General features: G+C 38.0%; 2 protein-coding genes across 2 annotated transcripts; one reads left to right on the top strand and one right to left on the bottom strand.

The window, feature by feature from the left end:
• Positions 1 to 19,622: 19,622 nt before the first annotated feature.
• LOC140245402 (uncharacterized) lies at positions 19,623 to 29,228 on the top strand. The gene is made up of 4 exons (XM_072324978.1): positions 19,623 to 20,360; positions 24,029 to 24,538; positions 27,185 to 27,730; positions 28,685 to 29,228. Exons 1-4 carry the CDS (start codon positions 19,949 to 19,951, stop codon positions 28,744 to 28,746), a joined length of 1,530 nt encoding a protein of 509 aa, XP_072181079.1. The 5' UTR covers positions 19,623 to 19,948; the 3' UTR covers positions 28,747 to 29,228.
• Positions 29,229 to 34,349: 5,121 nt separating this feature from the next.
• LOC140245170 (uncharacterized) lies at positions 34,350 to 67,807 on the bottom strand. The gene is made up of 29 exons (XM_072324768.1): positions 67,630 to 67,807; positions 64,872 to 65,138; positions 63,889 to 64,047; positions 62,955 to 63,242; positions 61,042 to 61,203; positions 59,879 to 60,002; positions 57,587 to 57,744; positions 56,669 to 56,857; positions 56,176 to 56,348; positions 55,015 to 55,117; positions 54,392 to 54,553; positions 53,632 to 53,916; positions 51,982 to 52,185; positions 48,254 to 48,421; positions 47,783 to 47,940; positions 46,839 to 46,992; positions 45,559 to 45,867; positions 44,970 to 45,137; positions 44,178 to 44,495; positions 43,569 to 43,679; positions 42,927 to 43,100; positions 42,282 to 42,596; positions 41,491 to 41,661; positions 38,380 to 38,664; positions 37,776 to 37,982; positions 37,304 to 37,412; positions 36,365 to 36,516; positions 35,809 to 35,940; positions 34,350 to 35,101 (listed from the first exon to the last, which is right to left on the bottom strand). The coding sequence occupies exons 1-29, from the start codon at positions 67,805 to 67,807 to the stop codon at positions 34,782 to 34,784; spliced, it is 5,703 nt and encodes a 1,900-aa protein (XP_072180869.1). The 3' UTR covers positions 34,350 to 34,781.
• Positions 67,808 to 68,769: the final 962 nt, after the last annotated feature.

Raw genomic sequence — 68,769 nt, 5'->3', positions numbered from 1 at the left:
TTACATATAAAGTATCAAACTAATGTGATGTCTTTCCATTATTTCTCTGTAAATTTACAGCATTTGAGGTCATGAGGTCAAAGATCAAAAGGTCAAGTAAAAATGTTAACATTTCACTTTTTTCTCCATATCTTGGAAATGGTTCAAGGTATCTTTATGGGACATAGTATATATGCATGTACTGACTGGCAGTGATTATCTAGGGAATTTTGGGTTCATGGGGTCAAAGGTCAGGGGTTAAAGGTCAAGGGCAACACTTCAGAATTTTACTATTTCCCTCATATTTATGCACTGCCTTGGAGGATTCTTTTTTAACTTAGTGTTTGCATGTATAACCCAACAAAGATTCTCTGGGAAGGTTTTTTTTTTTTTTTTTTTTTTTTTACCAAAAAGGTCAAAGGTCAAAGAGCAAATGAAAGTGCTGAACTTTACTTCTTCCTCCATATCTCGGAAGTGGCTCAAGTTATCTTAAAACTTAGTAGGCCTACATATTAATGAATGTTCTGCCTGACAGTGATTCTCTTATGAATTTTAGGGTCAAAGGTCAAGGGTCAAAGGCCAGATGAAAATGGTAACAATTTACTATTCAATACAGAAATTGTGCTTTTTCTCCGTACCTTGAAAATTACTCAATGCATAAACTTATGAAAGGGTCAAGGTCAAGTAAAAGTCTTAAAATCTCCCATTCATCCAATTAAAGGGTATGGCTAGTATCTGATCAGTGGGAATCAGTGGGAATGCTGGGGGATGATTGTTCCAACCCTTGTGGGATTCATTTAAGATTGCATTATATATCTATTGATGTGTGAAAATTATTTGGCTCAGAATGGTCTCGTATTCAAGTAATGTGCAGTTCAATGTTTCCAGGTTAGCATGCCTGTACAGTGTCGGGGCGATCGTTAACGACACTGTACAGTCATTTTTCAAAGATTACCTTTTCATTTTGTGCTATATCATTTCTTTGTTTATCATATTATCAATCTGCAAACTCAAAATTTCAATATTTTGGAAATATGAAATGTGATACCAATATATGTACCCATATTCCAAGCAATACATCATAGGTTTCATATATTTCTTTATATTGCAATGAATAGCGCCCCCACATGTTGACCTTGAGAAGTTTCAGCCATAACAAATAGTGAAGGTTGACTTGCTTTTCCTTTGTAGTAAATATGAAAATGATTGATATAGAATAAAAACATATATACTCGGGATAAAGAAATAAAAAGAAAAAAAAACATGATTTTAGCGTATTTTCTATGTATTTCTTTATATTTTGGTAAATAGCGATCCAGTGGATGACCTTGAGAAATGTCAAATGTTGGGTTATGTACAGTATGAATTGCTCTACCCATGTGCCAAATATGACGGTCATACATCATATAATAAAGAAGTTATATAGGGGCACAATGCCCCCCCCCCCCCCCCCCTTGGGCCTGGAAAGGGGTAAAAATAGCTTGGGCTGTATAGGGTTAACCAGTTTACTCATGTCTTGACAGCGTTACGTTTTTCGCGGGTTTACACAAACGTTTCACATTTCTCTGAATCGTGTCTGTGTTACACCCGTTTTTATTGTTTCCATGGGTGAGGGTGTTGAAGGAGCACTCAACCCCTCCAAGACCGTTCGAAACATGTATTGGTCGAAGGCGTGTGTCAGAGCACTGGGTGGTTTCAGTAGTAATTAAACAATTGTCCTTACTCCCTATACAGACTGGTCAACACAAAGTTCGTAATGTCTCTATCCGACCACATCTGACATGTTTTCATATAAAGAAAAAAGAAAAAACATCTGACATGTTTTGAAATTGATTTACGATCCTAATCTGATTGCGTGTCAATACCCATGCAAAATCGTATCTGAAAATTACAATCAAAAATTAAAGTTGATATTTCGAAAACGAGAGTCACCTTTGTAGATGGTGGTGTGTAAGGGGCGTCGATGTTATGTAGCATGATGAGTATGATAATGTTCGCTGGTTGTCAGGATTGTAGGATCAATGCGGGCGAACTGAGTGAGTGAGATGAAAGACTTACAGGGCAATTCCTGACTAGATAAGAAGTTAGGCTTAAAAGAAAGTAGAATAAACAACAGTGACAGTATAATATTAAAATCGGATAAAAATTAGGGAAGTTCTGAAATTATGAAGTTTTGCTAATCATCTCCAAAGAGCTCTTGAACAGTCAAAATGAACATGCAAATTAATTAGTTGATGTAATCGCCTCAATACCAACAATGTAGTTTGTACACAAATTCTTTAAATTTCCAGGTTTTTCTTGTTTGTTTGTTTGTTTGTATGTTCGTATGTTTGTTTGGGTTATTTTTCAGCCAAACGCAATTATGCCCCGTCTTAAATCCTACGATATGGATGACTGGTCACTGTTCTCAAGTTTTACATGATCTGTAGGAAATTGTGAAATGACGTCATCAGCTCACCATCTGCAAATTCACAACAACATATTGTTCGAAAACTGATAAAAATTCGTGAAACCTCACAAGTTCATCATGTTCATCAGTTCATGATTTCCCTAGCTTTTATCCGATTTTGATGAAAATTTTCACAATTGCGCTGAGTATATTTTATGTTTTCTTTTCAGTCTTTTTAATGGTCCGGAATTTCTCATTAAGGCTCAGCATAAAGGCCCAAGAACACGTTATTTGTATTTCTTATTTTTTGTATGCTCGTTTGGAAACTTACGGCAGGAGAGATGGAGTGAAGGGGACGGGGGGGGGGGGGAAGAATTGATTTATGCAGCTCCTACCCCTCCGTTTTGTTTTGTTTTTTGTTTTTTTGTTGTGTTTTTTGTTGTGTTTTTTTTTTTTCAGGATACGATTAGATTACAGGATGCCAAGACAACCAAGTGTATATAATTATGTTTCACACGCGAAAATAATCGGTCATGATGGATTGGAAAAAAAAAAGTACTAAGAGGGATGGCGGGTACATAGGCCCTACGTAATATTGCGAGTGTATTTAAATGAATATTAAATAATGGGAATATACGATCACTGTTCTATTTTTATTATTATTTTTTTTTTGCGAACGGGTGTAGAAGCGATCTACATATAAACGTTTTGCAAAGACCATTTAGTGGCCTTTTCGGGCCTTCTTTCGCCAATGTGTGATTTAATGGGACTGTTTAAAAGAAGGTATTCATGTTCAGCATCCTTCTACGTAAATTAGACCTGAGAGCTAGAGAAAGAGAGTAGAGGCAACTCTTATATTATTGTTTATTTTTTCATGATGTGTGTACCTATTACAAGACGACTAGTAAAATACATCGCATATCAGTTCCCTCAGGAAGGACACATTTTGTCGTTTAAGCATTAAACATGATCATAAATGCCCCATGCAACTGTAAAGGATCTTTCAATCCCTGCCGTATTCGAAACATATTCGTGAAAGAAATGTACTTTCAAGAACCTAAATGCGTCTTCAACGGCAAAGTGTCGTTCAATTAAAGAAAGGAAAAATCTTTAAAAGGCACGTTTAACAGTTTAGCTACAAAAAGATGGCTAAGGTTGGGCTCGGGGCATACAAAATGAGCCTATATATGACATAAACATTTACTGTGCTTCTTCTTTAGGGATTTACCTAGTTTTGTCTTCCAAATAGAACGTGTCCAGTGATAAGCAAAAAAAAAAAAATGATAATTTATGTGAACGTAAATAACTAATTTTAGGGACAAAAAGAAAGGCAAAATCGAATAAATAGACGATGTGTAATTTTATGGATTGTGAGCAAGGGATTGTTTGATATAGAAAACAGGACACCTTTTTTGCTTGCTGAAAATTGGGGATGGACAGCCCCTCCCTCTCTCCCTCTCTCTCTCTCTCCCTCCTTCTCCCTCTCCCCCTCTCCCCCCCCCCCCCCTCTCTCTCTCTCTCTCTCTCTCTCTCTCTCTCTGTAAATCACTTTATATTATCCAAAATGGAATCCTGACCAACCAGCCTTCGCTAACATGACTCGATCCGGCATTATTATTATCTGTGATGAGCATTAGCTCGATGGTAAAGTAACTGCCTGCCAAAAATTGGTCATCAATTTACATAATGGTCGGGAGTTCATAGCGTAGTTCCGGGTACGGTCAATGATGGTGATACCCAGATATACAACCCCTCCTTCACAAGCACTTGATATCCATTCGATCACGCAGCATTGGTATACCTAGTGCCATTTTCGAAGACGGAGAGTAAAGATTTAATTTGATGGCATTTTGGCAAATAACAGAGACTGGGTTATCACCTTTCTTAGTCATCCAATAGTTATCTTTAGATCAATTCAAGTAGGCTTTATTCTACTGTATGGTAATTTTACAAAATTAGAGTTAATCTGATGCGAGAGGGGAAATTTTACATTGTGCGATCAGGAAATCACGAAAGACAATACATATAGGCCTACTCCCGACCACAAAATCGGGGATAGGGAGGACATGGTTGAAAGTAACCTAGGTAGCTTGCGGCAGTTCTATATTCTTTCAAACAAAAGAAAACCGCATAATGGTTTGCTTTCAAAAAGGGAATTTTGCACACCAATACAGAGCCATAAATTTTCTATGCAAAGAGGCAAAAGTTGTTCGGCTACTGCTGAGTTGAAAAGTTTGAAACTAGAAGTTTTGACACTTAAGAAATAAACTTAAATCAAACATGAAAACACTGAAGAGCAGAAATGTCCAGAAACAGCATAAAAGCTGGTTATGTCGGGCGGGACCAAAATAACAATCGGGTTCATTTCATCTCTGTATAGCACCAACATTATACGCTTTGCCATTATGAACTGATAGAGTTATACCAGCTTACGTCAAGGGATACACGGTATATAGATAATGTGCCGTTGTTGTTGTTTTCTTCGAGGAAGAGCAATCGCAAGTTGTTATAATGAACTATCGATCCTTGTTATTGGACCCGAGTGACGTCATTAGGGAATCCCACGCTATAGTCTGCCTTCATTCATGACTGAAATACGTTGACCACAACGAACGTCCGGTTGCCTCGCACCAAGGTCACATTCAACTCCAACACAGTTTTCCAGCGGGCCCTACGCGAGGAAAATAAATGATGGTACAGTATATATATATATCTTTTTTTCTTTTTTAATAGAATGACATTTGGATATATGGGTATGGGTGATTGTATAAAGGGAGGTACGATTAACTAGATATTGAATAGAGTTATGGAGATTGCTGCGGAAAGAAACAAATATTTGAGTAGAATCAGAATATAATGAAGTACAACTCGTAGCATTCTTTTTGTATATTATGGGATTCATAGGGAATATTAAGTTATCCTATACGAGGCAGGGAAACAATTCAGTATTGAAAGCTTTAGTTTATCATTCGCCCTTTGCTGTATGCTCTTTAATGTATAATTTATCATGCAATTGTGGCCTTTCATTATTTTCTTAATCGCTCAAACTGTGTCTTCGCTCAAAATACAAAGGCTTCTAAAACAAAACAACACATGCAGATATATTTCTTTAAAAATTAATTACATCACCATGCAGCATTATGTAATTACATAGACAGTGTAGACGTTGGCAGGTGGAAGACTACAAAACATCGAGAGATGATGTAAAGAGGCCCCGGAGCCTAACTCTTACAACAAGAGCATTTCAGTTCAGTGAGTTAATTGTACAATGGCTTAATTATATGCAACTAGTCCCGTGTCCTGGACTATCTTACAAACTTTGATACAACATCAATATCAAACCGTAACATAATAATGCTATCAAGGACAGGAAGTCCGCCGTCTTGAATTTATGATCGAAATATTTTGAATATGACTACTGAAACATTTTCAGGTTGATCTACCAACTTTTCCGTTCCACGTAGAGCATCTGTTTAATTTCACCTTGGCTTGGATGAGTTGCCTTGGTCTCAATCCTATCACACTTTCAAAAGCCCAATTATTTGTTTCGATTTATTGTTTGTTCACATCACCCAATCGGGCCCATCCCCCGCTCTCACTCCCCACCGTACCAGTATTCACACAATCACATGGTCTTCTCTCTACCCTTTCAACGTACAGGTCATACAATTTTAATTATACTTTTCGTTCGCTCACGACATTCTGGTGACAATTCACTCACACCAACATGTTGTGCTCCAGCGACCTCCCCCTACCCACCCTCTTCCAGTGAAGCGCGAAGACCTAGATTACGTGGCTTTATTCTGTTTTGTTGGACATGAGCCTACAAGTGTACTTCGGAAGATACCACTATACGCCTGTCGCCGAACTAGGAGGTCATAACAAATATGCGGGCTTTTGTGTTCGTAATACGTGGGCCTGTACACAGTAGCGACATGGCATAATACTGTTTCATTACTGGCTTCGCTGTCCTGCTTGCTTACCAAGTAAATATCAGTTTGCAGTAGTCATTGCTTGAGCGACACATGCACGGTGTACTAATTCAATTTCATCGCCCTCTCTCGGACCAGAACTTTGATAACGAGAGGTGAGTTGCATCGTTAAGGTAGTGCAATGTGGTTCATTTGTTACGTTTTATGCTATTGTGCCTATTGTGATACATAATGAGTTCAACTATGGCGTACATTTATGGATAGGGCCGCTGAAAGTTTATTCCACAATGTAAGAAGGAGCACTCGTAGCCAGTGGCCCAGCATACGCCTCGGTGGTTGTGGTATGCCGGAGGCGGACAATGATGGCACGCAGTCAGGCAAAGAGAGTGGGGTACCAGGGGATCAAAGGTGAACAAGGTTTTGATGGGATGTTAAGCGTTGTTGTGACTTTTGAATGTTAAGTGGTTGGGGGAAAAAACATTAGCATTCATCGTTGTCGAGATGTGTTTAAGGGTATCAAGGTGCTCGTGTGCCACGTTTTATTTACATTTTACTCTGCGTGACAATTATATTTACTCTCTTGTGTGCAGAGTTATACTTGTCACGCAGAATGAAAAAAAAAATAGCTACTCATTGTTAAATGCAGCAAGTGATTAAAGCAAGTACATTTCCTTTATAAGGGGTGATGTTTGCCTTCATACGACCGTGTTCAAAGAGTTGAAGAAGTTCATTCTTATACACTCCCCTGTCAGAGATTGTCATTTAATTATAACACCAGTCAGTGTATACGCTCAATTCGCATACGCGGTATTCCATATTTCATTCTGTCGATGCCGCCGGCTTTCTTAATCGGTAATCTGACATGAGTATTCGTCTATCTTCCCTATCTCCTAGTTCAAATATACTTAATTGCGTCCATTACATCATTCTCATTGCTTTCGGCAAGCAACTCCACAGGACTACTGGTACTTTACGTGAAATGGATCCCTCCAGTCCGATTCCAGAGTTTGGCTACCATTCCATGCAAAGATACGATTTGTATGAAGTCGACTTTTGGTATGATGCTTAGCACGGAAGGTTAATTTGGCTCCGTCGGATGTTCGGTGTACACGCCGATTCAATTTCTACTAATTGGTTTTCAGACTGAGAAAGATATTAAATTGATGTATCATGCCAGATAATAATCTGTATTGATTCTGATGTAAAAAAAAAAACACAAAACAAAACAAAACAAAACAAAACAAAAAAACAAAGAACCCGAATTTTGATTATAGAACTGAGAGCACAGATAATGATTGCACGCGTCGGTGCTCGAACGAGTATCAAAATTCCATGCCCAAGCTTCACCAAGTTTCATTGTGAGCATGTGAACCAACAACATGCATGCAGTGATATAAAAATGTCTGTAAATTGCCAACAGATTTGACGAACATGCATGCAGTGATATAAATGTCTGTAAATTACCAACAGATTTGACGAAACAACGAGTGATATAGCAAGTCATGAAAATATATTTATTTGTACATCTATCGTGCCTTCCACAATGATTGACTTATATTTATAAGGTAAAAGGAAGACGCAGTATGAGATGTGCAGCATACGACAAAACAGAACCGAAACAGCTACATCTCATAAATTAGTCGACCTACGATACAAATATACGCATTCATATATCTGTCATATTTTCTCGCTGTTGATAATACCAAACTGAACCTCAGCAGTAACAACGTCATTTAAAGATTGCCAAAAACTTAAAGGGGGAATGATACAGTATTGATGGAGATGAGAATTGGGCTTTTGACTTTTTGCGAGATATCAAGAAAACACTATGATATAGTACAGACCATACCATGTTAAGAGGAATTCAAAGTTTATTTGATGAAAATCGGGTTTGGAATGACTGAAACATCCAAAAACAAAGTAAAACAAAGCGATCGTAACAAAGTCTGGGTCACACGCTTTATTAGAATCGCTCTTTTTTGGATATCTCAGCCATTTCAAAACCAATTTTCATCAAATAAACATTGAATTTCTCATAGAATTACATACTCTTTCATATTTCATAAGAGGTTTCTCATTATCTCACCAAAAAATGTTAGAAACCTGAAATTAGGTCTCAACCAAAACTGTACGATCCTTTTAAAGATTGCCAAAAACTTAAAGATTGCCAAAAACCAAAACAAGTTAAACGTAATTGTGATTTAATTCAAAATAGGAAGTACAAAAATGGTATGTATACGCCGTTAATTTAGACTACTCAGTATTAAAACTGTCATATTTTGGTGCCTTTGTATGTCAGCTTCTTGTTGATGGATTGTGCAAACACATGGGTATTATCACCGTCAAGAAATTTATTGTAATAGTCAGTACAGACTTTCCCTTTCACTGAATATGGCGTTTGTGTCAACTTCCCTATACCTACTAAAACTAACAACACGAAAAACATCGAGACAAAATAAGGTCACACCATAAGGGCGTCTTAACTCACCACTTGTCAGTCTGAACATTAAGGCTTAAGATGCAAGCAAATCACACCATAGTTCATCTTGTAAACTATGTCACGGGAAACCAGGAACAATGAACTAACTGGAATTCATAATTATGGGTGCCTTTGTACAATTCCCCACGCTTGTTATGTAGGCCAAGTAACGTACATACAGTTATATCCCGTAACACAATGTTAACATAGTTGTACAATGTGGATGTATACGTTAATTTGTCAGCATGAAAATCAAGAAAATGACTATAATTTTTCATCACCGTTCTAGGTTTGATCTGGACTGCGGATTATGAACTTGGCAACTGCTTATGTGCAGTATCAGCAGTGCGAAATAAATACGATAAATTCACAGTCTATATAATATACACTGAATTCACAGCGAGGGTGAAACCTAGTAATGATCAATAGGTACGAAAACTATCAAACAAAGTCACAGTCACGAGCAGTGTTTTCATTATTCGTTTTTGTCGCTTTTTCCAGTCACGACAAAACCCTTTCATTTTCACTTTCATGCAGTTACTCAGAACTTTTGAATTTTGATGAATTACTTTCTAAAAGACTTTTGTGTTCATTATTACGTGAGCCTGTGAACAGAAGCGACATAGGAAAATGCCGCTTCGTAGTTGGCTTCCCTGTCCTACTTTCACTGGCAAGAAAATATTTCAGTTTGCAGTCATCATTGCTTGAACGACACAATACGGTGTACTTCTTCCTCTGCTGTTTCTCATTCAGACAAGAGTTTTATCAACGAGAGGTGAGCTGCAGCATTTATACTGTTTTGTAAGTGTGATGTTGTGCTATATTCCTGCTAAGTTTTAACTCTGACGCAGGTACAGATTAAACGCTGCTTCGTTTCTTCCACCTACAACACGTATAGTAGTTTACTTGTAGCCATTGGCACGGCACACGCCTTGGTGATTCGCGGTACGCAGTTTTACCATTCTGTTGTACGCATATCACATGTAGAAATATATCAAGGAAGTACGAGAAGAGAAGCAGAGAAATAATAACTAAAGAAAGAAAGAAAGAGAGAGAGAGAGAGGAGTGATACTTCGAAACCAGTTCCTTTACCATGCCATCAAAGTTTCTCAAGGATCTACTCAAGAGGTTGATGAGCTCCTGCAGAAGACCGGGTAAGCGGGTAGTCGAGATAGTGATATCCCGCTCTTCCACAATCTCATAATTTCAGTGCTTTTGTTGTTGTTATTGTTGATGTGGGGGAGAGTTTGGCATAGAGGTGAAGTAAGCGGCAGTGTCGGGTCACAAAGTGTGTGGAGAATTGCGTAAGACACGCAACAGCTTGATGAAATATTATCAAAGTTTTCTATGAAATTACCATCTATGAAGCGATTTATGATGACAGGGGATACTATGCATCAATGATAGTAGCCACGTATAGGGTCTACATCACGACAGAACTGCCGACAACATGGTATATAAGACTATGCTGTCATACCAGGGAGGTTTTGTCTCACCTCCCTGGCCATACAGGCGTGTACGTGTGTACACAACGTCGCTCTGGAGTCGCCATTCAGCTGATTGTGTGTTTCATGTTTCTGCTTTATATCCCAAAGTATCCGTTTGTCTCGAAGTGAAACTTCCACAACTTCCTATACCCCAGTCTCGGCATATATTCGACCATTATACTCTGACAATGCAATGCGCCTGTTTCGTATTTACTTAACCTTCATTCCGACAAAGACTGTTTTCTATCATACGCAAATTCTATTTGTAGAACTGTTGCTATTTGTCATACTCACTCAAGAATGGCTCGTCGTGAAAAGACATTGCATTGAATAAATCATCTGTCTGTTATTTCAACGATTTGTTCAGGGTTAGCAGTAGGTCAAGCCAGAAAGCAATAGACCGATTTAATAACACTCATCTGTAATCGATGTTTCTTTTGTAATGACGAAGTAACGAGCTATTCAATTAACATATACCTCAGAAACACTTTTCGATACTTGCAATCCAGTTTACATACATTATATGCTGCTACGTCGTGCAAACTTTCAGGTCGTCAAAAAGAACCCTTGTGAGAAAGGCATGCATAAAATTTGAATAAATGTCTGTTATGTATATATCGAAAAACAGTTTATTAATGGCTACTTATCACATTTCGCTTTTAAACGTGAAAACTTTCTTTTGTCACCATATTTGGTGCTGAGCTCAAAATAAACAAAGGGCTGACCATGTATTTTAAACCATGACCATGACCATGACCATGTATGTTTTACCTTAAAATATAGCGGAACTATTTTGCAGGAAAATGAAGTAGCAACAGCATATGCACATGGCCATTATGCAGGCAGCTCTCCGTTTGTTGTCTTCACTCTCTATCATCATGAAGAACATCGTGTTGCTGCATGATATCTTACAGTCCGTAGTCCATTTTCAGGTAGTGTCAATAAACTTGATGAACGAGATATTGAGTCAGGTCTATGGAATGCATGACGAATCCAAAGGAATTTAAATATGACGCAGGATCATCATCGTGCATTGGAGACGAGTGTTACATCCTTTCAAAATGGAAGCCATGACATTGGTTCCACATTTCAAGATTGCGCAAGATGGTTTTTACAATCACAAGCAGCAAGATAGGTTTGAATGTTACTTCTGGTATCTGGCTTCCATGCTCCAATCACCAGTGGCACGTTCTGAACTGATACTGAATTCTATGTCCTCCAGATGGTTAGTTACGATCCTTTACCTCTTATGCAATGAAACATTAAAGCCTGTAATAAATCTATACTGGTAGGCGTTGAATCCTTGCAAACTTATAATTTTCCTCTAGTTCATGGGTTTACTCTCTTTTCGTTTCTTTGATACATATTCTCCATTTTCCACTCACCAAAATCATTTTCCTGATATGCTCATACACCCAATCCACGCTATCCTATTTTCAATAAATGCATGTTTATGTTGTGATCCTTAATTAATGTGTTATATCGATTAGTAACTTCTGGGGGGAAAAAAAGCGTTTTAATGCTACTTTGATGCTATGTTATAACTCTTAGAGGGTCTCTCCTGTAAACTTTTTTTTTTTGCTAGCGCAAAGAAGTACAAAACGCACAATACCCCTTTTTCCTGTATTTTTTAATATATATATGAAGGCTGAAAATTACATTTCTGTTGGTATATAGGCCTAAATATAACTTATGTAATCTGGTTTCGAATGACTGAAAAAAAAAATTGAGCCCTTTTCCATTGAGCCGACTACACTGCAGAGCAAGGCAAGACGAGGACCCATTCTGGGTTCTGCATGTGCATATCGCGAAAACCTACCACAAGAAGGGAGGAGTGCTAGGGTCGGTGTGTATTTTGAGTAGCTTGAAGTCAAGACCGATCTGGACCCTTTAGAAGCAAGGAGTTCCTTGGTATAACAAGGATAGGAATTTCTTCGCCATTTTAGTATTACCATGTCCCAAGGAGATACTGCCTAGTACATGTTTATTGTGGAGCTATTGTAGGTCCTTACAACTCGCTTTGGATGCGTTGTTTTGTGTTGATGTATATTTCAGCCATACGGGGTGGGGGGGGGGGGGCTTCAGTATGCCTTCAAGTCAACGATAGTTGCTGTATGCACTTACATATACCGAAAAAATTGCATAACCTATGGAATCATTGTTTCGTCTTATATTGGACCCCCCCCCCCCCATTATGATCAACATAAGAAAGCTACATAAGTATTTTACAACGGTAAGTCTACAGGCACCCGTCAGTTAAAGACATCACAAAATTTTATTCAGTTTTGCTTTAAAGTGCATGTATTTGATATCTTTAAGCAAGTTAGTTTCTGTATCGTACCCAGCTTCGACGTGGTGACCATCCTCCTTTATCCTACTCAATTACGTCATCATTCCACTATGTCGTCATTGACCATCGATTTGTGTGCCTTGATGCGTGTAGGTGCACTTCACTATACGACAGTTTCCGTGCTGGGGTACGGTATACAATTCCCACATTTTGAATAACAATAGTTGTACTTGTAGGAAAGTTGCTGTATTGCGTAGGGAAAATGGAACAGAAGTCGTAAGGTCGTATGGCTTATACCAATAAATTTATTATGTCATTTTGTTCCGCATGATCTAACGCTAAAATCCATACCTTGAACCTTGAATCCCTTTCTGCAGCTCAGTGGAACTATCCCGGGATGGTAGAAGTGTTGTGCATCAGTGAGAGGTGGCATAGTGAATGTACAATAAAAGTGACCGTACATAGTACAAGTAAAAAAAAAAAAATGCCTCTTTGCTTAAAGCATGTGTGACCCAACAAGAGGCTGCATCACTTGGATGACTGGTTCGAATACCATTTCTGCTCCGTCAGTTTTGTGCAATCATGAACAACACATGACCTGTCATTCATAGTCTTTTTTGCAGTCACTAGAGTAATTCCTAAATGTAACTGTGTTCTGTCGTTCGTCATTTCGAACTAGTATTTTGATATGTCCAGAACTGACAGAAACACGGCGCTTGTATTGAATAAATGAAATATTCCCCAGTGTACTTGACTTTCTTGAATGTGAACACCAAAGTTTTTTTGGGCTTGTTTACTTCGGTAGGTGGAAGGGCCGAGTCCAGATCAGACCACTAAAGTAAAATGCTATTTGAGCGATATCATAGTGATTACTCTTTAGACACCTATATACCGGTACTCATCCACGATAAAGAGCCCACACTGTGCTTCATACTTTGAACGTAGTGATAGTAGTTCAATTCGCTGCTTGACTAATTACGGGATAGTGGCCTCTTGATTGCGCATACGTTGCATGCAGCTTAGTCTTTGCATAAGTAATGAAAAGCCTATAATAAAGGTCTGGTAATTGCCTTCAGAAGAGTACCCACCCCTTGAAACTGTGTGAGCTATGGTCGGGAGCATAGTACAAGACTCGTTGTTAAGAGCGCTAATGCACTGGTCGCGTAAAATCCTTTACAACCAACAGGAGATGAGCATGGTTTTGTTTGGCACAAAACAATGGTCGATACGCTGTTCTTTATCGAACCATAGCTCCATGCATTCTGTACAAACATCAATATTCCACAGACGGATGTTCCTACAAAAAAAAAAAGACGTAGGCTACAGACTGTAGGTGCGATTCCACGACCCATTCTAGATATTCCAAAGTGATGCCGTTGCGAACGCTGTTTTGCCTCCCCCCCCCATGTAGTGTTTATTTGAGGGATTGTTTAAATGTCTTGAGTGTTCGCCTTTACAAAAGCGTTTGCCTTTGATACGATTACTTTTACCTTTAACAAAAGACTGGATATCTTAGATAGTTATGCTCGTATGTTTGGAATATTAGGCTGTTGTTTGTAAACATAGTCACTACCTTAGTCAAAGTTTTGAATCGTGAAAATTTGTTCGATCGTTAAATTTCTTCCCTGTTCTGCGCTGTCAGCATTTTTATATTTTGTATATTCCATTTTAATTTCACTTTACAATCTGATGGCCAAATTCTTTGTTCTTTGACTACGCAGAATCATGTGATTTGAGAAGGCCTTCTCCTTGAAAGAGCACAGAATACCTTTATTATTGCTGGACAGTTCGCTTTGTGAAATATCTAAATCGTCCATTCGGTCTTCATTATTTCATCTGTATATTATGTGGCCATTTACCTCAAACGTGTACTTATACACTGTACATGCTGATAAACACGAGCTCCCTGCCAGTTAGAATTCTCGTAACGTCGTGTAAATACTGTGTTTGCTTATTATGTTCGACAGTTTCGAGTGACGTACATTGTATGTTCATCAACCTTCAGTTTTCTCTGTTAAAGTATAGTCAGGGTGCCTATAAAATGATAAAGAAATAATAGCAATAATCTGTGCTGGATGCGCTGGAAGACATAATCCCTTATGGTCAATAGCACAATCAGGGTATGCAAATGCGTAACAGGGGGAAATGGAAAAACTTGGTGAAAATGCTTTTTTTGCTGCTTGTTATAGCTGAGAATACAAATTTTCATTTTATGTACATAAAGAGTCAACATTTTGAATTAAAGTCTGCATAAATTAGCATTTTAATGAGGGGTGTCAAATTACATTAAAATGACTAATATATCTATTAAAAAATCATTAAAAAACGGAAAAATGCTCTTTTTTCATATGAAAGTGCTTTTATATATTCCTGATAACTACCTCCTTCATTCACCATTAGCACATAATCATTACATATCATAAAGTATGAATTAATGTCATATTTCAAATGATCAAAATGGACGCTCAATTTTGTTGGCATAACTTTGTATTCATATAAAACCACTTTCATATATTTGATAATATTTCATTTTTGTCCAAGAGTTCAGGGATGAAACTTTCAGTCTTTAGATAACAAATAAATGTTGGCCATTTTTACAAAGTTTTACGAAATTAGGGCTGATATGTGGGAAGATATTATATTTTTCATCAAAAATTCATATTCAAAGTTTGACCTTATAGGTACAGTATTCATATATATGCGCATAGTGTTTGGATCCATTCTGACATGTGTAAACATATATGGAGTAATGAATATGAGATTTATCTTGACTTGAGTTGATATCCAAGCCATAACACTCAAATAATGGTATATCAAGCCCAAATAATATGTTTTTGCTTTAATTTGACAAATGAATAAGCGTTGAAATAAAAAACTAAACACTCATCATATGACCTTGATGCAGTAGAAAGTGGGCCCAGATCGGTCTTAATTCTTCCTCAGCAATATATAAATGTGTATTAATATAAGTTCTCATTGCTCAAACTTGCTAAAATTTCACACAATGGACTACAACATATGTACAATTCATGGCTAAAAAAAAACAAGGATATTGAATGAAAGGAACAGATTATTTCATGTTGTCAAATAAGGATGTACCTCACTGTAAATACTAAAAAAAAATGGCTGCACTTATTTTCCTCAGCATTTGAAGATGGCTCAAAACTCAGAACTGGCTGAACTTTTATTGGCAAACAGCACACCTCATTGAGTCTTCTGTATATTCAGAAAAAGCAGAAATATAACTTGTTACTTACTGTATAGCAAGGGTCAAAAGGTCAAAAGGTCATGAAAATTACCCAGCATTACACTCCTACTATGAAAAACCTTCAGACCTCATAGCTTTCTCCAGCAGAAAGGTTCACCTTTTATTCGATACCAAACACATAGGGGTAGTCTTACAATTCATATCTGAAATCTTGATTTTACTGAAGTCGTAAAACAGTTTTTTTTTTTTTATACAGTACATGGGTTTTGGGGGACTTTTTGGTAATTAGTTATCAGTAATTAACAGTAAACGAAATAAAATCATCAATTGGGTCTCCACATGTGATAACTGATGTCTAAACATGCTGCATGTGAATTTTGAAGTCAGTTGGTGTATTCTTTGAGAAGTTACAACACAATTGCACACCCTGATTGTGCTTATCACCATAATTTTCGTTCAGTCTTTACCTGATAACACGTCTTCAGTTGCTTCCATGATAATACAGTTATAATTCGCGAGATATGCCTGGTTGAATCTATGATTTTGGCGAAAAAGGTTGGCGCCGTGATGGTCTTATACCAGCACGTTATTTATAAGAGTTAAGACAGTGATTGTGTTAAGCGCCATGTCATCATTACTGAGTAATGAACCTCCAGACCTTGGCTGCTCGGATTTACGCCAGAATTCGCGGCACACACATGGATTGTGTCGTCCAACCACTGTTGAAATGGGGCAGCGTTCACTACTTGGCTATGTGATGTTTGCATAGGTCAAATCTGGAAAGCATGTGTAACTGTTAATCTATGAGTGCATCAACTTCCAAACGTACTGTGACGCAATGAGTTTTAGGAAAGGTGGTTGAAATACATGCAGTAGTCAGCTACAAATTCGGTATGATGTGCCATATGTAGGTCTAAAATTCTCACAACTTCAAATGTGTGCAAGTTTTTCATTTGGAGATGTGAGTTCAGAAAATGCAAAGTATATATGAAGAGAAACACACCAATGAATAGCGAGTCAGCAATTTAGATGATGTGGGTATTGTCGATAACTTCTGATTGTGTTTTTGCTCATTGTTTTTTGTGAAGTACTTAGTACTTATTTATGTCAATCATTGTCGGAAAACAAGATAATAGTTACTTGTCTGTCTCGTTTGTTCATCGTGCCTCGCATAGGGGCCAATTACTCATCCAAACAGGGAGGTGGAAGTGATCCAAAGGAGCTTGACATAGCGTGGAACTCCATACTTTGCCCATGGAGCTGCAACACATGTGTTGAAGCTCCATGCTATGCCATTACCTGGGTCTTCCTGCTAACGAGGGTATTTCACACCCGCTGCTTGAAAATTTCGATTTATTGGAAGTTTTATTTGTGTTTTTTTTCTAATTAACTGTTCAGAATGATTGTTATTTCACCCACCTGTATACTCAACATAATATTCAATCCTTGGAATCCAGTCTACAAGGCTACATTGCATCCGATTTTGACAAGCCGTTTTTGTAAAATGTCTTTCCTCATATTTGATGTGTGTGTGTGTGTGTGTGTGTGTGTGTGTGTTCGATCATGATACAATAAAACAGTTTGTCACTGGAACTATTGTATGTGGGTAGAGTGAATTCTCCACGCCTTGTGCTTTTCGGCTTGAGTGAAACAGGTCTCTCATGATGAATATTACAATCTCTTGACTTCTTCTAAGGATAAAGGAATATTGACCGCGGATTTCTACGATACAAATGCTATGTCAATGAAACATGTTTAGCGCTTCCAACTTATGTAGTTGTACACCTTATAGAGTTAAATGATGACCAACTTTCCTTTCTGTAGAGACAATGCTCGTAATACGCCCTGATCACAATAAATCTATCAATAGAGATGATTAGCTGTGCAATGCCGAGTAAAGTCCAGTATACTCACGGTACACAGTTCAAATATACTTAATGACATTTACATACATAATAATGCTGTGTGACAACATGCGTTTTCCTCTTGGACATTATTTAAAATGAAGTTGGTAGATGCGTAAATATTTGCATGTAAGTTTAGTGTTGGGTATGACTGTGATTTCGCACACTTATTGTTACACCATTCGGAGAAGGTACACAGATGAAGTATAAGGTCGTAGTTTCAAGAGAAATGCGCTCCGTCTTTCCTATAACGTGAGATATTCAAGTGGGAAGATATACATTTTCTTTGAGGGAGCCGGGACTTTGTTCCCTATTATACTCCACCGTAATGACAGCAACTGAGCTGATTTAATGATTTAGAGAATTACATTTCGAGAATAATTAGCAAGATTATTATCACATGAGTGACAACAGCAGTAGTAGTTAGCTAAAATGAGGTTGATGTTTTCTGAGAATATGAATAAGGAAATTATCCATTGTTGATCAAAATAATGTAGGCCCTATTTCTGTCACAATACGGATTGACCGTCGCCTGTCGCATTTGGTAAAGCTCTGTGCTGCAAGCCCATGTGTATTGCCATTAACGTTGTTCTGTGTGTTTCTATGCGACTTATGACGTCATCCCTTTTGCCGTTGGCACTTGACGGGGACGAACAAATATTCATTTCTTCACTACAGAACTCCAAAGTCACTCCTCTGTGACTTTGGCTAGCTGATGAGCGTCCTTACGTATTCAATTAGCGTGCACTTCTTCTTGCCTCCACCTGCTCTGTGTGATTAGTGCAACTCATGCGAAACACAGGACGAAGCTCACTCAAGTGATTGATAACTTTGTTGTAAACAGGTGCCCAGGTAGTTAAAGGGTAATTATTATTCACCTACACCGAACACATCTCATATTTCCACGTCCACTTTCAATGCACGATGATGCATTATACTAAAACTCACGCAGTCGGATTCTCACAGAAAGTAACAATGTATTTTTGATTTGTTGTAGATTCACTTCATTTTGTGTAAAGTGCTTTGCGTTTTCTGATAATGTGATGACTCCATGCCACTGAGTATTCCTATCGTAAAGTGCCTATGTTACAAGAAAATGAGTTGAAAGTAAGAGACTGCTTCAATTCACTAAATTGATTTTTTTTTTTTTATTTGCAAGGTAATTGTAGACTTGAGTAATTCTTATTCAGAGTTTTAGGTAAACCATTGAGGACTGTAATATCATTTCTTATTGACGAGTTAATGTAACGAAACTCTTAACAGACAAAAGACGTTATTGTTCGCGTAGTATAAACGTGTGATAGCAAAGTCAAAGTGGGGGCACTGCATGGCTTAGTGGGTGAGACCCTAGATCTCTCAAACGGAGGTCCCGAGTTCGAATCTTGCCCAGTGCTTACGCCGTCGGACGCGATGTTTACACCACGATGCTCTCCTCGAACGAGATATTTATACTACACAACTTTTGACTCCAGTGAATAATAAGTGTACATTGCTAGTACATATGATAAAAGCACTTTTTGCCATTCACGTATGAATATCCTTTGAACGTTTGAGTTACAAGGGAAACCACAATGTAAAATAGATCTAAGAATACAGAGGTCTTAACAGTGACTAGAAAACACACACAGGATCAGGTGTAGGCCTATTACTTTTCTGAGGCAAATAGAACCAGTAGAAATAACCTGCATTTTTGTTTACGGCAGAATAATGACCCTGCAGTTATAAACAGAGCTTTACTTCATCATTTCAGCTCTTTATCCGCAAAATGGATGCTGTTGCCCAATACCGAAAGCTACTCAGGATTCAATAACTTATTTGGGTCGTTTAATGAAGGCAAATACTCCGGAGCGCAAAAGAAGTCAACACACTGAATAATCTCTCTTTGTCATTCTATTTCTCTATTTCTGTCACAGATTAGGGAGCGTCAAAGCATACGGACTACCAGGACTGTCAAAGAAATATAATCTCCCAGTCAGGAGACTTTCGATACAAGGGGTGAATTCTCCAAGATTCAAATCTCATCTCAGAATCCAGAAATTTACGTCTGAGGAGTTGAAGCGATTATGAAAAGCTAAAAGCCCCTGCTGTTTGCCGCTCTCTCGGTTTATTAGTGTATGGGTAGAGAAAGGAAGCAGCACATCAATCAGGTCACATTGGAAATGAGCACTGGCTGACCGCAGCTTCTACTACTTCGGACTAGCACTCGACGACCATCGCTGCAGACCCGCATCCGACTCCTCTCAAGTCTATAAGCGTGTAGAATAATCAGACGCCAGCAGTATGGCGTCCCCCAACTCGTCTAATGTTGGCATCGATGGAACGGAGCATTCATCAGTGAGCCAAGAATCCGTCATCCCCGCACAATCACTGAAAGAGATGTCACTCAGTGGATTAAATGGAGACACGTGTCATTCCTCTAAGACGGAGGATTCGCAAACACAACGTTTACCCCCAGACGAAGTTACAGAGGAACCACCCAAAACTCGACTGTCGTGGGGACAGGTAACGGAAATACCAACAGGTGGTACCTCTTCGGAGACAAATTCATGCAAGTATGAACGAAGTGGTCTTCCACTCGGAGGTGCGTCCAGCAGTGGAAACCCATGGCAAGTACGATCCACACAGAATCCTTCTAAACCCTTTGTGAGGCGGCCCACCCCCATGGTTCTTCGGGTTCCAAAGTCTGTAATTGGTAAGTAAACTGTGATTTTTTGTCCAATTCATATTGATTCTTCGTTTTTCTCTAGTTGTATTGGTCACTCGCATTACGGACAGTTTGCAGCATAATATCGCAAAACACAACTAGCGTTTTGTAATGTTTACTAGCTTGAAGATTATTCTAGTGTGATTGCATGCATTCTGTAACGCAAGTCGAGGAAGTATACAAGTTCAAATATGCGGGTATGATAGGTGTTACAATAAGGCGAGTGCACTCTTTGTTCAGACCGCTGTCACATTTCCTGTTTTAACATGATGGGTTCAAATGTCACTAACAACATGAACTTCTGCGAGAGCCGCTATATTTCATTCAATGTAATTTGCCATTACATTCTACAGTTATGATTAATTCCATCAAAATGAAAGATTGACTCGTGCAACAGTCTGTAATAGCTTACACGAACACATGAGTCTATTACTTAAATTCCCTCCTTTCCTGCCATAGCTTACCACTCAACAGCCCTTCTGACAATACATCGGTAGGTTGAAAACCAATTTTCACACGTAGTGGTCTCTGAAATCTGAACTGTATATTGTTGGGAACGGAGAGCGTGTACAAAATATTCTTGCAGGTATCATGATGCTGTAAGTCATACAGGTGTCCAGTGAGTGAGATTATCCCAGAGACAGTCTGTAGTATTTTTTTTTGTTCTTCGTTAGAGAGAAGGCACTGCTTGCATGTAGAGAGTATACAGAGAGTGACGTAAAAGCCCCAATAACCTCTAGTTACGGTACAACTTGGGTGGCTAGTTTGAAGCAAAATATTTGTAAGTCATGGAAAATGTATGTGGGAAGTGTCGAACTGGATCATGTCGGAGATGTAATGTATTCGCAGATTTCTTGCACTTCCTGGTGCTGGTTTAATGCTTTATCTAAATTGTTTTTCTACATTGATGTTCATTGCTCTGTTTTTGCATTATTTGTGAAATTGTATTAACAGAATTGTATTAACAGAAATTGTATTAACAGAATCATGCATATCCCTGTTATTCCCTGTCGCATATTAAAACAATATTTTGTACTTTCTATTTTCAAACTATTCAACACGTCATAAAAAAAACCTTCGTTTGTTTCTACATTATACATCTCCCTCTTCTGAACTCGAGACTTTCACCAAAAGCGACGCCTTTAGGTCATATTTGTGATAAAACCTACTAACTTGGTGAAATGCGTATCAGACAAGAAACATTGTTGCCACACTTGCCAGATTCTGCTGCGTTTATTTGACATGTATTACGTCCGACGGGCAAGAGGTTTTGTAGCCACTAATATGGCGCCGAAGTTGCAAGTGTAACGGAGAGCCACATTACTCCTCTTGTTGTATCTGCGCGACGGCTATCTAACTGAGTATTTGGGGTTCTGCCCTGCGAATCAGCGTCTGATGATACTCTATTATTGGATCGCATGTATTCGTATCTCTATTTGTATAATGTATCCTCCAGTCAGGTTAGCCTTCCCGAATTACCGCATTTGCACTAATTACTTAATGCATGCATGTGAGGACATCTTGTTACCAGGCCTGAAATTGGCATTCCGCCTCGACGCAACCATCTCCGCCTGCTCTACGTGGTCGTGGACTTAATCCCTCTTATCTTAATTCCTCAATAAAAGGTTTCCAGGTTTCCTGCGAATATATAATGAAATGCATCACCAATTTGATAATTCACCCAACTTTTAAGGGACACATTTGTAAAACAATGCGTTTGACTTCAGAACGCAAGTAATTATGTATGTATGTATGTATGTATGTATGTATATATATATTATATATTTATATATAATCAAATAAAGAAACAAACTGGTAATGCACTTTTGGTCAATGAAGCATGAGTTTATTCAATTCAAATTTTCGGCGTCCTACGCCTTCTTCAGGAGTCTTGACAATGACTGTATCAAAACAAAGCAAAACAAAAATGCATTACCAGTTTGTATGATATATATATATATATATATATATATGTTCATCTTGGAATTTTCCACGTGTTGGACTTCGAATGTTGTAATTATTAGAAGAAAGAGTCTCAAGTACGCCATGGATCCAACGATTACAAAAAAAAAAAAAAATTTATTACAAAATTTTGTAATAAAAATTTTTTGTAATCGTTAGATCCATGGCGTACTTGAGACTCTTTCTTCTTATATATGTATATGTATATATATATATATATATATATATATATATGTATATATATGTGGTTATATGTATATATATATACATATGTATATATATATATATATATATATATAATGTGAGATTTCGATCCTGACCGCGTTGTCTCATTGTGGAGCATACAGTGGAAGAAATCAAATTTGAGGCGGATGTTGCTCTCTACTTTCCCTGTAAATGTAATCGAGTTTTCAACCTGTCGTGGCCTTCATCAGGATCTACCACATTACAATAATTGTCTAGATGGCATAATGTGCCGTGATGTAACTAAAAGAGCGATATTACTTAGCACAATATCGTATAATATATATATATGTATATATATATATATATATATATATATATATATAATATAAGGATAATGATATCAGTCTTCTGATATACTGCCTTTGCACAAACCACTTCAACACAAAAATGCAATCTAACATCATCTCATCAACAGAAACGTAGCAGTGTATCATACAAAATAAAGAAAAAACATAACTAATTCAGTTCCTGTATCAAACTTCCAAAATATAATAATCATATTTTGCCATCATTGTAAACATAATATAAATGTATATGAATATAATATATTGAATATATATATATATATATATATATATATATATATATATATATAGTGAGAGATCGACCCTTACCGAATTACTACGCGGTATCACATTGTGAAGCATAGCTTAGGTGGAAGAGATCAAGTTTTAGGCGGACGTTGCTCTCTACTTTTCCCTTCAATCAACCTTTCGGCCTGTAATTGCCTTTATCAGGATCTACCAAGAGAACATTTTATAATGATTATTGTCCATATGGCATAATTTGGCATGATATATATTAAATGCAATATCCTACAGTGGAATATCATATATTCTAACAAGATGATACTAATATAATTCTTGTAAAATATTACCTTTGCACAAATTAATGAAATACGTCAATACAAAGATGCATACAGGTAATATTTTCTCGTCAACAGAAATGTGTTGTGTATCATTCAAAAATAGATTCAATTCCTGTATCATACTTCCGAGGTACAATAATCATACTTAACCATCATTTTAAACATGAAATATATAAGGTTGTAATGTTTGTGTGCAAAGGTGATATTACAGAAGAATTATGTCATTATCAATATCTTGTTAGATTATTTGATATTGCGCTGTATGATATTGCACTTGTTATTTCATGACACATTATGCCATCTAGACAATATTCTTTTTTTTATTGTTTTCTCTTGGTAGATCCTGCTCAAGGCCATGGCTGGTCAAAAACTTGATTGAAGGGAAAAGTAGAGAGCAACGTCTGCCTCAAACTTGATATCTTTCTCATATGTATGCATATACAGTGTATACACTGTACTGATGTTTGACTCCAGTATGAAATATATTAATACATGTACCAGTTTAGTATGTGCTTCTTGTACATCGTGTGAATTCTGCCTCAAAGATATGAATCTGGGTATGTTTTTTTCCCCTGTATAGGAAATGATTTGACAAAGATGAGCTCTTTTGAAGAAAATGAAGAAGAGAACGATGAGAACAATGGGGATAACTACCAGCCTGTTTCTTCCATGGACTTCAAAGACAGTGACACGATGATCGTGGAAGATATCGAAGAAGGGAGTTTGCAGGGTTCCAGTCTTCCCGTTCCACAAGATCTGCCTGTAAAGCCTGGGGTAGATGAACACGTAATAGCCAGTCAGCGCAACTTGAATGCAGACAGTCCAACCGTCTTCATTCAAACAGAATTTGGGAAACAGATGTCTCTTGACGAAGTCGAAAATGATGAAGGAGAAGATGATGACGACCAGGAGGATGAAGAGGACGAATGCCAGGAAGAAAATCAGTTCTTGTCGCCCTCTAACTCCATGACCTTTGGGAAGGCTGATCCGCCAAAGACGAATACTCATGTGCAGACTGTTCCTCACCAACCGCGAAAATTTGTTCGGAGGGACACCCCACAAGCTTTGAATATACCGGAGACCGTAAGACGTATGTGTTTATGCCGTGGCTCATTATTTTGCTGTCACCATAAAGAGCACGTACCCTACGTATGAAATAACCACTTGTATTCGTTATAAAAGTGTGAACTATGATGCTCATGAAAACTTTTCGAATTATCAATCTAGAGAAGGTATTATATATGATGTGTAAACTATACATGTAACTTGCGACTGATTGACAAATTGCCTTACATCGACGCAAATTTCATGAATTTGAATTATTACGCAATACCCGCTGCATACCAGAAGGAAAAGAACCAACACTAGCTGTCGGGCAGATCGAAGCTCGGTGGTCTAGTGGATGAAACGCCTATCTGGAGATCAGGAGGTCAAACGTTCGAATCCTGCTCGAGCATGTTCGCCCATGTTTCCTTTGTCATGGCTACAACTAAAACAGTGATCAATTCATTGCTTGTTTACGTCGGTTAGGGCAATTTGTCAATCAGTTGCAATAAAAACAACGTAACGGAAGAATTTCGTGAATTTGAATAACGCGTAACATTGCAATCAATATTTATACTTTTTTTAAATGTATGCTATGGTGAAGGAATGTCGTCTAACCCGGGCCATTGACCCTATGCTGAAAGAATACTTTTAACAAGACATGATTTCGATGACATTGGCTTAATAATTGTCCAAGATCATAGCTTGGATGTGTGTATACGGAACTCAATTTGAAGAGATTTAAATTCCTCATAGTCTTTCCTATTTAGATGGAGACTAGCTCCTCCAAATTCCTTATATGACGACTGATAGATGAGAGTAAACACTAAAGCAATACCGCAGTGCTCGGTGATTTTGCGATATTTTAATAGCCGGGTCTTTACCGTTAGTGTAAATTCGGTCACCGTTTTAATACTAAATACAATAATTTGAATCACTTACTTTGGTATTCAAACTAAATTCAATATATCTCTAGTTATTATTCTATTAACTCTTCCTGCTTTTCCTTGTATAAGAAACCTGACATTGTTCCCATCTGAAAAGACCAACACTAACTGTTTTGGTTGTTTCTGTATAACAGTCCGCATGACAGATGATTCCCTGTCCAACAGTGAAATGCTCAATTCCTTATTGCAGTAGTCTCGTATCCTTGTCTAACCACAGATAAACTGTGAAACTGTCTGAAGTGGGTCCATGTTCGGCTTGAACCGAACATGGACCCACTACACATCGACTTTCATTGCTCGATAATTCATTCATGCACCTCTGTCGGTCAAAAGCGTCACCAGAACACTTTGATCTGCTCATGACCGCCGCCAGCAAAGCTATATGAAAATAAGACGGCGCTTTGACAAATCTATAAACTACATGCGCAAAAGATACTAATGCTCTTAAATCAAGAAATAATGCATGTGCAGTTGTAGGGCTTATTGATTTTTATTTGCGAAATGCGCTTACATGGTACTTTACATGAAAAAAGAGAATATTTTGGCAGGTTGATTGTGATTTGTATTCTGATTTTTCCCATTTTTCGCACATTGTTTCAGAGTAAACACGGACAGTAACGATAGAAGACATGTATGTCTCACCATTAAGAAACGTTACATCCGTGTCTAAAATTGTCCACTTCAGTAATTACCAATTTTGCGGCACAAAATTTTGCCTGTCTTCAGGTTCGCTGCTCCCATCATTGGTGTTTATTCAAAGGAGCTGAGTCTGCAAGGCACCTCAGCCAAATGAGACCGAAATTTGGGAAACATACATATAATTTTTTTTTTTCAGAAACGATGCACGATCACACAATCGTCATTGTCCAAACATCTGAATGTACTCATTAAGATGCACATAACCAGGTGGCGGTGGTAATAGGATAAAAGAAAGATCTTCGTTATTAGCCCATTTATGTGTAGTAGGTCCATGATTCGAAGAATATTGGATGTGGATCGAAATGTAATGGCACCAGCATACTTTTTTCAGGAGTACGCCCATTTCACAATCGCCTCTCCTATCGTTTTTGTGCTGTACATGCAAATATGTTTTATTAACTTGACTTGCAAGAAAACCTGAACAAACAAACAAAAATTCATTGAAAGCAAGAGATTATTAGGCAGAGGGGTGAAGATATGGGTATGTGTTTGTTTGTGTTGTTGTTGTTTTTTTTTTTATTTGTCTCCCTCTGTAAAATGAAACATAACTAACATAACAATGTCGGAATTTCGGAGCTTGGGTCTGTGTTCCAAGTTCATCGTGCATGTCACTACGTGCAACCAGGGATAAGCCCGGTGGTATAGTGTCGCTGCCGGAAATCAGTAGATGACTGATTAAATTCCCGCTGGTTTCTTTTCTCAGACACGTTTGTCAAAAACACATTCTCGCTCAAAATTTCATAAACACATTTTAGTATATTTATCAGAACGGTCGTCAGCGTTTCTCTTTGAATTTGGTCAAGAGCAATTGTGTAGACCTACCCACCGCCACAGAAACAAAAAATCTTATACATGTAATACAGAACAAATCAAGGTATGAATGTTTACTGCTTTTTTAGGGCATGATAGAGTAACAATTTGGTCTATAACGTAAACAGTATGGGGATATTTGTATCAAGTATCATAGCTTTTTGATTTGGACGTTTATATGTCTTGTTCTCATTCCGTACTATAACAGCATTGTTTCAATGTGAATGTTTACACAGGTTTGGCAGCTACATCAGTGGCTGAAGAGATCGTGGAGGAAGAGGAGGAAGAAGATGTGGAAGAGAAGGAAGACGATACAAATACTGCACACCAAGACCAGACTTCTGTGCAAAAAAGTGAGATCCCAAAATCTTCAGAACTATCTGGCAGCGACGGAAGTCATGGTAGCCATTCTTCCAATAAAGATAACAGCTCAACGGGAGAGAAGGATTCAAATAAAAATCCTGTCCTTCCGACTTGCAGGCATGACGATAATGTGGTGAAATGTGAAAATAACAATCCCGAGGCTCCTTCGATAGATCTCACGAACGGGGCCAGAACCACCACCGAGTCGAAAGACAGTCTGGTTCCGAAGAGTGATTACCAATCCCAGTTCAGAGAAAGGGAGAAACAGAGCCGCTTTAAGAAGTCAATGTCTGGTGAAAAGAAGGATGGAAGCAGTAGTCCTTCGTCTGTGAGGAGAAAGGTGTCACCACATCACACCAAGATTCTGACAAGACAACCAACTCCAGTGCATATTGACGTGCCCAAGCATTTACTTTCTGGTAAGCTGATTCCCACTCATAGCATACATATATAATAACAGACATTAGCGGTTGTCCAATGGCCCGGGGCCAGTGAACATTGATGTTGGGCTACCAAAGTTAAAAAAAAAGACTTGCTTTGATTGGCCGAGTCGGGCAAGTAAAATTCAAGATTGACTGATGCGTTTCCTTTTTTATTTCGCGCTGATCATTTCTATTTCAGCCCTCCGAAATTTCAAATTTAAAGACTTAAGTGGCCCTCACTGGCCACCAGAGAAAAAAGTTAGTGTCTAGCCCTGTAACCACTTGTACTATGTAACTATATAATCATAACCGTCATTCAAGTCCTCCTGCTTGTATTTACGACTGGTAAGATAAGAAATGCGTGTGCAGCAAGTGCCTGTCTCTTCATTGTACTAATGGTATCGTGTAATATACAGACATTATAATAATAATAATAATAATAATAGTAATAATAATAATAGTAATAATAATAATAATAATAATAATAATAATTATTATTATTATTATTATTATTATTATTATTATTATTATTATTATTATTATTAAATAATAATGATAATAATAGTGATAATATGGTCTTATTTACCCAAGGGAGCCTCTTCAGTGTTGCCACTGCTCTACCAGAGGGCCTTGCTATTATCATTACCCTAGCGTTGCCTGGTACCCATTTATACACCTGGGTCGCGAGGTCGCGAGATTATTAAACGGAATGAAAAAACAAACAAACAAACAAACAAACAAACACGGTATTGCTCCCACCCTCCAACTAAGGATTTGTGAAACTGAAGTGTGAATGTACGCAGGACACTGTTGAATACCAGGCAGTGATAGCTCGACATCGCATCAACTAGTACATCGCAATTCTTAAGTTTTAACACTTATTGTACATGTATTTGCAGAAGCTCTGGGGTAAATGTACTCTTTTAATCTGTCTCTACTTTCTCTATATAGAATCATTCAAGTCGAGTGCTCCACCTGCATTTCTCGAAGAAGAGGAAGGAGAGGAAAACTGAACCAGGCATGATCTACATAGGCCTACAGGTTAATCGTTGGAATGGGTCGAAGTTCATCTTTCATTTTGACCGTTTGGCCTGTTGATGATATTCAGATGACTTTATGGAATACCACTTTTGTTTGCTGGTAGTTCGTAGCATGTCTACAGTTTGATGTTTGATAACTGCACACAGCTTTCAGTAGCGACAGTCGATGGAACGTAATGCTCAAGAAGACGATTTGCATTGTGGGAATGTAGCAATGGGAAAATTGTACGAGTTCAAATTTTTACCCTGTATTCTACTATCTTTCGGATTGAAGTAGGCATGTTTGTTTGTTCACTGATGTATTAGTCTTGCGGAGAGCCAGTATACATTGAGTTGAGACAACTATAGCTGTGCACCGGGACCAGAAGATATGCATGTTACAATGAATGGTATTCAACATACGAAATCGAGAGCCCACCACGAGGCGCAATTTCTAGTGGATTTTGTAAGTTTGTAACGTGACAAGACTTAAATTATCGGTGCAGAAATTACCTAAGTGTTCCATTAGCTATCGATGTCCTCTTGAATTGGTAGTGATTGATCGCTGTTATCCCATGCAGTCTCCTCGTTTTCAAGTTGATAACAGGAGTAAAAACAATTTTTTTAAATCTCTCATGTTGCTACGAATGATGCTTGATTATAAGCAAACGATTAAAAAAAAAGAAGAAAATCATAATTATGTCCCTTGAAGATTCGAAGAAATAACGTTTCACAGCACTTAATACCAGGGTAAAATGACCAGCGTTTATGAAAGAGTTGTGTTTGTATTATGACATCTAGGGGTTTTGAAATATGAATGATATTGCAGTGTTTTTAACACCCGTGTTCTACTTTGCGCTGTATAGGACGACATTATTTATGCCTTGTCGGTCGAGATTTTTGAAATTTAACTTCAGTGGGCTAGAAAGTGGATTAGAACTACGATGTTTATGATGACTAATGTACACGTAAATAATGTTCGAGAGGTTTTTTTGAAATTCGATCAGTACTCATAGAATATGTCGACATTTGGATCTGAACAATGAAAAGTAATTCAAACAATATGCACTACCCACATTATCAAAACATGCAGGCCGTTTCTGCATCGTAAGCGACTGCTCTCAAGCTTTACATAATCAGGGGTCAAGTTGGTGTTTGGAATTAGCAGAAGACAAGATGAAACCAGACACAATATCATATATTATCAAAGAAAGAAATTTCAAAACCAACTTTCAAAACCAACTGTCAAACTGTTGAAACCGTTTCCTTATACACAATACAATTCAACCAGTGTGTCGTTGGTAGTTCCTATGCTTTAACCCTGAAAAGGCCGGAGGATGAATCGACCCCCCCGACATTTTCCACGACCATTCCGCCGCGCGATTTCTATTTTGACCGCGCCGCTCGCTGACTTTTTACTCTCGCACATCTTATGACACCATTTTCACGAAAATCGGGTATACCGTTACGACGCGGCACGACCTTTTAATACATGCTTGTCAGACCGAAAATGGCTCAAAAACGTACAAAGTGTACAAAGTCTATGCAAATAGAGTTTTCTCGCCTTATTAAAAAAGATATGATTATTTTCACTTTCAATGGCTAAAATAATTGATTTTAGCATAATTATGCTTAGTTAAAATAAGTTCTGTAATAAATTTTACAGAAAAAAAAAACAGAAAAAAATAAGGTCGAAAAACAAGAAATTCATAAAATAGAATAGATAAGAAATTAATTTTGATACCAGATTTTTTTAAAGTACATTGTTAGAAATGCTACATATCACTAAAAGTTAGGATGCTATTAGCTTAATTTTCTTAGTGCAAAATTTTTGATATCACGCATATTAATTAATATGATATATAAAAAATGGGACAAAATCAATTTCTTCTTTTACAGTTTGGTTGATTACGCGACAGTTAATGTATGTACCAATTTTCATGGCGATTGCGCGATGGACGGCCTAGATTTTTTTTTTTTTATGGGGGGTGAATCACCCCCCCCCCCCCACACACACACACACACCACCACCACCACCACCACCACCGGCTACAGAACAGCCCAAAAAGCCCGGCCTGGTTAGGGTTAAGGTACATGTATAACCACACGATGTGATTAAATTTAGTGGCTCACTGTCAGCCTTCACGAGAGAAAATGAGTCAGCATGATCAAGAGTTGTTGTGCCGTGGTGCATGCTTTGTATTCGTATTAACGATATATAAGCATATTTTACCAGAATTTGTTGCACGAAACTGTCAAAATATGGCTTTTGGAAGACAAGTTGAAACGAACTTAAGCTTAAAGTATTATAAATGGACATGTATTGCATTTGTAAGTTCAAGTCGTGTTAACTGCATGTAATTTACTGGATGAACAGCGTTATTTTTAAATGTGATGCACTGCTGAAGAAAGTGAGAAAAATTGTGTAATTACAGAACAGAATATGGAAAATTTTGCTTTTTACCTTGTCACAAAATGATCAAATCACAAGGAACCAAAATGGCACACAAACACACACGAAGGGCCCGACTTCCTCCACGAAACGAAGGATACAACGTATTGATCAACATTAGATTTTGATAATTAGGAGACAAATTTTGAACCATCGTACTCAAATATGAAATGGACACTCTTGGCCACATTCTTTGCAGTAGTGGCAAAATTCATTTTCTTCTGAGAAGGATGGTAATAGGCCTTGTGAAACCGTTATTGTGAATTAAAACGTTGGCGTTTGCTTTTCAAGATGTAGATAGTTGATGGTGCATGCTCTTGTGCCACGGTGAGTTTTCTTCCAAAAAAGAAGTAGATTCTGCGAAAGTTTTCGAGTGTTATCCAAAGATTAAACTTGGAACTTAAAGACAGACAGATTGGAGTTACAAATAATATGCACCTCAAATACTCGTGCAACAAGCCAATTATGCTAAAGGATAATTTTTTTTTTTATTATATGACACACTTATCAATCGTGACAGTTTGATCGATTGACATCAGTTTTGATATTTTATGTATCTGAGGAAATAAGATATATATTTTTTTCAGGGTTCCATTACATGTACTCTTCCTATGCTAAGGCGATCTATTTATATTTTGATGAAATATTGTTAATGATTTGTTGTGTTACGGAGACATTACCATGTAAATGCATAGAGGGCAAGTGCTCATTTTTGTGATGTCTCTGGTAAATACAACTTAGGCTGAAAACAAGTCAGTCCTTATATACCAGTTCGCGACAAACTAGTTCAAGTGGTAGTCTCCGATGTTTATTAATACGAACAGTCGGACTTCATTCGTTTGTCATATCAGTTGATGACCCATAATGGTTACCACATTTTGTGTAGTCTGTGCAAGGAGGAACTTTGTTCTACAGACTTTGAATACCTGTGCACACTTTGGTAAAAGATTAAATAAATTTCGCGAAATGATTTGTAACATGTATGGTATTGAAATATTTCGCTGACTTTGTTCTGCTGAACAGCAGTGCTGTCTTGGAACTTATCCACGAACGTAGAGACCAAATACAGCAAAATTAGTATCAGTACGATCTATGAGAAAGAGTGGTTGTTTTGAAGTGGCCTCTTTGCTTTTATGCATGAAGTGAAAATGTAAATTGTGTTTTTGATCCCTTTCTGGTCCATTTGATCTGTACGTACTATAGCCATCTACTTTTTCTGTCTTCATGTAAAGATAGTCAGACTCTTCTCTATAGTCAGACTCTTCTCTGCAGTCAGACTCTTCTCTATTGTCAGACTCTTCTCTATAGTCAGACTTCTCTACAGTCAGACTCTTCTCTATAGTCAGACTCTTCTCTACAGTCAGACTCTTCTCTGTAGTCAGACTCTTCTCTATAGTCAGACTCTTCTCTATAGTCAGACTCTTCTCTATAGTCAGATTCTTCTCTATTGTCAGATTCTTCTCTATAGTCTTGCTCTATGTTACTTCTGTCTGTATCATGCCTATTCTTGGACACCATGATGTGGTGTAATCTTCCGTTAAACAGTCATCATATGACATAGAGTAGGCCCCTATCTGTTCCAGATTGTGTTAGGGCCTATCATGTAAGCGAAAATACGAAGTCTTTTTCATTCATTTACCCGATCTTTCCAAAGTACATGTACATTGTATTTTCTTTCGATTGATATTATGTAAGTGTATAGAAATAAACGAAAAAGAAAAAAATACGCATTCAAGAATCGTTAATTGTAGTTTCGTATTGACATACATGTACATGCATAATTGATATGAAAAACACCGTTTTGTAGCAAGTAATTGGCGAGTTAGTATTCGTGTTTGACATCATTTCTGTAGATGTAATCTTGGAACTACTAGTAACATTCAGAATGTTTGACACCAGATACGCGAGTGATATCACTGGGCCAAATTCAAAGCTAGAACATGTAGGAAACGTGGCATAGCAAACAAGCATTTGATTTTAAATATCATTTGTAAGCAATTCGAATTCTTATGAAATTTTTCGTGACCCAGATGATATTTTCATCGGTACCATTTTGCTTGAAAAAAGAACGCAACAAAATACTGTGTCTACAATACAATACTGTCTGTGAAGGACAGTCATAGTTGTGAGTTTCTAGTCCCAGTGGTGTCTTTCAGTGGCCCCTACAAAGGAAAATGAGGGCATAACCTGACGTGTGTGTTTGCGAATGAGTTGAAGGAATTTATCAAAATTTTAGATGTCTTGAAATGCCTTTTTTGACAACCGCTATACTGTATTCATACTGTGACTGCTTTCAACAGAAATTTCCCAGCAGTATTTCATTTTCGCGGATTCTATTTTAAATATAAATATGTATCCATTTTATTGCCTGCATTTTTAACAGCATGAAAAGCAAGATCGATAGAGCATTGTAATCACAATCGACTAAAAGCAAGAATAACCATCACAGCCACATACATACAATCACTCATATTTTTCTGGCAGCTTCTTGAGCTATGGTCCTCTGAAGCTCTGAGAACGAGGAGAAAGAATAACGTTCATTACAAGCATCTAAGTGTGAGTTCTTTATTTTCCAGCGCCAACCAATCGCCATGTACACCTTAACATTGTAACACGTTGCCAAACTTGGCGATTTTTGCTATGACTGTCATCTGCCTATGAGGCTTTTCGAATGAGTTTCTGATATTACTTTAAATTAAAAAACTTGTCATGGCCGCGAAACAAATTCGGTACAATTCAGAAAGGAGGGTTAGTTGTCATTTTTTGGTCAATTGTTTAAGAGGAAGATAGAAGAAAGATGTCCCACCTTGCCTGTCCCCTTAGGAGGATGCTGGAAAAGGGAACTTGGAGGGTTTTTTTTATGTTTTTTTTTTTCTTTGTTTTTTTGGGGTAGGACTGGTCATATCAGATTTTATTACTTTTAATCAAGTAAACCTTTCATTGTAAACATTCCTTATCACAGCACGTTTGTGCTGGAAACAAAAGACTTTATACAGCATTAATACGGCTTGTCATCTATTCACATAAACCATGTTTGTAGGAATCACAAACTTTATACATTGTAATCCATTACAACACCTAGTTGATGCGCACGTCGTAAAGCGATTCGTAAAGCAAGTCTTTATGAAAAAAAAAAAATCCTAGAGACATAATTCCTCAGTAATTTCAACACGTGAAGAAAGTATGCAGGACGAAGTGCTGCTTTAAGTATAGTGAGCCAAGGGCATAGCATTCCTCATTCGCCATTATGAACCAGTGCTGAAGAGGTAGACCTACATAAAGCTATATATTTTGCGATTCCCATTGTAAACCATAGTAAATTATTATAAGGGGGAAAAAGAAAGTGAGAGTGGCTTATTCTTGGTACCACGTCACTTCCTTTGATCAGTGTGGTCTCATTGCAATGGATTCTTTTTATTGACATCAGATGATTGCCTATGCAGAATTTATGGTTTGACTTTGCTATTTGCTCAATACTGTTTAAATCGCAAAATGATTTCTATCTTATGAAAATTGGCGATAATGAGTACAACAACGTGTATTGAATGTGCGCATGACGATATACTAAAGTAAGATTTTACGCTGAGCACTTTTCGTCATCCTCGGCCAGCGGATCAAGACGTCCATCACCGTAACTGAAGTTGAACTTGGCATTCTCATCTCTGGCTGATATGATGAAGTAGGATACTTCAATGAAGCTAGGATCGGCGAAGACAAGGAATGCAGGGCAACGCTGGGTGGTTTCTAGATCAAATATTCCCACCATGATGGCGCCATCTTCGACCGCAAACCAGAAGTAAGGTGGTTCCTCACTTTCTAATACAGCGCCCTCTTCGGTTACCACTGGTATCATTCCGCGCCGAATTTCACTTCGAGAGGTACCACCTGCCCTGAATACTTCATAAACAAAACAATACAAACTTTTAATTACATTTTTCGTATTTTTAACGAGTGAGTTCAAGAAAAGTGCAATTGAGATAGAGTCACGGAACGTGTTTTTGTTTTCATTGGGTTTGCTTTGTTTTGCTTCTTGTTTTGTTTTTATTTTTTATTTCTTTTTTTTTGGGGGGGGGGGGGGGTTCAAAGACCTTAATCGTACACCGGAGTTTTTGTGGTTCGGCTTTTCCGACTTTTTGTTTGTTTTTACAACTTTTTAAAGAACCACCAGAAAGAGACACTGCATCCCCCCTCCCGTAGAAAAAAAGGTCAACAATAATAAATGAATTATGAATACAGCTACTTTAAGACAACACATAAGTAACATGAAATTATATGACAATCCTGTGTTCCCTCAGGACTAGATCAGCAGAGTTACAGCATGAAGCTAGGCACAGCAGTATGAGTTAGGTGCAAATTTCAGAACAGATAGATTGTTTTGATATCCAGTTCTATTGCCATTTAGGGGCTACCAGATTTAAAAAAAAAAAAAAAAATGTTGGAATTGTGCTTCACTTATGTGGTCGATTTAGCGGGCACAGGGTGTATACACATTACATGATATTGGACCTGTTGTATTTTTGCACAAAAGTCTTCAACTCATATAGAAATTCAGATATTGAAAGGAAATTGCCCCATGACTCACGGTACAGGAAGCAATGGCTCACCTATCTCGTACACGTCTTTTCCGCGCTCAGCTTCTGCATACAGTGTAATGCACCATTCTTTGGTCGTGACCACCTGTATAGCGTAGAACCACGGAGCAGCGGCGAGCTGGTTGAAATTTTCCGAGGTGGAGGCTAGGATCAATTGATGAAATGGAATCGAAATACATGTACTGCTATAATGCATCAGCCTTTTTTATGTTGAAATCAGGAAATCGTTATGGATGTGCAGTCAGCTGTGGTTATCAAATTTGTGTTACATCACTACGAATATTGACTGGATGTTGAAGATTAATCATGTATGCCTAAATCATGTATAATATACATACATGTATATGCATGAATAAAAGAGCATAAAAGCAGAAATAGTATCAAACAGACGTCAACCATTTGAGCCATGCTAAGGGTGATGTAGTTCTCTGTAATTTTATGTTCTCATCCTTCAACCCAATGATGAGTTTTATTGTGTATGTTTTAGTGATACATCGTACTTAAACAACATTAACACGTCCTGATTATTCACTCAGCTCTCGTAATCGCCTCTAAGATCTAAACATACCAGGATAGAACGTGAAGGTAGCAGAACTCTTCAAGCTAAACCCTGCAAAGCTCGCAGGCAATTGATCCGAATCCGTCCATTCTAATACAGGATTGGATGAAAGTTGTTCATATAGGCTCAGCGTTCCATCGTAGAGGGCGACCCATAATTGCCTGTTGGAAAAGAAAGAAAACCATCTAATGGTTTTAACGGGAATGGGAAAAGGGAAACATTGAGTCACCTAGGCAAAATGAATACAGGCACATTTAGAACATAAGTCTAGCTAGGTTTCTTTGAGTGTAAGACCACAGTGAGTGTCTCATTGGCGTGGAGACCAGATCGCGACCTGTAGCGCCTCGAGTCTCGCTGGTAGTGGAGGCGTCTCCGCGACGTCTCTTGGAGACTAGCCGGGTCTCATGGGAGTCGCGAGAATATCGAACATGTTCGATTGTGTGTGTGTGAGACTGTGTGTGTGTGTGTGTGTGTGTGCGTGTGCGTGTGTGTGTGTGTGTGTGTGTGATTCTTTTTCCAATCTCCACCTGGTCACGGAGGTGTTTCCGCGACGTCTCCCGGTAGATGGCAACCTACCTGCGACGATGTAGAGACATCCGCCGCGTCGCCGAGACGTCTCCTCAACTAAGAAGACGTCTCGAAGACGTTGCGGCGATGTTCCACTATTTTCGGGCGAATATGAAATCATTTTGTCACAAAACCCTGTTTTCCTGTTTTTGTGTAAGTTTTAACCCAGTGCAACAGGTTAATTAGATTCTTATCCACTATAGACACTCAGGCCTCACATAATTGGGATATCTCGCATACATACAAGACATTACGTACTCACAAAATATAGGTAGTATACAAAGAGAAAATTGATTTACAATGGCGTAAAGAACGCCAATGCATTGTAATATCTTTCTGACATAGTGGGAACAGATGGAAAGTTGTTCAATAATACATTACTTCTGATTTTCCGCCGAGATTAACCCACGCGACTCGTGAGCTTTGGACACGACCTTGCAGTCACCGCATCTTCGTAGCTTGATATCTGTGCCCTCGGTACCTTCAAATGCTGCATTCGAGTAGAATTTACCACATGCATGAGGGGACATATCAATGAAAGCCAGTGACCTGGTAGGCCTTCTACTGGCATGATATATATTGCACTTTGTGAAAATTGTCTATAAATACGATTGGTCGGTGCCGCTTTGAATAGCCGGTCAGTCATAATAACGACATCATGAAGCATTATATTCTTTTCATTGTAATCAGTTGAAAAGTCAAGTTGGCGTGTATTAAGAACATGATGAAGAAGATACTAGATTTCTTCTTTCTGATATTACTGTAGAAACACAAAGTTAATGAAACTACGAGTAGATTACTTTCTTGTCTGTGATGTCAACGTCCTTATACTTGTGATATGTGAATGGCTCACCTATTTCATATTTCTCGTCCTCCTGGCTTTCCTTCGAAGTGAGAATAACGTATATACTACCTTCTGCCGACACGCTAAACCGACAGTATTTGCCGAAGTAATTTTGATCGAGCGGAATGAAGGTATAGTCGAATGTCTCCATCAGTTGTGTCTGCTCCGCGATATGCGCGTTGAAGATATCTACGTCATGCGTTGACTCAAGGTGACCTTAAGAAAAACAGAGTGGTGTGTTCACAAAGATTACGGGACCGAGATTATGTCACGTAGCAACAAAACGTGTTCATTTGCAGCGAAATAATATCATCAAATAGTACCAGCCTAGGATTCGTCACTTTTCTTGCGTCTTCTTTTCACTCTTTTTATCATGGTGCATATTATTTGGTTTTGATTGAGGCAAATATCAAAACATTGTAACATTCTATTAAGAAAGTGTTTCAAACACCGCACTAAATGAGACAATGAATAACACCAAAAATAGAGAGAAATAGTTCGTCACTTGCGATGCAAACGGCGCGAGTTATACAATCGCATGTAACACTTACACATACACACACATGAATCAAACGAGTTGAAACGAAATAAAAATCTTTTTAATAATGCATACCACTGATGGAACTGTAGTAAAAGTATTTGTATGACATCCAGTGGTAGGTAGACTTTGCGTCACCGCTGGCAAACCATATGTATTTGGCTCGTATAGGGTCCTTCAGCTCAGCAACCATAAAATGGTCACTCCCATCTCTTCCCACTTCCACAATAGCCCCATCCACCTTCACCCAGAATGTGGAGTTCTGGACAACGGAAATGTGGCCAAATCGAGAGTCCGTTGAGACGATCTCTTCGCCGTTTCTTGAGATCAGAGAACGTCTGTTATCCCCGACATCAAGCCCTAGAGAGACATAAAAATCCATTGTAGCTTAAATGGGTTATATTAATCATGTATCGAAATTATAGTGTATGTCCCTGTGTATTTGTGTACACTTGTGGAGGTGTATGAGTCTGTATGACGGTGTCCGTCCCCCCCCCCTCTCTCTCTCTCTCCCTCTCCCCTTTTCGGTGCCCTTCAGATACTAACAATACAAACTGCCAACTCTATACCGCTTTTGAGAGATTTCAATCACCTAGCCTTTTTTGTTTCAAGAATCTATGGTGTGTGTGTGTTTGTTTTTTTTTTCAATCTGCCACCGAACAAAAATATTCTGCAAGTTAAGATGAACATTTCTGTCAAAACGCCGCCTGCGCCGAATGATACTCTCATAAAGCGGCGTTCCCACTATCGTGCGATCCGTTACGAACGCCACGATTGGACGTTCGTAACTGATCGTGGAAGTTTTGTTGAACTCGTCCGAAATTTCACGTTTGGATACGAGGTGATGCGAGTCGATACGTGTTGGTACGCCAGTATAGGCCCTACGATATGGTCACGATTGGTCTTTTTCACATATACGATCTGTCACGATCTGGTCTCCAGTTCAAATACGATCTGATAGGATTGTCCCAATTGAGTCCACGATTGGTACCGATCAAACACAATCATTACGATCGGGATCCCCGATCTGGCACGTGCAGCTACGTTCTGATACGTTCCTACGAATAACACGAACCAACGCCGGCTGTTGAGATAAGACACGATATCTTTAACGATCGGGATCAAAAGCGACCCCCATTTAAGGTGCGATTGGACCCGAATGGGAATATTATAGTCCGGCAGACAGTGGATTTTATTGTTTCCTTACATTTTGCAGAGTGATTAGGCCTCCTATCCACAGATGGCAAGGGTTGACAGGTTTAGGTTGATGACGACGTTTTGAAAGTTTGGTTGATTTGGCTTGATTTATTGTTTTATTTAACAATGTTTAACAAACGTGATATACGCACAGCAGAAAAGTAGCTTCCCAAATCAAAATAATTTCACTTTTTAACAAAAAAAAAAAGATTAAACAATATTATTTCTTAGAGATATTACTGCACGTATTGACAAACTTCTATGTGAAAATAACGGGAGTAAAGTGGGGTCACGAGTGACCTATACATGTACAACAATGGACACTTTTAAAAAGTCACAAAAGTTAATTTTGTGGGGTATATGAATTATTCTGCTGAATTCTGATGAATGTTTCAGAGGTGTTGTTATTCTATCATCCATTGTGTCACCCCCTCCCCTTATTCAATATCAAGAGTACAGTTTTGTATTTCTTGCTCCATCTTTACAGCGTGCATGCTTACTCAACGAAGACATAGAATTTCGTTATGCTCTCTCGACATGGGTTGTATAATGTTGGTTGCATTATCTGATAACAATCCTAAACTGAATGGATTTTGCAGTTAATGATAGTTGACCATAGCCATTTTCCTTTAAAATTGTGCTCAATCAACCACAAAAACAAAAACATGAAAAGTGTCACACAATATATGTGAAGGGGTCAAACGACAATAATCATGTACAAAACATAAGAAACAGAATACATTTGTACTTCACCCCCCCCCCCCCCCCCACAAAGAAAATACTCTAGTATACTTTTAAAAAGTAACCATTTGCCTTTGATGTGTGCTCACTCATACACGATTCAGGAAATCATTCTCATTTTTATACTGACAATAGTCAATACGTGCAGACATACAATTGCCATTTTAGTTTTGCTCATTTAATACCCCATTTTGATTACGGGGAATTACCCCTGTTTTGTGCGTCTGTATTATGGTAATAATAAGATATTAATGATAACAGCAATCTCTATAAAAACTCTATAATACAACTTTCATTTCATGAAATTAAAAGCAAATTTATTATATGTACCTTACAAATAATGCTTATGGAATGCCACACAATCATACAATTATTTACCGTTTGGAAATAATCATCTAAAGATGCAGGCTACCTCCTCACGGAATACAAAATACATATAATCTGCGAGTAAAATAAAGGCACACGTGCAAAAATAAGCGGCAGGGAAGTGAAAAAGTCTATCCCGATCAACACCATTAAGAAGCACGATTAGATACGATTTGCTGCATTTTAATACGATCCCAGACAATCTGATGCGATGATCACAAAAATGATCAAAAATTAATCGTGTTAATCGTAGAAAATGTTTGAACCGTCAAAAAATTGTCTACGATTAACGCGACTGCCACGATTGACCTCAAGATCTGATACAATATGATACGATCTACTAAGACCATCACAATTGCTTCACGATTAAGACCACGATTTCAATTGTGGCGCCAATCGTGATAGTGGGAACGCCGCTTAAACGAACGCAAGCTATCTGGCGTACGGTATGTGCCCTGCGTTTGCATACCAGAATATAAAAGACACTTGTAAATTATTCACGGTGCGGCAATGTCTGAATTTATCTCGCAGTCTCATTAATTGATGATCACTGAAATGGGACCGCTAAAGTAGCCTTAAATTCACTCATTTAATTTCTCAATTTCAAATTTATCTGCTGTAGTATGAAAGACAGCCCGGCCTCCCACAGCTCCATTCCCTCCCCACCACCCGGCTCGGTCGCTTCGCTCGCTCGAAGCTGGGATTCTACCTAATTCTCAAATCAAAATGTTTGATAGCAAGTATACAATAATGATGTAATCGCAGATATTTATGAGATATCACTATGTTGGTCAGAAACTCATTTACCAGTAATGAATACACTCTCATAGGTCAAAGCAATCAGTGTAATTGGTCTTGACATTGACTATATTTATTACTCACGAATATGCATGATGTCACTGCCGGTTGTATATTCAGGGTTGTTGGATAGGCCGATGAGAGCGTTTTGTTGAGCAGCTACACTGAAGGAAAATTTCATTTCTTCCTCATTTCTTACAGCCATGTATGTGCTTTGGTACCTTCCTGTGCTGAATAATGTAATTTGCGTGGTTCCTGTAAAAAAAGGAATAATATAATAATTGAGATGAAGTTAATGAATGCAACTAAGCGTACATATTGATCGAAAAATACTGAGTGTTGAAAGTGATGGTTGTTTCACTTTCTATAATCTAGATTTTTAGATTAAAACTTCACCATCATTCAAAACTGCGATGTTATCTTAAAGCACTTTGAAGGAGTTCTATAAAAACTATATAGGCCTACATGAATGTTAGCGTATGTCAACAATTTTCCTCTTTCTTCGCCGGTCCAGTTTAATTTCTAATCTTATATACCTGAAGTGTACATCAATGACAATGACATATCATTTTCAGTTTAGTTTGAAGGCGTAGATTCTTGAATGGCGGATCCTATACTTTGGAATCCTGCCAAGCGTGTACAGCCTTGTACAAGGATGTGCACGCTTGAACCTTGTCCTTATATTGGACAAGGTTCATCGTTACCATTGTACGTCTTTTAATTGTTGCGATAGCATACTGAATTGCTTTCTTTTTCTGTGTTTCTTCTTATTTTCCCAGCTCATTCCTTTTTTCCTTTGCCATTATCTTGATATTTCACTTTGCTCACAATCTCCTCCAATTTTGTCACTGCTACCTCAAACATTGGTTACTTACCAGAGTAAAACAGGAAACGATAGACCACCCAATGCCCAACCACTCCAATGGTTCCAAAGCCTGCCATCACAGCACTGAGCGGTTCCTCATCCTCGTAGTCCATTATAACGGAGTCCTTGTTTACCATGTCACCGGCAAGTCCGAGGCGTATTTTCAATTTGTTTGTGCAGCTGCTCAAAACCAATTCTACGAAAAATTTCATGACACCGTTTGCCTTCAAGAGGTTTGGAGTCTTGACCGTGAGACGAGCAGGACAGTAGAACTTTGAGGAACACCGCATTAGATGGGTCTCGCTGTTTCTGTTCGCCCCTATGTCTGTAGGGATTGTTCACGTTGAATCAGAAAACGAAGTGTCTCAGTGGATAAAGATTAAAAAAAAATGTTTGGACGTCACTTTCTATACTTTTATGGATTACAGGAAAACTTATTCATACCGATGTATAAAAGGAGGGATAAAGTCTACCCTATTACGATCTTCTTTGCAATTTCACAAATTATGAATTTGAAGCATGATGTATAATTCATTAAATCATTGCCTTGCGTGATTATTGCAAATTTATCTCATCTTTACATTAACGATTGTATGCTCTTCTTGAAACCTCTGTTTCAAGTTGGTTCGAATGAAAGCACTCAGTAACCACTCACGGATCTTGTAACTCGGGTGGTCCGCTGAATCACTAGATGAGAGAGCGACAACTGCGTCAGACTTTGCTTGGAGTAGGAATTCAAATCGAGACGGCCTAACTGAAACGATTGGTCCAACAGCATATTGGTAGTGATCGATGAGCTCTGCCGAAGTCTCGAAGATAACCTTGTCCACTAGAAGGTCATCGTATTCGATAAATAGTGACAAAAGCCTGCCATTTTAGCGATCATAATTGGTGACGGATATTTTAGATATGAATGTAAGAATGAAATGTGGACACATAAGGGAAGAAAAGAACAATCTTTTCAGTATTTCAGGGTCGAATGATTTCATAGTTATATGAACTAGAAATTCAGTCTGCAGATCAGTACGTATGGTATCACTGATAACCCTTAAGGTTTGGGTTTTTTTTTTTCCTTAAGGAGGATGGGTCTATAATCTATAATTGTATTTTCATTTGTTGCTTTCTGCTACAGCATTCCCAGTTTACCTCACGTATAGACTCTAGTGATTTTTTTTTTCTCGGTGTAGATTCGTGCTGATTTCTTCAGTGTCATATGAAATGGTGTTAAGCTTTAGAAAATATTGTGACAGGACGTATCATCAGTTTCTAATTTAAGTGAAATTGATTTTCTTTTTACCTGGATCTTCTTGAAGCGTTTGTGGAGGCCTTGAAGGCTCTGCTGAAGCATCAGTGAATATTTCCTGCCTTGTAGCTGTCGTCAACGGATGTTCTGGTGAGGCTGTAGGGGCTACATGACATTTTATTGAGGTGTTTAGTTAATGTGTAGACAGAACACCAGCTTACGATAGCCCGGAAGGCATTTAACATCTAGTACAAAAGCTATAGCAAATGTGAACTTCACATAAAAACCTGCACATCCCAGGCTTTTAACCGGGTTCATAAGCACAGCATGATATAAGAAGACAGGAAACCGTCTGCTCGTCAATTCCGTGGCATATGTATACATATATATATATGTATATATGTATATATATACAATATATATATATAACAAATCAAATCAATAGTGATACAGACGTAATACAAGATCCATGGAAAATGAAATTACAGATAATGTTATCAAACGAGAATGACATAATATGTGATATAATTTCACAGATAGGAACAGAAGAAACTGCTGCCGGAAAAAATCTAATATAAGCTGTAAATACATACATTTTATTATGACGAGTTAAATAAAACAACACTATACAGCCTACAGGGGTGAGACTAGAATTTGAGCTACCAGTATTTGTTGTCGCTTCTCTCGATGCCGACCACAACCCCGAGCATTTGACAGTCCGGAAACCGACGTAGGTCACATGGATCGTGTCGTGGTCTTCGAACACGAGGAGGGTAGAGCTGTCGGAACGGAGGTTGCCGACCAGGTTTACCCGACCAAGCCGGGCTGACAACATCCCATCTCTACGCGAGAGTTCTAGGAAGAAGTTGGCTGAGACTACGGAGCTCAGGATGCCTGGCGTATTGACCACGTGTAGCGACCTGCACACCTTCGATTTACATTTGTCGAGCACAGTCTTTCGATTGCGCTCCTTGCCAATAGCTGGAATCCATTAAGTATAAACAAACGGATTTTCAGTTACCACATTACGTTTTCCCACCTTTTTTGATGGAATTATTTTCCCCAGATAATTACTGATTTCAAAGAAAAAGCAAGAGATACAGCTGTACCTCCGTGTTCAATTAGTCAGATTTTCATACAGAAATAAGCTGAATACCATGCACTTAGCTGCTTTTGTACGGTGCAAATAGTAAACTAAATTCATCTAACACGTTATCAGATTGACCAGGTACAACCTGTATTAATGTTTACTTATCATTGTCGGTTTTATTTTCGATTATCGCTGTGAATTCTACAACATAGTGTCAAATAGTTTACCACTGGCTTTAGTTGTACGTGTAGTTGGGCTAGTTGGTTCCCCAAGAGAAATGCTTTGGTCTGATAGCTAGACAAGGCAACTTGTTTTAATCGTGCTTGTAAGATTTATGTGAAAGGCTGAGTGTAATTCAAACTCACATAATGTGTAGTTGTCTGCAGTGACGGAGGAGTGTGATGTGAACACGACTTCAGCGGTACAGTCGGCTTGGACAGAGAACTCGATTCGCGATTGCTCGGCGGACGGGAAAGGACCCAGTCCGAATACGAAATCCTCCGACGCTGGAGTTACAAACTCGATGATATCGGCTGTTTTGAAGAATTCAGTAAGCAACAAATTATGTCATCTTTACTTTATACATCTTCAAAGCTTGAACTTTGATATTACACTCAAATAATCAAACACTATTATGTGTCCATTATAAATCGCCTTAGTACAAATTGATCGCAGAATGCATTTACGCAAAGAAACTGCAAGGGGGAAACCGGCATTGTCATGCTGTTCGGGGAAAAAAAAAAAGAAAAATAGGATCGTGGTCGTATAGTGAGATGAGGTGTGCCGTGTTCAATGATATGAATCAAGTGGAAGAACTTTATATTGCCTCCATTCTATCTTCATTCAACTTTATTACTAGGTCTGTAGCTGGATGAAGGAGAGTCATTACATGATGTACTATCATTAATGACAATTTGGCAATGACTTCTCTAAAATTCAAATGGGCTTACATACCCTCAAATCGGATGAAGCGATTGATGGCCCACCTCCCCACTGAGTATGGCGTCCCGAAACCCATGGTAACAATATGCGGCGGATTGGGATCAGTGTAAACAAGAATATTTTCGTCGCTGGAGTCAAGCCCGCCGGCCTTGCCGAGTCGGACGAATGGCGCCCCCTTTCCACCGAAGCTCACTTCTAGGAAGAAGTTTGTGGCTTTCCTCGGCACCAGCACACCGTTAGCCTCTCTCACTTCTAACAGTGTACAGTTTCTTGCCTCGCAGCGACGTATGATCACTTCCCTATTGCTGTCCGCTCCAATTACTAGAAAAAAAAAGTGAGCAACAAAAAGGCAACAAATGCAGTAATTTTGTTGATATGGTCTTCATTACACATATCTTGAAAAATAAGTTTCTTTTTTGGCGAGGTTGAATAACAGCAAAAGAGAGCATAGAGCTTCGTTATGGACGTGAACCGCCGAATGCTTGTAGGAGATATCGTGGGTTCTATATGGGTAGATCAACCAGAACGTTTTACGAAAATCACCCTGTGACTCATTGTGTTACCTATTTCATATCGGTCGGGTTCTTCGCCAGAAACCGCCTTCCCAGACAGAGAGATGACTGCATGCTTCACGGACTTCACCGAGAATTCAAAACGTGCGACTCCTCTTAATCCAGTATCTTCTGCCGCCTCTCCGTAGCGCGAAGGAGAAATCAGGTGATATCCCCCTCCCGCTTTAGTAGTGAATGTCTCCACGTCCTCTATAGAGTTGCCAGTAAGTGATGGTTAGACAAAAGTACTTTCACAATGAGACAGGGGAAAAGATCACTGTAATTGATTTTCCTGTAATGTTTCATCTTGATTTATCATCATTACATTGGTTACCTCTTCGGCATTAGGAGGAGCGCTCATTGGTGTGTTTGTCGTTGCTGATTTGATATAGTCTTTTTACATCAGAGATATCAGACCCTACTCACATTCTTAAATGTATTCATAAAGTGTTTTGAAGCGTTCTATCTTTAAGACTTTATACTACAGCTCATTTATGGGTAATATGAGAACATGATTTTCTTTTACATTAGAATCCCTTCTAATAAGCCTGTGCCCTTTCAAAGAAGAACAAAACGTCAAACCACTTAAAGTTATGTGTCCGCCATTAAAAGATAATATGTTTTGTGATGAGTCATGTATTACCAGCACGAGAAATCTTTGTTGTTTATTGATATATTGTAGACCAGCATGTAAAATGAATCGCGTTTGTGGGGGAGGGGGGAGGAGGTATGCAGTCTTACCTGGCAACAGTAGTTTCTGATAAAGAGTCCATCTGCCCCATGTTTCGTAAGTTCTAATTGCAACGTACTCGATGTGAATCGGATTTTTATCCTCGTATGAGACCAGCAGTCTGCTATTTGACGTGTCCAGGAAGCCTCCAGTGCCAACCCGAATCTTTATGAGAAATACGTAATCTTCTACTTCTTCTGCTTTTACAAATTATTGACGTGAATGTGAGTAAAAACTATAAAAAGACAACAATGAATAATGTCCCTATTACAAAAGAATTGAAAGAGAAGAAAGAAGTGACTACAGTACGAAGCAAAACATGTGGACCTGATAATGTGGTACCTGTCATAATTGCACTAAGATATGTTTCTTTCACTCCTCCAAAACCTGTATTTTTGCAGTAGAAAGATATTGTAATTGTAGATTATCATTATGTCCTTTAAACTCGTTGCAGAAAAATTATAAGTGAAAGAAGGAGGTGGATTTTTTACTACTTAGGCACCCTGGGCCTGTAGATTATTTCATATCCCCTTTTACAATCTTGTGAGGAACTATTGCAATCATTTTAAAAAAAAATCGAAATTCTACAGAAGCATCTTCAAAATTGGACACTGTTGAACCGTTATACAATGTAATATGTGCCAAACGATTTGTAATGAAGTATAAGCCATATGCTTTTCCAGAGGCCGTCATCAAATTCAAGCTTCAACTTAAGATGACGGTATACTGCATTTTGTTTGTATTAATTCGATTGAATAACCAATGACGGTAAATTGTTTATGTATCATTATAACTCACCTATACGCTATAAGTTACTATTGGTATAATGATTACATTTCATTTCGTGTTGGATGTAATATGATCAGTATTGAATATTGTTATAATTTGTAAAAAATGCAGAAATCAAATCAAATCACCTATCAAATTTGTTTATAACAACAAGTTTAATCAGTACCTGAACAGTGCCGTCGAGCGATGGAATGACCTCGATGAAGAACAAGATTTTCTTGATGGATTTGAGGATGTACGGAGTGTCCTCGCTTACGACAGTGTAACATTTAGAATCAAGGCACTTTTTAAGCTCAGTCTTGACGTTGTCTTCTGCCCCGATCACTGTCGTAAATGAAGCGGCAAAGTGTCTTAGAAGTGAACAAGATAATATGACTTCATGAAAGCTCCCTATACAGTGTCGTTAACTGCATTCCTGCTGCATATTTTTTTATTTTCAATGAATAACAATTCTTGATAATAAATCAATCCCAATATATGTAAAAGAGTACATTGTGTTCGTTTCACTGATTGTGTGTGTTTCCCTTGACGTTCCATGTTGATATCCGAAGAAAAAGGGAAAAGTTACTCATTCGGTTATGCTCTCATGAAAGGGATTTGTTTTTTCGGACAAAGGCAGTAATTGATGTTCACTTACAGACTTCATAGTAACTTGTTTCGGAAATGTTCTTAGAGAGAAGCGCCACAGCAGCATTCTTGTCAGCCTGGACAGCAAACTGGCCTCTGCTACCAGTCCGTAGGTCGAAAGGGCCCACTTTATAACGGTAGCCCTCGTGGCCGTTTGTCGTGACATTGACAGTGGACACTGGTGATTGAAAACGTGAACAGAGAAATAGCTTACGGCAAGTGACAAACCGGCTACTGTCTTGTGTGTATGTATGTATGGTATGTATATGTATATGTATGTATGTATGTATATATATATATATATATATTAGATATATATATCAAGATATATATATATACATATATATATATATATATTACATATATATATATATATATATATATATATATATATATATATACTAGGTGTTCCAAAAACATTTCCCACTTTTGATTCTTAATAATTCAAAAACTCTATATCAGATAACACTGTCATTGATATGAGTTATAGCTGAATAATGTACAATTTTGTTGGAGGTGGTTTAAATATGAAAGCATAAATCAGTTTTATGAAATCCATGATTAATTTCACAGTTACGTTCCAGATTTTGCTCTATTTTCAACCCTATGTACAAAACTTTCACTTTGCACAGGGGTCAATGGGTGTGTATGGGAGTGTGTGGTCAACACCCTGACAATGGTCCTGAACAATGGCCAGGGTTTGAATGCTTCATTATTTATTCATGAGAAATTCCACTATCACAACTAGTCTTTATTCAGCCTCTGGCAGTATCTGTGTAAAGTCGAACGCCTGCCGATACTGTCGTTGAGTCGCGACAGTGCTCTCCCTACTTCTGAAAAACGAAATTACAATGAGTACCTTCTGTTCTGTCGTAAACATGGTGACAGGACGCAAAGAAAATCAATTAGAGTATACACTTGTGTATATGGATCCTTAAATAAATCTGCTGTGAAACAAATCGCCCCAATGAAAAATGCTGCTGAACTCTTTACCAAAAATGATCTCTTTTTATTGAAAAAGCGACAAATTTGTCAGACTATTAGTAGACAGTTGTATTAAAATGAAGACTTTTAGATCTTATGCTTATTTATATCCCAAATTCAGTGATATGTGAAGCAAAATTTGAAAATGATTGCCAGCTGGAATGAAATGTGGTGTTTGCAAGCACATGGAAACATATATGTGCTTACTTTTTCCATGCGCATGCATTTTACCCTTTACCGTGGATGAATTCAGACTAGCAGTGGCCAGGGCAATCCACATAAATATTATTGATGAAGCATTCATGTGCCTGGGAGCGCGAGACTGACGCCTAGTCAACAGGTGGTTCAGGCATGTCCATTGTTCGGGTGCTGTTCGTTATTCCGAAGGTTCGCTATTCCGAAGGTTCGTTGTTCCGAAGGGTCGTTAATCCGAAAGACGCAAATTCCCTATACCTAGAGGTTCGTTAATCCGAAAATGAAAAGGGGTTCGTTAATCCGAAAATTTGTGGCGTTATTCCGAAGGTTCATTATTCCGAAGATCGGTTAATCCGAAAATGAAATTCGGAACAATGAACCTTGGGAATAACGAATCTTAGGAATAAAGAGCCTTCGGAAAAACGAACCTTCGGAATAACGAGCTGTAACCCCATTGTTCAGGGCCATTGTCAGCACACACTCACATACACATCATTGGTTCCTGTGCAAAGTTCAATATTTGTACAGAGGGTTAAAATTTGACCCAAATCTGAAACCTTACTTCAAAATAAATCTTAGATTTAATGAAACTGATTTGTGCTTTCACATTCAAATCACCTCCAACAAAATTGTACAATATTCAGCTATTACTCATATCAATGACAGTTTTATCGGATGAATAGTTTTTCAACTATTAATGATCAAAAGTGGGAAATGTTTTTTGAAACACGTAGTATAAATATAACGCTATGCATACATATACTGTACGGACATTCATACATACATACACACTTAACATACATAAACAGGTGTCTCTACGTACACAAACGAAAAACAGACTAAGACCCCGTTTACAGTGCGAGGCTCGGCTCGGCCGCGGCTCGGCCGCGGCCGAGCCCAGCCCCGCTTCAGTGTAAACGCGCAAAAGGCCAAATGCGAGGCCAAAATTAGCCTCGCATTTGGCCTCGCTCTGGAGGTGGTCTTTTTCTTTTCTCTTTCGAGCCCGGCCTTTTCTCAGTGTAAACGCAAACTGGGCCAAATGCGCGTTCAGTTTTAGTCTGGCTTCCAAACCCTCTGCCTGTACCATTTCGCTGTTCAGGATATTAACCCCCTCAACGTCGAAACCTAGTATAGTATAAGGTAGTTTTGTCCTGCAAAGGATTTTTTTTCCTTCGGCAAAGGCCTTTGCCAGAACGTCGACTTCGTCGCCACGGAATTCATTTGGCAAAGGGTCTGAAAACCAGACAATACCAAATTGCGTATGTTTACAAGCAGAGCGCCACTACGACAAAATATTGAAAGGTTTGAATCAAAAGCGCGGCCGAGCCCAGCAGTGTAAACGGACAAAATTGCGAGGCTCGGCCGCGCAATTGAGGCCGGGCTCGGCCGCGGCCGAGCCCACCTTCATTTCAGTGTAAACACGCAAAAGGCCAAATGCGAGGCCAAAATTGGCCTCGCATTTGGCCTCGCTCTGGAGGCTCTGGACGCTCTGGAGCCCGGCCTTTTTTCAGTGTAAACGCAAACTGGGCCAAATGCGCGGCCAATTTTAGTCTGGCTTCCAAACCCTCTGCCTGTATATTTCGCTATTCAGGATATTAACCCCCTCAACGTCGAAAACTAGTCTAGTTTAAGGTGGTTTTGTCCTGCAAAGGATTTTTTTTTTCCTTCGGCAAAGGCCTTTGCCCGAACGGCGACTTCGTCGCCACGGAATTCAGTTGGCAAAGGGTCTGAAAACCAGACATTACCAAATTGTGTTTGTTTACAAGCAGAGCGCCACTACGACAAAATATTGAAAGGTTTGAATCAAAAGCGCGGCCGAGCCCGGCAGTGTAAACGGACAAAATTGCGGGGCTCGGCCTCGCAATTGAGAGATTCCAAGCTTAAATTTATGTCTCTTGGCTCGGTAATGCCTTTAAAGGTTCTTTGAGAAGTACCTGTATATTGATATGATTTGTTTGTTATTGAGAGGGATTAGATTTCATGAGATATTTAGGTTTTACAATCATTTTTGTAGTATTCTGCAAAGTAACGCAATATAAATTGACGGTTAGGACAATTCTTTTTTTCAAGAAATATCTGTGGTTAAAAAAACAAGAGGTTTAATATCTTAGGACTTCAGACTTTGTTTTTTCTTCTTTAAATATGTTCACAGCAAATTCCACAACGTTTCATTATTCAGTATCGATATCATGCTATTCTCTGTCAAAGAGATATAAAATTACTGATATTGGTCAGAATAAAATTTCAAGACCAAAGATATCAGTGTCAGACAGACATGCCCTCTAATGCTGTGATATACGAAGATATACATTTTCTTGAATCACTTTCACTTTCGGTTAATTTGGATAGGATAGTCTTTGTATTTTTTCTTTGGCATTAAAGGAGATAAATTCAAGCATCTCCCTAGTATGTGCTTAAGCCTATGCACTGAGCACAATTAGTCTCATAAATAGACACAATTTGAAGATAAATTTGTCATCAGTATTGGTCAATCACATGCCACTTTTCTTTCAGTGATATGTAATGATAGGCTTTATTGTCATCACGTTATGTACCTACCTGATACGTCAACTGATGGATTGATGTCCGACTCTGCAGGCGGTGATGGAGTATGATCAGCATTGTCCCCGCGTTGGGTCGATGCTCTTTCGGCAGGTCGTCCGGAAAGCGGGGGTCTCGTGTAAACCCGTCCTTCGGTAGGAGATAACGTGGACGCTGGGTTCAATATCGGAGGTGGTACAGAAGTCGTTTCTTCGGGGTATCCTGGATTTCAAAGCAAACAAGTACATTCACATGAAATTCACCTCAAAAAAACTGCTCAAGAATTGTCCGAGGAAAACAAAAAAGGAATATATACCGGCGAAAAGAAAGCGGTAAAACCGAAACATTAGTCATGCTTTCGTAAGGGGAAATTGATAAGATAAGACAAATATCACAGAAATCGTGACCATCTAATTTTAAGCAAGTCATCACGGAGGCGCTGTCAGGCGTACCGTCAAGTTGTATTCTATATAGGCGACATTCGGGTGGCAACATGCGTTTGACTTCATGTGTTTCTCACTTTGTCGCAAGACAAAGACAACATTCATTATTCAGATTTAATAATTTCATTAGATAACGTGGATATTGTTTTCAATGATAACTTTACTTTTTGAAAACTTCCACATTATTCTCTTGATTCTCAAGAAAAGTACGTTACGAATATAAGGTATTCTGCTCTGCGACACCGACCAAGACGACTCATCAGCTGTCAGCCGTGAGTGAGATGACTATTTGACACTATATCCAGATAACCTTTGAAAAGAAGAGTAAGGTGAGATCCACCACACTGGGTAATAAATTTTGGCGAACTCGTGAAAATTGCTGGATTTGTTTTTTCAGGTACGGAGCTCGGAGTCACAACAAAGATTTGAACTTTTTTTTCCCCCGACACCATCAGTGCTTTTTCAATGTATATTTGGCTAATTTGGGTTCACTCTCCTTTTTATCTGCCATGGCACTTTTTATCGACATACCAGTATTGAAAGTTGAATGAAAATGTTATTTTACTTCCAACTTGTATGGAGTTTTTTAAGCCATCAGGCATACTTTACTGACAGCACAAATTTTCGTGGCACGATGGAGTCTTCTCCACTTCTTTTGAATGACGATTTCGTCACGCCTTAATTCTCGACGAACCCATTCATGATTTTCGCGGTGAGATCCTATGCGAACTACTCAAAATTTTAAGACGTTGAACCCAACGTTCACTAACGACTGTGGTTTGCCGTAGAAAAATGCCACGACAAGCGAAACTGTTAACTCATCGCCTCATATTAGTGGGATCTGCTTTACCTTTCTTTCCATATCGACCATTGCCACATGGTGAGAGTGACTCTTTAGTTATCATTCGATAACATGTAAAAAAAAAAGTTCTACATGATAACGTGATAGCCACTTTATTCATTCTTAAAGAATACTTCTAACAACAAGCGATCTGTCCTCGCGTAGATTCCATGCAGCTACAGACGGAGAAAAGGCAGACACTTTCTGTCAACATTTTTACATTGCAAATGTATGCATTTACATGAGTATACAATACATGTGACATTTACTGACAGGCAAAAATATAGCGCGAAAGCTGTAAAAGTTCCAACCTATGGAAATACTGTACTATATCATCATTACATTTCTGAATAAAATACAAATGAAATAAATTGTAGCGCGAACCTTCATGACCGATGTAGATCAGGCCAAAGAAGGTCCAAACATCGATACCGTCCCCTGACTGCTGCAGACCGACGAAGACAAAGCTGTCCCGGTCAATGTCAGAAAGATGAAACAGTGGCGTTTCCTCGCCATCGACGCCGAAATCGAGATCACTTCCGACGATTTTTAAAAAGAAATTGGTGCAGTCGCTGAGACTGAGGCGCTCTCCTGAGTACGAGGCGATAGCCACTCCGTCATGAACCACGTCTACGCGATTGGTGCCGAGAATATCACTGTTTGTGAAAGCTTTTAGAACATTCAAAATGACAAATCACATGAAAGTCACAAACTTATCACCATGGTTCTTTCTTGACAGATTCAAAACTTTATAAATAATAGATAAATAACAATGGCTTTCAACAAAGAAAGAAAAAACACAGAAATAGGTGAAAATCATAAAAGAAATTTTCCCTCTATATATAGAGGATTAAACTTCTCGATGTGCTTGCAACGAAATGTGTTGAATAATTAAGATATATAAAAGAAAACTATACTAAAGTCTCCCTGTTACGAGTCCCAGATTACATTTCTTCAAAAAAAAAAAATAACTATATGCAAACTCTCTGTCAGCTGGTTGGGAAGAAAATTTTAGTATTCACCCTTATCTCTCCAGTCAGGGGAACAAGATGGGAGTAAAGGCTTCATAGCATCATACAATCAAATGTCAAAAACAATGTAGTCAGATATTCACTGTTTAAGTCAACGGTCATAATAAGCATACCAAATCTGTAGCCAGAAGTTGCTTCGAATTTTCGTTCAGCGGAAAACAGGAGGGAGGTACGACCATGGACGAGTGCGGTGAAATGTAGTTTGATGTCGCCGGGCGGGATGCGGATGTCATAGACGGGTGTTTCGGAGGCTTGCAAATATATCTGCACTTCACCTGAAATGTTGATTTCATGAGCAAATTAGGAACTCCTAGAGAGAATGGTGGATTGATCCTTTGAGTATTATCCCATGTATAGTTAACAATTTTCCATGTCGGGTATATTCTCAGTCCACAATTCCTGTTTCATCTGATGCAACTTCAAGTATTTTATTTTACATAATAATATCAAATTACATATAATATACTGTCAAATTCTTACCAAATCAGGTTTGGCACCGTTGTCAACTGAATGGTTCCGGTTTTATACAACGCTTTAGATATGTGACATCGATGAACTACAGAATGAAGCGTAAAAGGATATATACATCTATCCATACACAATTGTCTGAATGTGTTGGTTCAAATGTATTCTCTTTTTTGCTTTGCTTTGTCGAACTTTGAAATTCACATATTACCCTTGACATGCTGGTCATGCAATACATGTACAATCATATTCTTCACACAAGCGTTCCAACCTTCTGCAGCCGGAGACACATTGTAGAATATCCACTTTGACGTTTCCCCTTTCAGGTTTCCGAAGTTGATGTATCGTGGCAGTGGCTTCTCTATACCCTGAACCTGAAGAGAAAACACGTTTGCTGGCTTACAAATAAGTCCCATCATCTTTTAATTCCTATACGTTCATCAATTGTCCGTCAAGTATCTTCAAACAAGATTATCTCAAAGTTTTGAATATACATGTAGTTCTTGTGTTATAACATAACAATCAAACATTCGGTAACATTACAACCAGTGATTTGAATTTCGTCATGCGATATTGAAATCAGGGTCATCAATGGTACCAAGGGTTTGGAAAGATTCTCACCCAATCAATAACGATAGAATGGTAAGTCATCCCTTCTTTTATTCTAGTAATATCCTTCAAAGGATTTGGTTATAAACCAGGGAAGATTTTTTTCTACTTGCAAATTGCAGAAAGGTGTTGTAAACTGTATGTTTGGACATTACGTAATTCGAAGTTGGAAAATGCTTGCTCATGCAAATAAGAGATAATATACATTCATTACCAACTAGACAGTAGAATTTCTTTCGTTTCCCTTTGTTTCCCAATTCAAATTTATCTCTTGTTTTTATTTGATCATGTATTACTTTGTTTTTGATATTTTTCTATTTGTTGTTTTGTACAATGATTCATGACAGCGAAAATCTGTTATCTGAGGAAAAATAAACAAAAATTCTTTTGACAACGCTTTCAGTAAAACCCGTCACATCAAGGATTAATTTGTAAAAAAAAAAAAAAAAAAAAAAGACAGTGTTGATGGGGGAATTTCAGGCTGGGACAAATACACTGTAATACGCAATCAAACCATTGCTTTTACATGATCATGTATCGCCACATTTAAATCAATGCCAACGCTGTACAAACATTTTCTTTTATTCCTGCAACATTCCATGCAAGAGGGCAAAATGAAATTGGCATTAGCTTTTGTTCTCCCTGGAAGAACAATCATTCCATGTCCGATTTTATCCAAAGAATTTTGCATCTTTGCGTCGTAAAGCACAAAATGATAAGATTTGAATTGATTAAGAGATTCTTTAACGAAAAATAGAAAATGACTTATCAATAACGATGTAGTGTAGTTTGATGTAATTCACTGCAAAATAAGTAAAGGTACCTCTAAAATAGGGTCTTCGCCAACCCTTCCCACAATCAGACTCTTTTCTTGTTTTTTGATGTATAAACTGGCGTAGTCCTCAGTTGACAGGAAGTTGGATTCATGTTGATCGATGGATTTCTCGTCGAAAAGCACAGATGAATATCTTTCCGCCTCAACCACCTGGTCAAAAACTAACCGCAGTAAACATGTAGACTTTTTAACTCTCTTTATCTATTCAAATGAATGAAATGACATTATCGCTAAAATCACAAATCATGTTGCTGTTAGGAACCTTGCATTTGTACTAACAACTATATCACGATATTCTCCGTGACGATGATCCATTGTTCATGACTCATACGTTGGTATACACTGTAATCAGCGATGCCTTGTAGAGCATTACAATTAACGATTTCATAAAAGCTGTATGTATGTATGATCTTATAATTAATTACTTGATTACTTTTGTTATGAACGTTTGATATAAAGCAGCTCAAACAATATTTCATACTAAACGTGTAGCTTTCTTGATCGACGGGAAGTGGTGATAGCACGAGAAAAGCATTTCCTGATGTAAGCACGTCAAAACGAAGTTCGAAATCTTCAGACGATAGTGGTGAGAAGGGGTATATCCTCTGCGTATCCCCGGATGTGTGGTATGAGTAAAAGTGAGTTTTCTCGTGAAACGGATGCAGTTCATCTTCACAAATAAAAGGAAAAAGATATTACATTTGTAAAATGTTTCATGCGATGACAAATTTGACAATCACGTACACTTTCAAATTCCCTAATAGGAGAGTGTACATTGTAAGTGTCGGCCTGCCATTTCAATCTAACCGTTTGATTACAAGTTTTAAAAGCATTATTTACCATTTGCAGATAAAACAAAAATCCAGCTTATGTGCTTCAAAATACTTCTGTGAGCTAGGGATAGAAACAACCAATGTAAAAATGTTGATTAGTGTAATCAATGTTAAGTATTGTTAAATGTACAAAATGTGAACAATAGCTATGATAAAATTGCTTCAAGAATAAGGTTACAGTTTTATTGAGAGAAACAGTGATAACTTCTTCTTTTTAAGGCTTTATTGCGAAAGTTTTATATGGCAGGATGTTTTGTGATACAACTGACTTACCTATTATGATTCAAATGTGATAACTCGAACATTTTTTAAATCACTGCCCCCAATGGAAAATAATACCTTTAAGAGATTATTACACCAAAACATTTTTCGGACAGAGGCATACAACAATCACACAAGCCTATCCAGCTATCCACTTATTCTCAATGTAGTAAGAGTTTTGAGGTTGAGTTTATTTGTATACTGCAGCCCGTTTTAACTTGTCTAATAGTTTGTCGGTGAAAGTATTTGCATGGGTTGGAAAATGGTAGGGGGCCTAAAAGGTGAAGGAAGAGAATGGGGCCTACCTGCACTCTCTACCAGCACGTTATAGAATGTCCAGCGGCCTTGCTCTCCCTGTTCCGTCTGAAAACGAATGTACTGGACAGGTTTGTACTGCACGTCATCAATGGAGAGTAAGGGCGACTCTTCCTCTCGACCTATAGACAGCTGTTCCAAGTGATACCTGCATACAGGATGGTTCAATTACCTCATTCAATTACTCTCTTTACTAAACTAATACTTTACACGATGTTGAATGATGATTTTTTTTTTCCCCGTTGGGTGGTGGCAGTGTGGTCCAGTTACACACACGAAAATATATACAAACATAATAATGATTATAATCACACATAAATAACATTACTTGTGGCGTTATTTAGAAGGTTCAGTTTTGCGAAGATTTGTAAATCCGAAAATGAAATAGTGTTCGTTAGTCCAAAGGTTCGTTAATCCGAAAATGAAATAGGGTTCGTTATTTCGAAGGTTCATACATCCGAAAATCTAATAAAGGTCGTTATTCCGGAAAATTGAATAAACTTGCATGTTTTTTTCCTTTGAATGACCTCTTATGATACTGTTTCTACGTCATGTATGGGTCATCCTGATGATAATGTGGGAGAGGACTCGGGAGGAGGAAAACACTTTTCTTTTTATAAATCAATAACAATTACAGATTACGACTGTATTCCAGTACGTGAAAACGTGTGCGTATCGTGTGTGTTTGTGCGCGTTTTATGCATGTCTGTGTGTGTATGTGTATATCATATATTATATATATATATATATATATATATATATATATATATATATATATATGTGTGTGTGTGTGTGTGTGTGTGTGTATATATATATATGGAAGAAATGTGCCAACGTTTAAACTTCCAGGTCGTGGAGACATTATATTTATATAGGTGTAAGACAGTATAATTAGTATTCCACGGGAGACATACGTAGCTTGTTCTTCCTATTTCCTTTATTCTGTGTTCGGCCGTGAATATAGATATGTATATATATATATATATATATATATATATATATATATATATAACGAAGAATCAAGAAATAAACTGGTAATGCATTCTTCTTCTTTTTTTGCCAGTAAAGAATGAGTTTATTCGACTCAAATTTTCGGTGGCCTCAATCTTCTTCAGGAGTCTCGACAATGACGGTACCAAAACACAAATTGAACATGTAGAGCTCGCCATGTTCATTTTTGTGTTTTGGTACCGTCATTCCCCGTCAAGACTCCTTTCAGAATTATTTTCAGAATTACAAACCTTATTTCATGTTCGGAATGACAAACCTTATTGAATTTTCGGATTAACGAACTTTAAGATAAGAAACCTAAATTCATTTTTGGATCAACGAACTTTCGGAATAACGAAATGTAACCCTCCGTGGCTTCCCACCGAATTTCCTCGCCCCAAACCACGCCCCTCCGAACCCCTTCCTCGTTCTGTCGCTTCACTTCCTCTGAAAGGCCCACTTTTTTTTTTCAATATGGAACTTCCCCAATACAATATATATATATATATATATATATATATATATATATATATATATATATCATAGGTTGTCCACGTGTTGGCAAGATCATAAGATAAAAAACAAAACTGGAACAAGGCTCATGCTGTATTCACCAACGAAATAAACCGAAATAAACCGTTGGTGAATACAGCATGAACTTTGTTCCAGCTTTGTTTTTTATGTTATATATATATATATATATATATATATATATATATATATATATATCTATCTTAAGGAACCTGCAGCGCTACAATATCAAAAGTTTAATGATACATATTGCGTACGTTGATAAAAATCTACATACCAAAATTGGTTACTTGTTGTGTTGTCGAGATTTTGAAGAGAGCAAAAGATCTGCGAATGAGCAGAATGAGCAAGTTCTGAAAATTGTGCATTGTATGTCTAACGCATGCAATTTAGCGAATTATATCTGGACCAGGTGGCAATGGGAAAATTGTATTTTCTACCCCTCCCTTTCGTGTCTTGGACCAGAAAGATGTACGGCACAGTGTCACCATTAAAAAAGAAAAGATATCAATGCGAGTGAACGGAACCCACCCCTCTGACTCTGAATGAGGTCCTGTTAGCCTATAATCAACTATTTTGAACAGTCTCTATGATCAAGGTAATATCAGGAAATACATTGTCTGAAAGCGGCCTCTAGTTTCTTTTACTCATTGTCTTTCTAAAAATCCACATTTCACTGTTAGAATGTCGGTAGGGGAATAGAGATTTCTCAATTTCTTGTATTTTATCGAAGGTTGAGGTAAAAGCGGAAAACATCTTACCTGATATAGAATGGTTCGTTGGCAGAGCCACTGAGGATATCTTCGTCTCGGGATACAAGAATGTCCCCACGAAGTGAGATGTAGGAAATTGGGCGTTCTGAGTCATCAGTGCCATCGTCGAAAACTACAGCAGCAAGAAATATATCCAAACTACCACCTGAATTATGGCCTTCAACTGTGATTCTTATTTCCATTAGAATAAAAGGTTCATACAATTTGTGAACAACTGACATACAAAGGAAGTGAACTAGCTCAGTCTCAAACAATGAGCTTCCCTAAACACTGATGTGGATTCAGCGATTACGCATAGATTATTGAAACACTCAGTGGATAGTTTAAGACAAATTCGAAAAACTTGTTCGAAAGATATGCATTTTTATAGTATGATAGAAAGATAATATACAAGGAATTTCACCAAATACTCATTTTCTAAGACATCGCCAAAGCATTTGACCTAACTGCTCCAGAAAGCGCAGAAATGGTAATACCTGTCCCAACATATCTCAGTTGCTGTAATGTGCATTTTCCATTAAAGATGGAGATGATTGATACGCACTAGTGTGTGGAAAGCATTGACCATTCGGCACCCTGAAAAGCTACAAATATGTTCCGGTTTGACACACACTCGTCCCGTACGCACTCCCCACACGCCACAAAGTTCCTTTGACACTGCACGAAGAAAACATAAGTTGATGCCAGCTGGCACATGTGGTGTAACGGACATCGTACAAAACTCCAGATTACTTTCAGCCCATAAAAGTATGAGGGTGCTTGGACAGAGTATTATAAAAGTTTTAGTTCTGATTGTTAATTCTAAAAGCACTAGCTTTGGAACATAATCAGGCGTCGACGCGGCCCTGTGACGTAAGTATTGTAGTAACATTATCTAGATGAGAGTGAAATGGCAGAGCCGCATTGAGATCTTGGCGGGCAAATGTTCGAAAAGGAAGTAGTGCTGACTTTGATAACATTAATTCATGCGCAGCGCCAAACCTACATTCAACGTCATACCTGCGTGTACTTTTAAAACTCTGAACGTGCTCTTTGCACGTTATCCCACATAAAGTCCCACACTGATACATCTTCGCGCTCTTGTCTGTAAGTATCAGTCATTGTGGATAGTAATATTATTACCAATCTATAGTGGATAGTAATATTATTACCAATATTGTAGCCATCAGTATTTCCGGTGGGCGAGCTGGTAAACATGATACGTGCTTGGCCTTTAGCTTGCAGACTGAACCTAAGCTCGTACTCGCCCGTTGTATGACTGTGTACTGCAAACGTTGATGGTGTATTCCCGTCAGTGTAGAATACCTGTAAGGCTACGATAAGAGACATTGTCTTGCGATGAGACACCACACAGAAAACTGAATAAAAAGATAATAGTGATATATAGTATCATCGACAGAATGAGAATTTGGCAGTACGCTTGTATTTGTTTCATTTCACTTTCAATTTTCACAACATGTAGCGTTATGGGCAAGAGCTGTATTGCGGCCAAATAAAAAGAAAGAATCGTGACAAATAAGTCGCACGTCATTATCAAGTCATTATTACTGTCAGTTTTCTTCTTTTTATCGTTAAATTCTTTTTTCTGCTGTTTTCACTAAAAATCTGTCAAAGTGATTCGGTCTTACCTCCTCCTTGAAGACAATCTGGTATCTCTTCTATGACGTCAGTGAACCCTGAAAGGCAGTGTTGAAAATGTTAGTACACATCACATTATGTTTCCACGCTTTCAACCTTCCCTGTTAAAACATAACGTTTTACATAGCTCACCTGGACCATGGGTTCAAGTTAGCTTTTGTGATTACCTAATCTATTTTTTCTCCATCTTCTGTCGTCCAGTGTCAATGAATATTGATCATATTTCATCGTCTTCCTTTGTTGAATGCTAATGTCCGATTTAACTAAACTAAACAGGATTCAATCTTAGGGATAGAAAATTCAAAGCTGATGAAATGTTACAACATGTCCCCTGCAGTGGGGCCAGGACGAGGACAAAAAAAAAAAGTCACAACTCGTTTAATTTTAATTCAATATGTCAAAGATCTTCTTCACATCCACATGTAGAAAGCTGATTATTGCCAGTTAGATACTCTTTGGGGTTAAGAAATATATATGTTATTGCTCTCAGTAACAGTGGCAGTGGTAATAACTATAAAGGGAACAACAAGTTTTGGTAGGGCCAAATGATCAAACGTAACGAGTTACGCGATGTATGGGCAGGTTCAAAGGGTTACAGCAAGATACACAACTTGTTCAAAGTATACAACAAGCACCCGGCTCGCCTATCGGCCAAATGTGTGTGCGTTAAAGCCATCATCTTCTTCAGATAGTAAAACATCCAGGTTGCGTTGTAGTTCGACCGATACTGTTACGGACATGTTTCTGTTGACAGTAACAGCGGTGGCCTCATGACCTCTGAGGGGTGACATATAGAAATGGAAGATAGTCATACCCCCCCCCCCCCCCCCCCAGCCTTCCAAAGACCTATGCGTGATTGATGCTTGGAAGGGGTCATCCTGGTTGGGGTTCTCTACATTTTACAAGTCTCCAACATTAGGCCCGAGAAGCTTGGCCCAAAACAAAACACTGTCGTTGGAGTAGGTGAAGATGTCTTTTCATGGAATAGATAACCTTTGTTCATGGGAGATCCGTTGGTGGCCACATACTGGCCCATGAATACAATGTATATCACCATCTCTTTAAGTATGCGTTGTATTGTGTGTACTATTTGTATACATACTTATATACATACTGTATTGATAAAGTTTCGATAGGGTTACTCAAGAGTTTAGTAAAATACATATACAATCAACGCCATATATGGGCACCACATACAAGAAATGTTGCATTAAGATTGCGTTTATCTTAAAGTGTGAAGCGTTAAGCGCGCGTATACGTTTGTTCACTAAGCAAATTCTGACCCAACTATAGAAGTGGGCCTGAATAGCCGAGGATGTGTAAAGCTATCGATTGATTCATCGAGCTTCTTACCTAGATATCGTTTGTGTACAGTGTTCGAGTTAGAAATAGTACCAGCGTTATGATGATGAAAAACCGGGCTTACCGACAACGTTTGGGATCATGTTGAAGAAATACCAGTCAGCAGCGTCTGAGATGAAAGACAAATACCCCAGGTGCCTCAGGAACAAGGAGTTCACGCCTGTCAGCTCCGCAATCGAATCCGAATTCTTTTCACCCACTTTCAGTGTTTGGTCCTCGAATTTCAGATAGAAGTGTGCTGGAGTATCATCATCGAGCGACTGAACTGGCTTGTAGGTGACCGAGATGAGCGACTGCTCGTTTAGGCGAATTTCGACAGCCAGTTCGGTTCCACCTTCCACTCGTTCCAAGACTTTTCAGAGTGAATCATGATAATGGAAATGTTTGCGATAATTATGTAGCAATATCTAACATCTATTCTCTTATGACAGTAGACAAACATGATAGGGATTATCACAATTATGACACATGATAATAATGATGGTGACAATGGTGATGATACAAAATGTAGAAGAATTAAGTGATGATACTAATGAATTAGTGTCGACGATAGAAATTAACCAGGATAGATGTTGAAAGTAATATATATATATATATATATTTTTTTGCGTTAAAGAGCCCATGTTTAAATGTAAAGTACACCGTGTAAAGATTATTGTGACTTTTTTATCCTTGAAAATAAATCCATCTATCTAATTTGTTGAAAAGAAAAATTAGACTAGACTTTGGAGGACATCAACGCGTTGCTTTCTAGACAGTCTTTGTCTTCTATGCGTGACAGCATTCACCATTTGAAAAAAAAAAGTGTCATGATTTGATTCAAACATTCCACGTCTGAATCAGTATTACAAAAAGAGAAAATCCGTCTGATGAAGAAGTAGCATTATGCTCATATTGATCTTGTTCTTTTCTTTTCAAATAGTATTATGGAATTCAACACAGACACGCACACATTTAGACATTCTGAAGGAGTTGGCGATAGCTTGTGCAAAACTCACCGATGTAGTAGCAGTTATCAGATTTCTGTTCTTCAGCCAGTTGTAGCGCCGTCGTCCCTGACCACTTAAGGGCGAAATTTATTTCAAAGTCCCCCTTTGGCAACTTTTCAAAAGGGTAAAGAATGCAGGCATCTCCAGTTGTGTGCGAGGTAAACACTCCTATTAAACAGTGAACATAAAACACGCACATGGACTACGTCAAGGACTGGCGTTTATTCAAGTGCATTGATTTTTATTGTAAAATCGCAAACTGCAGGTTTTCGAACATGCTTGAAATGATGTGATCTGGATTTTACAGATTACTTAAGGATAGGGAGGTAAATTTAAGGACAGAAAGAACTAATGTGTATTTCTGTAATTGACCCAAACAGTCAACATATTTGACAACAACATCCTAAAACAACAAACATCCATCGCTGAGCTCCAAAAGACACACACACACACACACACACACACACACGCATACACACAAATGTGATCAACGAAAGGATCTGAAATCTTAATAATTAAAGTCTTAATACTCTTAAAACTGCGAGATTATTCAACTTAATGTCAAAAAGAAAAGATATCAGTTGCTGGTTCAATTTAACAGGTAACACAGAATCGCATAGATACCCTACAACTTTTCCTAAAAAGTTAAGAAGTGAACATTTCGTGTCAGGTAGACACTGTAGGCCTACATAGTTGCTCGTTGTGTTCAACAACAGACTGTTTCAAAACATAAAAACGAATTAAAAGCAGGCGACTACTGAAATCAAAGAGAGACATTTCCTGGATCAATGGCCTTGGTTAGCAATATGATTTCATCCTAATGCTGGAAGTTAGCTTAGTCTATAAGTCCACCAAATCCTTTCGAAAGCTTCTCAATGAAAACCACTTATCAATAATTGTAACAGACGTATCTATAAGGTCTCTCATGATTACACTGCAACCAGTGGTTGCTACAGGTCTGCGATTTGTCGTTGGTTTTACGAATAACGTACCTGGATAGCGTGCGAAGGTCCAATAGCCCGCGACACCATCTGTTGTGAATCCCACGTGGTTGACTTCGAGTGGTTGTGGGTCGACCCAGACGAGAAAAGGATCCAATGAATCACCCAAACCGATGGCAAGAATGCCTTGATAAAACAGGATCCAAAAGACAGTACCCCTCTCTCCGCTTATTCTTCCGAGGGTGTTTTCAGTGACGAGAGGATCGCATTTGTGGCATCGCCGGATAACTGCTCTCGAATTCAGGTCGCTGCCAAGCTCTGTTTCGATTGGAAGCAAAAATTTAATGCTCGTTTATTGTAAAGTCAGGATATCAATAAGCAATAGCATTAATCCTCCAGTTCTTCACTCATTATGCGCTTTTCATGACGGGACTCCTCTTTTAAACTCTTTATTCGATTTAATTGTTTTGAATGTATTGGGAAGAATAGTATTCCCAGCATCGCTTTTATCTTCATTATAGTAACGTTATCAGTTAGAACTCTGTATCGCATATAAATGTATTATGAAGAAAATTATATTTTGTAAAAATCTATGTTATTGATTATTTTAACATTATTCTGAAATGTTAACAAATCATTAAAGTTTTATAACGCCATCGCGCCATGACAAATATAGAGTTAATGCAAACATTAGATGAAAGGGTCAGGCTCTTTCCACTACAGTTCTTTTTTCTGAAGTTGACACCTGTCACGTTTGTAAGTTTGACAGACAAATAGAGCCCCATATGTGGTCATCCCATGTCTAGCTGAAGACGATCAATAATCAAATGCAGTACTTGGTTGATGCAGTAGAAATAATCACGTACCGTGATAGTGATCCCCTATACCAGTGACCTGATTTAGTGTACAGCTATGGTGGCATTCAAACAAGGCAGGTTATTCCTACAATACTGTCTGAGAGGTTGATGAAACAGTTGTGATTAAATTTACATAGAGACACACACTTCATGTTTTAATCTTATCTGTTTTATATAGAATCGATATGCTGCACGTTTGTAAAAGGTAGTCATGTAGGCATAATCCAATTGCCCAGTTCTGTACTTTTCTTTGACAACATTAGAATTGATAATGATAGAAATCAAATTATGTTTGACATTAAATTTCTACAGGAGTGCAAAGAAAGCGACAATGTAAAGCGGTGTGACAGTTCTGAAGAGGTACAACCAGCCATTCCAAAGGTTCGTCATTCCCTAGGTTCGATTGTCCTAAACTGGGAAGAGGATCGCCTATCCGAAAATACAACAAGGTTCGTTAATTCGCAGGTGAAATAGGGGTAGTTTAATCGAAAATGAAATGAGGTTCGCTTATCAGAAAATAAGGGTAAGTTAATCTAAAAATGAATTAGGGTTCGTGATTGCAAAAATGATATACGTTTCGTTATATCAAACTCTATTTACCTGTTGGAAAAAAAAAACGAACCTTTGGACAACAAAAAACCAATAATAAACAGATAAAGAAAAACAAACCTTCGTTTCAATACAACAAATATTCAGATAAATGAATCCTATTTCATTATTGAACCCCTGGGGTAAACGAATTATGTGTGTGTGTTCTGATTAACGAGCATTACTGAGGTAGGCTGATAGGATCAACTGCAACCTATGGACATCAGAGCTATCGACAAGTATTATACACATCAAAGATGTTTTGAAAGAATTTTGGACTTATTTAAGGAAAGCACGTGCCTATATAACTGTCGTGAGGCAATTAGATACGAGAGATTTATAGATATAGAGAAACACCTGTCTCAGCTTGAATGCTATCAATATTTTTTAAACGCCCTCTTCCCGTCCATAACCTTGTATTCTATTGTTGTGTGTGTGTGTGGGGGGGGGGGAGTATTAGTTGTCGGTAAGGTCATAAATTCTACGTTGCATAAACATGTCAGCGTTACTAACCTTACCTGTGAAATCACGATCATGTTCGTTTTTATTTCTATTATTTTACCATATGAAAATCATATATATGTGTATATATATATATATATATATATATATATGTATATATATATATATATATATATATATATATATATATATATATATATAGTGCGAGAGATAGTTCCCTTCCCAAACGTACGCGGTGCCTCATTGTGGGTAGCATACTGATAGAAATTAGACTGAGTTTGGTAATATATGAAATTGCATTATATATCATGACACATCAGGTTATTCAGATAATAACTATTCTGTTGGTAGAACCTAAGGAAGGCCTGATGACTGACCAAAGCTTGACTGAATAAAAGGGAGACTCAAGATCGAGAGCAACGTCCGCCTCAGTCTAATTTCTTTCAGTATATATACATAAAATGTTACTAACAAAGCTATTTTGCTTCACTGACAATCACTTAAACTTGATTCGTCAATGAGACTGTTACGTACTGCATGCTGCCTACGGAACTCAAAATCAGACTTCAATTTTTCTTTAGAATACCTAACAGACAGATTGAAAAATTTTAGCAGCTTCTTTTTATATCTGATGTAGATATCAAATTACTGTTCGTATTTTTTTTCTCAGTAAGGATCTTTTCTTAATCAAAATAAATAATATGAATATCAGATTATGCTTTGAGCAGAGAGGGACAATAAAACCTGTTTTCATTCTTTAATAGTAGTATGGATTTTTTCACTTGATTATTAGAAGGAATAATTGAACAGAGGGAATTAAAAGAGAGAGTAGTCTCTTATTAATTCCAGGCATATTTCTGAAGAAAAAAAAAATAGTCGAGTTACAGTGCATTATTTCTCACCTATTTCGTACATTGCGTCCAGAACCGTGCTCTCTCGAGACAGAGCGATGAGGGCGCTGTACTCCGCTCTCACTTCAAACTTGACGAATTTGGCCTCACTCGACAAGCGGGGAAGCACCCAGTTGTAGCTGAGATCAGCACCAGTTTCAAAAGATTGACAGTTGTCGATGCTTTCCATTGGGCTGATAGCCGAGCCTAGAGAGAAATGATTTAGTCACGTATTATAATCTTTCTGACTGATGAAAGTGAAGTTTGAGTAGGTATAAGACTCATCCGAACATCATAGATTATTATCATAATTGAAATGAATATTCATTCATAGCATAAATATTTCATTACGATCATCCTTGCAGCAAGATAATGCAAAGTGAATGCAAATTTGGCCCAAATAACTACCAGGAGTGACAAAATGAATGGCGAACAGAAGCGAAAAGAAAGAAAGAAAGATTTTGAACAATGAAGAGTGAAGGAGAAATGAAATGTTACATCAAAGAAAAACAATATCTACGTTTGCAACTGATTGAAATATTGCCCTATATTTTTGTCAATCAGTTGCAATGGAAAAATCTCGACGGGAGAATTTCACGAATGTGAATGATATTGGCGTTTGCTTTCGACGTTTCTACAATCTTCTTCTCTCAGTTGAGGAATGAAAATCTGTTTATAGTGTGGTTTAACCTGTGTGATATGATTAAGTGTATCATTTATTTTATGAAGTTGTGACATTCTGGGCGTGACCTTTTTGAAAGATGAATTTGCCGAGGAATTGAATATATCAACATTTATTTCATGAGTCTGTTTATCTATTGTAAGGTGGAAAGATAGTGAGAGCACCTTTACAGGAGAGAGAAAGAAAGAGATGTATTATTATTGTTGTTATAGGCAGAAAGAATATTTTCACTTCTATCTACTATCTGATATCTAAAATAAATGCAATTTTGTTATACGTCATCCGTACATCTATAGATTTTCTAATCCTGCTTTTGATATATTTTTCATAAGATTTCATAATAATAACACCTTAAAAGAAATGAAGAAAATGTCTCAAAAATAACGCATCAAATTAATGTGGATCTGATGAGGATTTCAACGCGATTGTGTATCTCGAGATTGCAATCTGCCCTCTGTCGAGTGGCACAA

This window comes from Diadema setosum, chromosome 22 (genome assembly GCF_964275005.1).
Source record: "Diadema setosum chromosome 22, eeDiaSeto1, whole genome shotgun sequence".
Taxonomy (NCBI): Eukaryota; Metazoa; Echinodermata; class Echinoidea; order Diadematoida; family Diadematidae; genus Diadema; species Diadema setosum.
This window is presented reverse-complemented; position numbering and strand designations above follow the sequence as displayed.

What these genes read in the sequence shown, in the direction of transcription:
- LOC140245170 (XM_072324768.1), bottom strand. Translation starts at nt 67,807, where the DNA reads ATGGAAAGCATCGACAACTGTCAATCTTTTGAAACTGGTGCTGATCTC. An exon ending in GGACGAGAAATATGAAATAG is followed by an intron (nt 37,413 to 37,775) that starts GTGAGCCATTCA and finishes ACTCGAATGCAG; the next exon opens with CATTTGAAGGTACCGAGGGC. An exon ending in AAAAGACGTGTACGAGATAG is followed by an intron (nt 35,102 to 35,808) that starts GTGAGCCATTGC and finishes TTGTTTATGAAG; the next exon opens with TATTCAGGGCAGGTGGTACC.
- LOC140245402 (XM_072324978.1), top strand. Translation starts at nt 19,949, where the DNA reads ATGGCGTCCCCCAACTCGTCTAATGTTGGCATCGATGGAACGGAGCAT. An exon ending in GGTTCCAAAGTCTGTAATTG is followed by an intron (nt 20,361 to 24,028) that starts GTAAGTAAACTG and finishes TCCCCTGTATAG; the next exon opens with GAAATGATTTGACAAAGATG. An exon ending in TATACCGGAGACCGTAAGAC is followed by an intron (nt 24,539 to 27,184) that starts GTATGTGTTTAT and finishes ATGTTTACACAG; the next exon opens with GTTTGGCAGCTACATCAGTG.